The 71535-nt window shown below is 44.7% G+C and overlaps 3 protein-coding genes, 2 long non-coding RNA genes and 1 pseudogene across 6 annotated transcripts; 1 reads left to right on the top strand and 5 right to left on the bottom strand.

Moving 5' to 3' along the window:
- Positions 1–13545: 13545 nt before the first annotated feature.
- LOC127304301 (wall-associated receptor kinase 2-like) lies at positions 13546–30212 on the top strand (annotated as a pseudogene).
- A 1065-nt stretch (positions 30213–31277) lies between these two features.
- Positions 31278–34705, bottom strand: LOC127302631 (transcription initiation factor IIB). 2 transcript variants are annotated; one of them, XM_051333140.2, is made up of 7 exons: positions 34215–34703; positions 33214–33238; positions 32570–32699; positions 32363–32493; positions 32196–32284; positions 31685–31761; positions 31278–31600 (listed from the first exon to the last, which is right to left on the bottom strand). In XM_051333140.2, exons 1-7 carry the CDS (start codon positions 34565–34567, stop codon positions 31467–31469), a joined length of 939 nt encoding a protein of 312 aa, XP_051189100.1. In that variant the 5' UTR covers positions 34568–34703; the 3' UTR covers positions 31278–31466. The 2 variants fall into 2 exon arrangements, with proteins under 2 accessions (XP_051189100.1, XP_051189099.1); XM_051333139.2 differs by having other exon boundaries at positions 31278–31761; positions 34215–34705.
- A 2114-nt stretch (positions 34706–36819) lies between these two features.
- On the bottom strand, positions 36820–41206 carry LOC127302630 (uncharacterized). The gene is made up of 6 exons (XM_051333137.1): positions 40866–41206; positions 38840–39039; positions 38048–38188; positions 37896–37976; positions 37237–37361; positions 36820–37158 (listed from the first exon to the last, which is right to left on the bottom strand). The coding sequence occupies exons 1-6, from the start codon at positions 41086–41088 to the stop codon at positions 37110–37112; spliced, it is 819 nt and encodes a 272-aa protein (XP_051189097.1). The 5' UTR covers positions 41089–41206; the 3' UTR covers positions 36820–37109.
- A 12909-nt stretch (positions 41207–54115) lies between these two features.
- On the bottom strand, positions 54116–56558 carry LOC127302628 (uncharacterized). Its single transcript, XR_007852975.2, has 4 exons — positions 56208–56558; positions 55780–56118; positions 54821–54894; positions 54116–54652 (listed from the first exon to the last, which is right to left on the bottom strand). It is a non-coding gene; the product is annotated as an uncharacterized lncRNA (long non-coding RNA).
- Positions 56559–62123: 5565 nt separating this feature from the next.
- Positions 62124–63848, bottom strand: LOC127302629 (uncharacterized). The gene is made up of 3 exons (XR_007852976.2): positions 63778–63848; positions 62820–62893; positions 62124–62651 (listed from the first exon to the last, which is right to left on the bottom strand). It is a non-coding gene; the product is annotated as an uncharacterized lncRNA (long non-coding RNA).
- A 1071-nt stretch (positions 63849–64919) lies between these two features.
- LOC139831803 (uncharacterized) lies at positions 64920–65843 on the bottom strand. Its single transcript, XM_071821138.1, has one exon. It carries the CDS (start codon positions 65841–65843, stop codon positions 64920–64922), a length of 924 nt encoding a protein of 307 aa, XP_071677239.1.
- Between the last annotated feature and the right edge of the window lie 5692 nt (positions 65844–71535).

Below are 71535 nucleotides of genomic sequence, written 5' to 3'. Positions count from 1 at the left end.
GGAGGGCTTGGAATTCACGACTTTGAGGTCAAGAATAGAGCTCTCCTCGATAAGGACTTCGTAAGTTGTTGATGGAGGAGGTGGTTTGAAAGAATCTCCTAAAACGGAAATATATTGAATCTAGTGCTTTGTTTCAAGTTTATTGGAAACCTGGTGAATCATACTTTTGGGCTGCTTCTATGGGTACGAAGTAACACTTCTTCCTCTCGTATGGTTCCTTCACAATTAGAAATGGCTCGCAAATTAGATTCTGGGAGGATAAGTTGTTGGGTAATGCTACACTTCGAGAATAGTATTCAACTCTATACAACATTATCCGTCATAAGAGCGATACAATCGCTAAGGTGTTGGATTCTTCCCCACCGATTGTGACATTCAAAAGAGATCTAGTTGATCCTAGAATTTCTAAATGGAAAGCCTTGTTGCAACGCTTGGTTCTGATCCACTTAACGCAGGGGACATATGAGTTTCGATGGAATCTACAATAGAGTGATAAATTTTCAATAGACTCTAGTATAAAGGCTTAAAATACAGTCGGATGTGACCGTCGATAACAATAAGAAAAGTATGAAAATTGAATATATCATTGTAAACTAAGGTTTTTGCATGGTATCTTCGCAAACGTGTGATTTTCACCAAAGATAACCTTGTAAATCGCAATTCTCATCATGACGAAACTATTAAACACTTATTGTTCTAGTGCAAAGATTGTTGAGCCATGAGTCTAGTAGTAGCACTGCAGTAGCAAGTAGCAAAGTATCCAGTGTGAGGCCCATGGAGGCCCAGGTCCAGTAGTTTTGTAACCCTATATCAGATGATATAAATACAGAGTGTGGTGGTCTGAGTGACCTAACCCACCCATTCGCTGAAACTCTACATGGTATCAGAGCCTAGGTTTCCTTCCTGCTAGTGCTAGCCGCCACAAACAGTACCAAACAAGTTCTTCCTTTGACCATAAAAACCACCGTTGAGATGTAGAAATCCAGGCGGCGGGAGGCCGCATCAAGTGCTCTGCGTGAGTTGCGGCTATCTCACACAGCGATGTGAGTTGTGTGAGATCGGCGGCTGCTTGCGCGGGGAGAAAGAAGAAGGCGAAGAAGGAGAGAAGAAGAGGTGGATCCGTGGCAGATCCGTGTGAGGGGGAGATGTGGAGGCGTGCGGAGTAGGAGCGGCCAAGTGGGGCGCGAATCTGAGCGGAAATGAAGTGGTGCTGGTTGCTCGCACGAGCAGAAATTGGGGCGAGCTGTGGTTGCTGGCAGGGAGTGATGTCTACTTCCCCCTCCTTTTCCTGTAGATAGTGTTGGGCCTCCAAGAGCAGAGGTTTGTAGAACAGCAGCAAGTTTTCCCTTAAGTGGATCACCCAAGGTTTATCGAACTCAGGGAGGAAGAGGTCAAGGATATCCCTCTCATGCAACCCTGCAACCACAAAGCAAGAAGTCTCTTGTGTCCCCAACACACCTAATAGGTGCACTAGTTCGGCGAAGAGATAGTGAAATACAGGTGGTATGAATATATATGAGCAGTAGCAACGGTGCCAGAAAATATCTTGCTGGCGTGTAGTTGATGGTGGTAGTATTACAGCAGTAGTAACACAGTAAAACAGTAAACAAGTAGCGATAGCAGTATTTAGGAACAAGGCCTAGGGATTACACTTTTACTAGTGGACACTCTCAACATTGATCACATAACAGAATAGATAAATGCATACTCTACACTTTTGTTGGATGATGAACACATTGCGTGGGATTACACGAACCCTCAATGCCGGAGTTAACAAGCTCCACAATTAATGTTCATATTTTAGTAACCTTATAGTGTAAGATAGATCAAAAGACTAAACCAAGTACTAACATAGCATGCACACTGTCACCTTCATGCATATGTAGGAGGAATAGATCACATCAATACTATCATAGCAATAGTTAACTTCGCAATCTACAAGAGATCATGATCATAGCATAAACCAAGTACTAACACGGATGCACACACTGTCACCATTACATCGTGCAGGAGGAATAGACTACTTTAATAACATTGCTAGAGTAGCACATAGATAAATTGTGATACAAACACATTGCAATCATAAAGAGATATAAATAAGCACCTCACTATGCCATTCATCGGTGAATAAGTATTCTGTGAAATATAGCCTAAGAGACCCACACGGTGCACACACTGTCACCTTTACACACGTGGGACAAGGAGTCTCCGGAGATCACATAAGTAAAACTCACTTGACTAGCATAATGACATCTAGATTACAAGCATCATCATATGAATCTCAATCATGTAAAGCAGCTCATGAGATTATTGTATTGAAGTACATAGGAGAGAGATGAACCACATAGCTACCGGTACAGCCCCGAGCCTCGATGGAGAACTACTCCCTCCTCATGGGAGCAGCAGCGGTGATGAAGATGGCGGTGGTGATGATGGAGAAGCCTTCCGGGGGCACTTCCCCGTTCCGGCGGCGTGCCGGAACAGAGACTCCTGTCCCCCAGATCTTGGCTTCGCGATGGCGGCGGCTCTGGAAGGTTTCTGTGGGTTTCGTCGAACGCATCAGGGTTTTCGCGACGGAGGCTTTAAATAGGCGAAGAGGCGGCGCAGGAGGGCTTCTGGGGCCCACACCATAGGGCGGCGCGGCCCCCTACGGCCGCGCCAGGGTGTGGTGTGGGGCCCCCAGGGCTCCCCTCTGGCGGCTCTCGGGTGTTCTAGATGGTTCCGGGAAAAATAGGAACCTGGGCGTTGATTTCGTCCGATTCCGAGAATATTTCGTTACTAGGATTTCTGAAACCAAAAACAGCAGAAAACAGGAACTGGCACTTCGGCATCTTGTTAATAGGTTAGTTCCAGAAAATGCACGAATATGACATAAAGTGTGCATAAAACATGTAGATAACATCAATAATGTGGCATGGAACATAAGAAATTATCGATACGTTGGAGACGTATCAGCATCCCCAAGCTTAGTTCTGCTCGTCCCCAGCAGGTAAAACGATAACACAGATAATTTCTGGAGTGACATGCCATCATAACCTTGATCATACTATTTGTAAAGCATATGTAGTGAATGCAGCAATCAAAACAATGTATATGACATGAGTAAACAAGTGAATCATAAAGCAAAGACTTTTCATGAATAGCACTTCAAGACAAGCATCAATAAGTCTTGCATAAGAGTTAACTCATAAAGCAATAATTCAAAGTAAAGGTGTTGAAGCAACACAAAGGAAGATTAAGTTTCAGCGGTTGCTTTCAACTTATAACATGTATATCTCATGGATAATTGTCAACATAGAGTAATATAATAAGTGCAATATGCAAGTATGTAGGAATCAATGCACAGTTCACACAAGTGTTTGCTTCTTGAGGTGGAGAGAAATAGGTGAACTGACTCAACAATGAAAGTAAAAGAATGGTCCTCCATAGAGGAAAAGCATCGATTGCTATATTTGTGCTAGAGCTTTGATTTTGAAAACATGAAACAATTTTGTCAACGGTAGTAATAAAGCATATGTATCATGTAAATTATATCTTACAAGTTGCAAGCCTCATGCATAGTATACTAATAGTGTCCGCACCTTGTCCTAATTAGCTTGGACTACCGGATCATCACAATGCACATGTTTTAACCAAGTGTCACAAAGGGGTCCTCTATGCCGCCTGTACAAAGGTCTAAGGAGAAAGCTCGCATTGGATTTCTCGCTATTGATTATTCTCAACTTAGACATCCATACCGGGACAACATAGACAACAGATAATGGACTCCTCTTTTATGCATAAGCATGTAACAACAATTAATAATTTTCTCATATGAGATTGAGGATATATGTCCAAAACTGAAACTTCCACCATGGATCATGGCTTTAGTTAGCGGCCCAATGTTCTTCTCTAACAATATGCATGCTTAACCATAAGGTGGTAGATCTCTCTTACTTCAGACAAGACGAACATGCATAGCAACTCACATGATATTCAACAAAGAGTAGTTGATGGCGTCCCCAGTGAACATGGTTATCGCACAACAAGCAACTTAATAAGAGATAAAGTGCATAAGTACATATTCAATACCACAATAGTTTTTAAGCTATTTGTCCCATGAGCTATATATTGTAAGGTGAATGATGGAATTTAAAGGTAGCACTCAAGCAATTTACTTTGGAATGGCGGAGAAATACCATGTAGTAGGTAGGTATGGTGGACACAAATGGCATAGTGGTTGGCTCAAGTATTTTGGATGCATGAGAAGTATTCCCTCTCGATACAAGGTTTAGGCTAGCAAGGCTTATTTGAAACAAACACAAGGATGAACCGGTGCAGCAAAACTCACATAAAAGACATATTATAAACATTATAAGACTCTACACCGTCTTCCTTGTTGTTCAAACTCAATACTAGAAATTATCTAGACCTTAGAGAGACCAAATATGCAAACCAAATTTTAGCATGCTCTATGTATTTCTTCATTAGTAGGTGCAAAGTATATGATGCAAGAGCTTAAACATGAGCACAACAATTGCCAAGTATCACATTACCCAAGACATTATAGCAATTACTACATGTATCATTTTCCAATTCCAACCATATAACAATTTAACGAAGAAGAAACTTCGCCATGAATACTATGGGTAAAGCCTAAGGACATATTTGTCCATATGCTACAGCGGAGCGTGTCTCTCTCCCACACAAGCATGATGTAATCCAATTTATTCAAACACAAACAAAAATAAAAGCATACAGATGCTCCAAGTAAAGTACATAAGATGTGATGGAATAAAAATATAGTTTCAGGGGAGGAACCTGATAATGTTGTCGATGAAGAAGGGGATGCCTTGGGCATCCCCAAGCTTAGACGCTTGAGTCTTCTTAGAATATGCAGGGGTGAACCACCGGGGCATCCCCAATCTTAGAGCTTTCACTCTTCTTGATCATAGTATATCATCCTCCTCTCTTGACCCTTGAAAACTTCCTCCACACCAAACTCGAAACAAACTCATTAGAGGGTTAGTGCATAATCAAAAACTCACATGTTCAGAGGTGACACAATCATTCTTAACACTTATGGACATTGCTCAAAGCTACTGGAAGGTAATGGAACAAAGAAATTCATCCAACATAGCAAAAGAGGCAATGCGAAATAAAAGGCAGAATCTGTCAAAACAGAACAGTCCGTAAAGACGAATTTTAAAATGGCACCAGACTTGCTCAGATGAAAATGCCCAAATTGAATGAAAGTTGCGTACATATCTGAGGATCACTCACGTAAATTGGTATAATTTTCTGAGTTACCTACAGAGAATTAGGCCCAGATTCGTGACAGCAAGAAAACAGTTTCTGCGCAGTAATCCAAATCTAGTATTGACTTTACTATCAAAGACTTTACTTGGCACAACAAAACACAAAACTAAGATAAGGAGAGGTTGCTACAGTAGTAAACAACTTCCAAGACACAAATATAAAACAAAGTACTGTAGCAAAATAACACATGGGTTATCTCCCAAGAAGTTCTTTCTTTATAGCCATTAAGATGGGCTCAGCAGTTTTAATGATGCACTCGCAAGAAATAGTATTTGAAGCAAAAGAGAGCATCCAGAGGCAAATTCAAAACACATTTAAGTCTAACATGCTTCCTATGCATAGGAATCTTGTAAATAAACAAGTTCATGAAAAGCGAAGTAACAAGCATAGGAAGATAAAACAAGTATAGCTTCAAAATTTCAGCACATAGAGAGGTGTTTTAGTAACATGAAAATTTCTACAACCATATTTTCCTCTCTCATAATAACTTTCAGTAGTGTCATGAGCAAACTCAACAATATAACTATCACATAAAGCATTCTTATCATGAGTCTCATGCATAAAATTATTACTACTCCCAACATAAGCATAATCAATTTTATTAGATGTAGTGGGAGCAAATTCAACAAAGTAGCTATCATTATTATTCTCATCAAGTGTTGGAGGCATAGTATAATCACAACAAAATTTACTCTCCATAGTAGGTGGCAACAAAAGACCACTATCATTATAATCATCATATATGGGAGGCAAAGTATCATCAAAGAAAATTTTCTCCTCAATGCTTGGGGGACTAAAAAGATCATGAAAACCAGCTTCCCCAAGCTTAGAACTTTCTATATCATTATCAACAATGGTGTTCAAAGCGTTCATACTAATATTACTACCAGCATGCAAATAAGATTCCATAGATTTTTTAATTTTCGCATCAAACAATCCATGTTTTAAATCAGGAAATAGAATAAGAAGCTCATTCTTGTCCATTATGCCAAACTAGTGTAAACAAGAAACAAAAAGTTGCAATTGCAGGATCTAAAGGAGATAGCTTCGAGCACTCACACACCGGCAACAGTGCTAGGAAATAACTTAGTAGTCGGAGGATGTGAATACCTTTTACCTTACCTCCCCGGCAACAGCGCCAGAAAATAGCTTGATGTCTACTTCCCCCTCCTTTTCCTGTAGACAGTGTTGGGCCTCCAAGAGCAGAGGTTTGTAGAACAGCAGCAAGTTTTCTCTTAAGTGGATCACCCAAGGTTTATCGAACTCAGGGAGGAAGAGGTCAAGGATATCCCTCTCATGCAACCCTGCAACCACAAAGCAAGAAGTCTCTTGTGTCCCCAACACACCTAATAGGTGCACTAGTTCGGCGAAGAGATAGTGAAATACAGGTGGTATGAATATATATGAGCAGTAGCAACGGTGCCAGAAAATAGCTTGCTGGCGTGTAGTTGATGGTGGTAGTATTGCAGCAAAGTAGTAACACGATAAAACATAAACAAGTAGCGATAGCAGTATTTAGGAACAAGGCCTAGGGATTACACTTTCACTAGTGGACACTCTCAACATTGATCACATAACAGAATAGATAAATGCATACTCTACACTTTTGTTGGATGATGAACACATTGCGTAGGATTACACGAACCCTCAATGCCGGAGTTAACAAGCTCCACAATTAATGTTCATATTTTAGTAACCTTATAGTGTAAGATAGATCAAAAGACTAAACCAAGTACTAACATAGCATGCACACTGTCACCTTCATGCATATGTAGGAGGAATAGATCACATCAATACTATCATAGCAATAGTTAACTTCGCAATCTACAAGAGATCATGATCATAGCATAAACCAAGTACTAACACGGATGCACACACTGTCACCATTACATCGTGCAGGAGGAATAGACTACTTTAATAACATTGCTAGATTAGCACATAGATAAATTGTGATACAAACACATTGCAATCATAAAGAGATATAAATAAGCACCTCACTATGCCATTCATCGGTGAATAAGTATTCTGTGAAATATAGCCTAAGAGACCCACACGGTGCACACACTGTCACCTTTACACACGTGGGACAAGCAGTCTCAGGAGATCACCTCAGTAAAACGCACTTTAATAGCATAATGACATCTAGATTACAAGCATCATCATATGAATCTCAATCATGTAAAGCAGCTCATGAGATTATTGTATTGAAGTACATAGGAGAGAGATGAACCACATAGCTACCGGTACAGCCCCGAGCCTCGATGGAGAACTACTCCCTCCTCATGGGAGCAGCAGCGGTGATGAAGATGGCGGTGGTGATGATGGAGAAGCCTTCCGGGGGCACTTCCCCGTTCCGGCGGCGTGCCGGAACAGAGACTCCTGTCCCCCAGATCTTGGCTTCGCGATGGCGGCGGCTCTGGAAGGTTTCTGTGGGTTTCGTCGAACGCATCAGGGTTTTCGCGACGGAGGCTTTAAATAGGCGAAGAGGCGGCGCAGAGGGCTTACGGGGGCCCACACCATAGGGCGGCGCGGCCCCCTCCGGCCGCGCCAGGTGTGGTGTGGGGACCCCGGGGCTCCCCTACGGCGGCTCTCGGGTGTTACGGATGGTTCCGGGAAAAATAGGAACACAGGCGTTGATTTCGTCCGATTCCGAGAATATTTCGTTACTAGGATTTCGAAACCAAAAACAAGAAAAACAGAACGGCACTTCGGCATCTTGTTAAGAGGTTAGTTCCAGAAAATGCACGAATATGACATAAAGTGTGCATAAAACATGTAGATAACATCAATAATGTGGCATGGAACATAAGAAATTATCGATACGTTGGAGACGTATCAGGGAGCTAGGCTGATGCGGTCGGATGTGAGCGGTGGATTTGCTGCGTGTGCGTGCGGGATGGCTAACAGCCTCTGACGGTTGGTGCAAGGCGCGCAGGTGGAGCACGAGGCGGCGAGGCGTGGTTGCGCGGGCGGCCGGGTGGCGCGCGCAGCTGGTCGAGAAGGAGGTCGCGGGCAACGAAGGTGCCGGACCTGGGCGATACCGAAGCTGGACGGAGATGAGCAGCGCGGGGGCGGAGCCGGCCATGAGCAGCGCGTCGGAGCTGCCGGTCGAAGAAGAGGAGGTCTTTGGATGCTGGCGCAGCCGACGGAGGTGCGACGGGGCGCAACCGGACGGGGCGCTGCGTCGTGCGGCCGGCGGGAGCGGTGAGTCGGAGGTTCTTGGGCGCGGGAGTGGGAGCCGGCAGCGCGCAGCCCGTGAGCAGCGCAAGCGAGCGGGCGAGGTGCAGCCGGAGGTCGTAGCTGCGGAAGCCGAAGCCGGCGGCGGGCGCGGTCGGAATAAGCAACGGCGAGCCGGCAGGATGCAGACTTTGCGTCGCGCGTCGCAGCGAGGGGCCGGGGCGCGGCGTGGCGCAGCTGAAGCCGGACGGATGCGGGCGCGTGCGTGGGTTGCGGGCGTGGCGAGCGGCCAGGGGAATCGAGGCGCAGCGGCGTGGATGCTTGGGCGTGGTTTGCGTGTAGAATCTGAGCGGAAATTGATCGAGCCAGGACTTGAGCAAGCGTTGGGAAGGAGCTGGATGAGATCTTGCGCGTGGTGGCCGGATCAATTGCGAGCGGGGCGAGCTGGGCCCAGGCAGGCTTCGGCCGGTTTGGTGGAGCTGGGGTGAGATGCGCGGGCAGGTGCGGGCCACGCGGGGCCGGAGCTGGGCGGATGCAGGCGCTGGCCGGCTGCTTGTGGTGGCCTGGCCGTGGAGCTGTCCCGCGCGCAGGGATGGATCAAGAGGCGGTCTAGCTTGGGGCGTTGACCTGAGGAGATGCGGCCAGGCGTTGGCGTGGTAGCTGGCGGCACGGGTGCGAGCGGAAGCTGGCTGGTGGTGGCTGATGCGCGGCGGCGCTGTGGGGATTGGCGGCCGGGTGTATGATGAGGCCTATGGGAGAAGAAGGAAGTCGGTGTTGCTGCTCCCTGCTTGCTGCAAGGAGCAGAGGGGGAGAGAGAAGCTAGTTTGTCTTGGTTCGTTGCAAGACCAAGGAGAAGATATGGAAGGAAGTGACAAAAATCTGCTGCAGCTATGTGGGCATTGCTTCAGGGGGAGAAGAACTATTGTTGCTATCTATGTTGATTTTCTTTTAGGGGGAGAGAGAGAGAAGGGGGTGTGGAGCTATGGTGGAGGCAGGCAGCAGGAGGAGACCCTCAAACAGGGGGAGAAAATGGAGATGGGAGGCTGTGAGGATATGTGGTGATGGAGTTGATGAGGCTGTGGTTGAGTGGTGATGGTGATGGTTGTTGATATGTCCAGGGGAGAGGCATGCGTGCCTGAGGAGTAGATGGTTGAGGGGAGAGACATGCGTGCCTAAGGAGTAGATGGTTGAGGGGAGAGGCATGCGTGCCTAAGGAGTAGATGGTTAAGGCCGGAGTTGGCCGCGGATTTGTGGGAGAGACGGAAGAGGTCAGTGGCCGGGTAGAGCGGAGAAGAGAGGCTGAGGACATTGAGACGAGTGTGGATGGTTCTGCGGAACTTGTGTGGTGAAGCAGCCGGGGTAGTTGAGGACGTGTATGGTTAGGAGTTGTGCGTATCCCAGATGGTTGAAGCTGGATGTCTTCGCTGCTGATGAAGAGATGAGTCGAGATGACAAGATGATGGAAAGTGCAATACTGTCATGTATCCTAGGAATTATGCTTAATGTTCATTAGTGGTAGTTGTTTTTTGGGTCTCGTAGTTGTTGCAAGATGACCATGGTTGTTTACCCATGATCATCTTGAGGGGGAGTGTTGAGCCATGAGTCTAGTAGTAGCACTGTAGTAGCAAGTAGCAAAGTTCCAGTGTGAGGCCCATGGAGACCCAGGTCCAGTAGTTTTGTAACCCTAGATCAGATGATATAAATACAGAGTGTGGTGGTCTGAGTGACCTAACCCACCCATTCGCTGAAACTCTACAAAGATCTATATGGTCAATCATCTAAGTAGGTTCGACCTTATATCCACCATGCAATATTGTAAATATATTTAGCAACTACTTAAATGGTCTGGATCGTAAGTTTAAATTGCTTATAAGAGTGAGACTGCTTGCCGTTGGTTGCTACAGCTGCATAGAAATGACAAGATTTTCAATGATAAAACTGATCTCTTACGCAGGTTATCTGCCGGTGCATGGCTTTGCGCCGCTCACGGTCGTCTCTACATCGTATGAAAAATCACGACCACATTATGGAGGTGCTTACTCAGTTAAAGGATACAACGAGAGATATTTTTATCCAACATGAATGCAAGCGTAATCTCAGGATTCCACATCGCCTACTTGTTACCTTGGTGTTCTTTTGTGGTGTGCTACTTTTCTTTTTTTCGGTCTTGTTTCCTTCAGATTATTACACTTATTTACATCTTAGTTTTGTAGAGACTGTGTTAATTAATAAAGCGTTATTTATCGAAAAAAGAGGAAGAGAAGTATGACACAAATTCATGTGGCGTTCGCCTTCTCCCATGAGGCCAACACGGAGCATAATGATGCATCTGCATTTGACAGAGGACAGTGAGAGGTTTTTCGGCGCACTGGCGCAGCACTGCCGGTCCCCCGACGCGACGAACAACAAGAGGCTGCGTAAGGCGGGAGCATGGGATGAGCGAGAGCAGGTTTTTTGGCTAGCACGGTATCTAGCAGTCGGAAGAAGCCTGGTGATCAGGTGTATACGTGAGCACGCACAATCTGTCTGACACGTGTCTAACGATGTTAGGTAAGATGTTAAACTGAGTGACCTAACTGCGTTGGCCCATACTATATGTCAGTCCCGTATCGCTCAACACTAGTTGATGAAGGGAAGCTAAATTCCAAACTACAAAACTCACGTGAAGTACGAAAGCAGCAAACAGCAGACATTCAAGGATGCCGGCTACTGTATTTACTGCACCATTTAAAACTTGCCGCGTGGGCAGAGCATATGCCACTTGGTTCAAGTGTGAGTTTTCCCTGCTGCCGGTCATGCTTAGTTAGCTCGGGAGAGAGAGAATGGAGGGCGATGCTAGTCATGGATGTCAGAAGTATGTAGGCTCTACATGTGAGCACATGGGTGTTGACAGAGCTTTTGGCTTGGAGCAGTTTGTTTCATTGCTAGCACGCCCCGCGTTGATTCAGAAAAGTGGACAACAGCCATGAAAAAGTAGAGTTAACGTCGTTTCATTGCCGTGAGCATTGGCGAGAATCTAAAAGCAAATCGAATGATAGGGAGCGCGTGCTCACGTATACACCCGGTCACCAAATCCACTCTCATCTAGTAGTCATGAAATCACTCAGTCTAGTTTCATTTTGTCGGAAATGGACTTCTTGGTTACATCTATGTCGGAAACTCATGATGGTTACTTTGACTCATGAGGAGGATCGTTTTATTTGGAAATTGACTTCTAACGGTTTGTTTACTGTCAACTCGATGTATGAAGATCTTATGTGTGACCACACCCCTTTTTTGCGCAAGTATCTCTGGAAGGTTAAAATTCCACTTAAGATCAAGATTTTCATGTGGTTCATGAGTAATAAAGTTTTGTTAACCAAAGATAATCTAGCTAAATGTCATTGGAATGGGTGTACAAAATGCGTTTTCTGTGGGGAACAGGAGACCATTCAACATCTTTTTATTGAATGTCCTTTAGCTAAACTATTATGGCGTACGGTTTGTTTCACTTTTGATCTTCCACCTCCTACCAATATTACTAATATGTTTGGTAATTGGTTAAATGGAGTAGATAGACAATCTAAGGCGTTTATCCGAATTGGGGTTTCCGCTTTATGTTGGTCTATTTGGAGGGTCCGAAATGATATCATTTTTAACAAAAAAGTCTCTTTTCATTTCTTGCAGGTTATTCACATGGTATCCCATTGGGTCCAACTTTGGGCTCTACTTTCCCCGGAGGGATAGCGGGATGCTATGGTTACTGGATGCACACGGCTCCTGATGGTCGCTCAGGATATCTTGTGCCAGGCTGGTTGGCGGCATACTACAAGGCTATGTTGAGTTGTAGTCGCAGTATGTCTTGTTTTCGGTGGTTGATTCTTGTATCAATCCTCGGTCATGCGTGAGTTGTAAATATTACTTTTTCGAATCTTTTATTTAATAAAAGGCCGTGTGCATCGTCATGATGCAGAAGCCGGGGTACAACCCCTTTTCGAAAAAAAAAGTTTCATTTTGTATGCAGTATTCGAAACATGTCGAAACACAATGATTTTTAGTATAGCATCACGAGGCAAGAAATCCAACAACGTGCACTATAGATATCGTGCACGCCAAAATCTCATTTCTCAAGGATGAGCAAGTTGCCTCAAAGTTTATCCTCTTGTCACTCATGAATGTCAATTGGCAGTGTTGATAATAGCCACAACTCTCCCTCTGCTTTGCTCTTTGTTGACCTGGGTGTCTCTCTGGCACTTATGTTTTTTTACGAAAATTTCACTGATCTATTAATAATCATCAACAGCAGCAGTACAAAGATGCTCAAAAGTAATAAAAAATACAGATGAGTCATTGGACCACGTAACGACGACTGCAGACACTAGCGCGAGCCGAAGACGTGCCACCGTCCTCGTCCCTCCATCACCGGAGCTATGCAAAGCTTGTTGTAGTAGAGCGTGTTGTAGTAGACAGACGGAAAGTCGTTGTGCTAAGGCCTCAAAGGGCCAGCGCACTAGAGCAGCAACCATCGCCAATGATGACAATCGTAGATCGGAAGAGACTGAACTGAACCCACACAAACGAACACGAAAGACAACCGGACCACGGAAGATCCGTCGAACACACGACTCCATGCGTCCTCCGCCGACGCTAGATGCACCACCGGAGCGAGGATAGGATGTGGAGTACCTTATTCTGAGTTCAGGAAGTAGCCGTCACCTCACCATCCCGAAGAAGACAATGAAAACAAACTAAACGAAGAACTGAACCTTCCCGCTGGTGAGAGGCCGCGATCCGCCACACCTCCAAGGCCACCGAAGACGGAGCGGACTGACAGCGTCGCCGACAAGAAGGACCAAATCCTAGATAGGTTTCAGAGCCCCGTCCTGGCTGTTTTTCTCTTTCCCGTAAAGTCCGCACTAGATTGCTGGCTGTTTTTCTCTTTTCCGTAAAGTCCGCACTTATGTTGACAGGGACCTTTTGATGTCTCCCTCGCACAGTTGGCGCTTACAGTTAGTTGGACTTGTGCCCAAGTCTACCCACGTTTTTTTTTTTTTGAGAGAAAGACTACCCACGTTACCTTTCAAATTAGTAGTAGGAAAAATCTCTCAAGAGAGATTGCTGTTATAACATACATTTCCATTTTCCGTTCGTTGGCCTGCTTCAGTTGGAAGAGCTCGCACTCTTGGCACCTCGACCATCGATCCGTCGGACCGCGCGTGTTTCCCTCTGGTCGGCCATCATCCAAGCCCAGGTACGCGAACCGCAGGTTCCTGCACCCTCTAGTAAAACGCTGCTAGATTTGGGGGCATAGATGGATGATGATGCACTCATCTGGCCGCTGGCCAGTTCATACTCTTTTTCTTCAATGTATACTCACAACCACCGGTAGACTTGTCTGGTTTGGCTTGGGAGACTTGTATGATGTGTTTGTCTCATCATTGTGACAAAAAAAAACACTTACTCATCCAGTCCTGTGGTGCTCCAAGATTATCCTTAGTTAGAATAACGCCTCTGCTAAGGTATCAAAGGAAAATTCTAATTTTCTGAGAAACCTTCGTCTTTCAAACTTGTCTGCTATTGTTAACCAATACATTGGAATGTCCAAGCGCTAGGTACATGGAATCGACAGAAAATTTTACCATCCTCATGTAGATTCCATCAGAACTCGCCATTTCCTTACAATAGTTCAGCCATAGCCAACCACCCCTGTAGGGCATTGGCATTCCATGCCGTAGGACGAGGCGTAACCAAATCCCGCAGTTGAACAACACATTAGGAAGTACGAACCTTGCACCGGTGTGATTATGTCCTTTTTGTTACAAACAATATGGTACAAGACTAAAATTTGCTCTCGGAGAGTGGAATTTTCCACCACCTATCCTCCCAGAAGCAAATCTCAAAGCCACCCTAGTTAGAGAATTGTTAGTTTCCTAGTCATTGTCTTCATATGTTCTACGATTATGTAATATCACGTCCACTGGTAGCCTTCTTTTGTTAGTTTGCTAGCCTTTTTCTCCGTAGATTATACAATCATTTTGAATGGTTTGGGGTTTTGTGACTTTTCTTCTTTTTCTATAAATCGTCTTTATTTAAAATCAAAGCAACATGTAAATGACGATCAAATCATAGAGAATTCACGCATAGCCTATACATTTCAGGATGTACACACCCATCACAAAATGCAAATACTAAAGAAATGCAAAAAAATAAAATAGTCACACATGATTAATATAAGGCCTATGAATCTGATTCAAGTTCGTAAACACCTCTATAAACAAGTTTTAGTACTCTAATCAGTTAAAAAATAAATCACAAGTGGATCCATTGCATACACCGGCAGATAACTTGTAGTGAGATGAGTTCATATTACTATAATACATGTCATTTATATATAGCCATAACAACCAAATAAGAGCTGCCGCTCCCACCCAAATGAGGATCCAAATGAGGACCCTAAATGCGCAGTCGATATCCTACAACGAATTGCTAACAATATTAACAACACTGCAAGGAAGATACAACGAGGCAGATACAAGTTATAAGAACTGACCATATGAAATATGTTTGACTGTCTCACCATTATGAAGAAAAAAACTTCCTGCTCCTAATCAATCTGTAATTTGTGACATTATCCTTATTTAGGAGCACCCATTTGTGAATTATTGCAGAAAAACTCTTATTTTGGAGAACCTTAATTTTCCTAATTTTGTTTGACATTATTGACTGGCACATCGCAATGGGCAATAACCCAGTAGATGGGAAACCGAGATTTTTTTCATTCGCATTCAGATTCCATCCGAATTCATTGTATCTTTGTGATAGTTGGACCATATCCAGTTTACGTTGTCGAGCATTCCCTCACATTAGGCGGGGATGAACCCTGCACATATGTGATTGTGTTAGTTTTTCTACGGACAATATGGTACAAGGCTGAATATAGCTCTCGTCAGTGGCATTACCTTTCAACCTATCATCCCATAAGTGAATCTCAGAGACGTCTTTCACATGCAAGGATTCGAAGCAAAATAAATGTTCCTTCGCTGCCATCAGACTAACTTAAAATTGTGAATTCACTGGTTTCCCTTGGGAGATATCTTTTGAGCTAATACATTTGTTCCGTAGGAGGTTTTGCCAAACCACATCCTCAGTAAGAAGTCTGAAAAGTCATTTACAAACTAGATCTTTGTTTTTAAGATTTAGTTTGTAAGACGATGTGGATCGTTTGGACGACAAATAGCATCCAGCTCATCTAGTATATATTTCTTCTTTCCACTATCACTTTGTCAAAATAATCTGTACCAAGAATAATTCATCCATTGTATGACACATGTTCGGATTTCGAAAAAAAAAATGTTCGGATTTCGAAAAAAGTAGAACATGTAGATCACCATATTACTTACCACTAAGTTGACAAGAACCAGCCTTACACCAAGAAGATATGGGTTTTTGATGTTCTAACGGCACATACATTTCTCTAAACATTACTCCTCGACATGTTTTGAATGTGCATCTAAGAGCATCTCCAGCCGCGTCCCCCAAAGCGTCCCCCAAACCGCGCCGGATTGAGCGTTTGGGGGACGTGTTTTGTTCGTGCCGCCTTTGGGGGACGTCGCTCCCCAGCCGCGTCCCCCAAACGCCTCCCCCAAACATTTAAAATACTTTTTTTTGGCTTTTTTATTTCAATTTCCACAAACTAATACATAATTTGGAACGTGGTTTACACGAAAACATAATTGGGAACGTGGTTTTCCACAAACTAATACATAGTTTGAACCGTCGTGGACACAAATATAAAATTTTGCAAAGAAACTAAACCTAATTAGGCCGTGCATCGAAGGTTTACTGTGTTCGCTGCTAAGAAAGAACACTCGAGGGCACACCCAGTCACCTAAACTGGAAAATCCAGCGGGAGGATGGTGCCCTTGTTGGTTCTACCGATGAGGCGAACAGGCAGAAACCTCCGTGCACGTATTCGCTGCGAAGAAACAACACTCATTCAGTCGTCCTCCTCGTCGGTACTGTCTTCGTGGGAGTCCCTGTCGACGTGGTAGTCCCGGAGGCAGCGCCTCTCGTCGAAGACCTTGACGCTCATGTCCCTGTTGCCGAAGTAGGAGAACACGAGGATGAAGCCGGCTTCGAGGCTGTGGTGGCGCGCGAACTTCTCCCAGCCGATGTTGAGGTACATCTTGCCGCGCGCGTCGTAGATCGCCTTGACGATCCACCGGCAGTAGCCGCACGAATGCTCCCGCAGATGCATCGTGCGCGGGCGTACGCCGCCGACGTACTCGGCGAAGGAGTCCGGCAGCCTCTGGATACCGCGCGGGTCGCCCTTGAGGACGTGGACGAACTCGAACAGGACGTCCGGCTCCACGTCCATCTCCGACGATGAAGACGACGGCGTGGGAGGCGACGGCGAGCGTTCAGCTATGCCGCGGCCACGACCACGACCACGACCACGGCCGCGGCCGCGAGGTCGGCCTCCGCCTCTACCAGACATAGCGTCGAGTCTTGTTGAGAGATGGTGGCGGCTAGGGTTTGGGAGAGAGGCGCTAGGGTTTGTGTGTGAGAGGGACGATGAGAGGCGCCCCTTTTTATAGGCCGGAGGGAGGCGGAGGAGCGGTGGCGCTCATTAACGCCGGCACGCAGAGCTAGGCGCGACGGGACGCGTCGCTGCACCCTCTGCGGGAACTGCACCGTCGCTGCGCGCCAATAACTTCCGTCGCGAGGTAGGCGACGGTTAGGTTTAAATTAATTGTGCCGCTGACGGGTCGGCCCCGCCACTCCCCGCCTCGCTTTTCGTTGTGTCCGGCGTCCCCGGTGCGTCCCCTGTGGGACGGGGACGGGCTCGGGGCGCCGGACACCGAATGGGGGCGCGCCGGACAAAAAAGGGCTTTGGGGGACGCGGCTGGAACGCATTTTCTGTCCGGCGCGCCCCAAATCCCTTTGGGGGACGGTTTGGGGGACGCGACTGGAGATGCTCTAAGAGCGTCTTAATAATGTACTGAAATTCCCAATTTTCTAACAGATCTTGGTCACAACCAAATAATTCGGTGTATTATGTGGCAGCTTCCCTGGATTCTTATAAGCCATTTTTATGGAAATTAATAATAATACCTGACACTTCCTCAAAAGCTAAAAGCGGGTATTTCACTGATTCATGAAATATGACCGTTGGAGCGAGGTCCTGCGACGGGAAGGGCGACGCGGTGGGCGATTCTGCGGCCCCCTCCCTTGCCGAGCGCCGGCGAGGTCCCCGGGTGGGCTCTCCATCGCCGCCATCGGCGGTACAAGGTCGGTCGCGGTTCTGGGCCTTGGCTGGTGAAAGCTCCGACGAGGAAGAGGAAGATCTGGCGCAGGTGGAGGGGCCGGAGTCGCCCGCGCCCTCCAGATCTGGGCCAGCTCTGGCGTGCTTAGGTGATTTCCTCGACTCTGCATGGACCAGGGTGGGTTCTGCGAGGCAGCGGGGCGGTCGCCGCAGAGCTTGGGCACCGGGTGGCCGTGGCTCGCGGTTTCGGGCGGCGGCCGGACCGTCGTTGCCTCGACCTCCAGGGACGCGGCGCAGCGCCGAGGTGCCCTCGGATCCGCGGATCCAACCCCGTGCTGTGGAGAGCCCCAGTCCGCCACCAGTGACGGTCGGGCTGCGGCCGGCGGGCGTAGGTGAGGTGCGGGCGGCGCCGCTGGTTTCCCCAGTCAACGGCGAGGTGGGGACTGTGCCGTCGGTCGCCAGCGTGGCGGACCCGAGTTTGGTGGGTCCTGATGGCCCCAGGCCCAGTGTTTCTGTCGCGGAGGGTTTTGGTGGGCCGGTGGGCGCCTCCCCTCTGGTGGTGGGCCGTGGACGGACCAGGTGTGCGGCCTCCCAGAGGCCCAGCCCAGCGTCGCAGCCCAGTCCAAGTGAGGAGGCCGCACTATTTAAGTGGCGCTGGATCCCTGTGGGAACCCTAGATCTCACTCTCAGCCACGCCGCCACTCTCTCTGACGTCCGCTTCTAGCTCAGATCCACCAGATCCACCGGCCAAATCCCTCGCCGCCTCCCCCTCGCCTCCGCCGCAGGGCCGCCGCTGGTGGAGATGGAGCGTGGGCGTGGTGACTCTCGGCTGGGAAGCAACAAGAGGAGTTTTGACGAGTTCAACTCTGAGGAGGGGCGCGGCTACGAGCGCGAGGTACGTGAAAGGAGAAGCTTTGCAGAGGAAGAGCGCCGCCGCGACCGCGACCGTGAGTGGGTTCGTGACCGTGCCCGTGAGCCAGAGTGGCGAAGGGACGGTGGTAGGTGGCGTGAGGAGGAAGATCGGCCCGCAGCGGGGTCGTCGGGCGCGCGGGAGCAGTACAAGAAGAAGTGGGGCAACAATCGGCAGGTGGCTCCGCCGCCCAAGGCCAAGTCCGTGTCGCACTCGACGCCGCAGGCGCCTTCGGCTCCGACACCGCCGCCGGCCAATCTCTCTGATGCGGCTGAGGTGGTTCCGGCGGGCAAGAAGGCAAACATCAAGTGCTTCAACTGCAGTAGAGATGGCCACTACCAGTCAGGTTGCCACTTCCCAGCGCACTGTGGCGTCTGTGACCTGGATGGGCACACCACGGGCATGTGCCCCAAGAGCACCAAGAAGGCCTCCTTACAGTGGTATGGGTATGCGATTGATGGAGTTGGTTTTCACTGCTTGGAGGTGGATGACGCAGCGCTGCCGGTAGGAACTGGTGGGGGCACAGACCATGCGGCCTTGGTCATCGCGGTGGAGAACACCATGACTTGCGAGCTTCTGACACAAGATCTGAAGGCGCTGGTCGAAGACAACTGGGACTGGAGGGTCAGGCGCATCAGCGATACTGACTTCGCAGTGGTTTTCCCAACCAAGGCAAGCCTCAACCTCTGCAAGAACCTTTGCAAGAATGCTGGGGGCATCGCCCTCCCGGTCAGCAAGATCTCGGTGCTTTTTGCGGATGCTACTGCGACTCCTCAGGCCTCTCTGGCTCTCACCAAGATCTAGGTTCATCTTTCTGGAGTTCCCGAGGTGCTTAGATCTGTTGACCTGTTGCTGGAGGGTACCAAGATGCTGGGCCGGCCACGCGTGGTGGATGAGGACTCTCTCGCGGTTCTAGACGGCCCTGTCAGGATGCTCTTCCACTCCCACGCCCCGGACAAGATTCCTCCTTCGATCCTGGTGTTCGTCAACATGCAAGGCTTCAGGCTGGGGGTCTCGGTGGAATGTTCCAAGGCCAGCGCCAGCGACCCCAAGCCTCCGCCCCTAGGCCCAAGCAATGGAGAGGATGAGGAGGAAGATGAGGAGACGGAGGAGCAAAGCCGCTCGGCCCCCCACTGGAAGAGGAGCAACATGAAGAGCAAGGACAAGGGACCAATGCGTGAGGTTACAAGCTCCAAAGCTGCTAATGCGGATGCAGGCAAGGATGGATCTGCTCCCAAGAGTCCACCCATGAAGGAACAAAGAACGACCACAGGCCCTCTCTTTCGGGCCATTGTTTACCTCCAAGCCCCCTGGCTCCAAATCTTCTGTTGGCAGCAGCAGCGTTCCTCTCCCCTCGCTCAAGGACCACTTCGCCACGAAACCTGCTTCAGCCCCGCCCAAGTCCAACCTAAAGCCAATCCCGTTCAACCAATATGGTTCAAATTTGACTGAAGCAGGACTGTTCGCCACTGGCAAGACACACCTCTCCCCAGTTCTGCAAGACGAAGAGCCTCCATCAGCGAACCTTGCTCAGACCTCCAGTGAGTCGCAGTCTGAAGCGCCCACCTCTCCTAGTATCCTTAAGCGCCAGAGGCTGTCGGAGGAGGACAGACGGGAGGTGGGGTGGGAGAGTCCAGAGGATTGGGAGAACGATCAAGAGACCCTCGCGGAGAAGATTGCCAAGCTCAAGCGCAAGCAGGATGGCGAGGTGGACAACCCTCCGTCACGGATCAAGAAGAAGCCGGGCATCAAACCCAAGCGCGCTGTGGTGGCTTCTTCGCCAGTCACCGCGACCCGCCGCAGCACCAGGGGCAAGGGCGCCAATCCGGAGCATGTGCTGCTCTCGGCCTCTAAGCGTGCGGCCGAGAAAGATCAAGGTACGCCCTGTGCTCCTTTGCATCTTGAGCCCTTCTTGGTTCTTCCCTCGGTCTCAGATTCACATCTTTGGGGAGTTGCACGGGATGCGGGTTTGGGTTTGGATGCTTCGGGTGGTGCGCTTTCCCCTCTTTTATCTCTGATTCGTGCTAAGGAGCTTGCCCAAGCTCGTCTATCTGAGGCGGAGGCGAAGGCCAAGTCGAAGGAGGAAGTTGCTCAAAATCTAAGGCAAGCGGAAAACGAGACCAATCCAGCAAGTGTTGCTCAGGATTCGACCATGGACAGCGCCTCAAACCAGACAGAGATGGATCCAGAGCGGATCATCCTGGCTGATCTAGCCAACTCGTCGAGGACCTCGAGAAGGAAGAAAGGGGAGGCCTCCGCTGGCCCCCGTCTGAATCTAAGGAATACTCCGGCTCACCAAGTACGGGCCTCTGCGGCGGTATCCAAATGAAGGCCCTTGGCTGGAACTTTCGGGGTTTTGGCCGGAGTGGCCGAAAAACCCAGCTTAAAGATTACATTAAGAAAGAAAGGATCGACATCATCTTCTTGCAGGAAATGATGCGCCAGGACTTTACAGATCAGGAATTGAGGAATTTGGTCGAGGGGGAACAATTTGTATGGCATTGGACTCCTGCTTCTGGTCGTTCAGGGGGCATGCTGATGGGGATCAGAGACATCTTGTTTGAGGTTGGTGCGTTGGCTCAGGGTGAGTTCTTTCTTAGCGCCAAGTTGTATCACAGACCCACCAAGTTCTAGTGTGAATTCATTGGGGTTTATGGGCCGGCGGACCATGCTCGCTCGGCTTCTTTCCTCCAAGAGTTGGAAGGAAGAGTGGACAATAGTGAGTTCCCGATCATGTTGATGGGAGATTTCAACCTGATCCGCTGAGCACAAGACAAAAATAACAACAATATCAACTGGGCGTTGGTGAATCTTTTCAATGAGGCTATTGCCAGATGGGCGCTGCTGGAAGTTGTTAGAACTGGGGCGACGTACACCTGGACCAACAAACAAGCAAACCCGGTCAGGAGTGTCCTGGACCGGGCCTTTGTCTCTCCAGAATGGGAACTGCGTTTCCCCCTAGCTCGTTTGACTGCGGAGACAAGGATAGGTTCAGACCATACGCCGCTGATCCTGGATTCAGGAGAGAATGCTCCTCGCAGGATGGCCAGGTTCTCTTTTGAGAACAGCTGGCTTGCTGTTCCTGGCTTTGTGGAGCAGCTGAAGAAGTGGTGGGCGGAGTTGCTCATCTCTAATGTCAATCCTAGGGATCCTATCGATTTGTGTCACGGCCAGGCCAGTGGGCTACGGCAGTACCTGAAGGGCTGGAGTGCAAACCTGGGAAAGGAACGCAGGGTAATCAAGGCGCAGATTCTGGCCCAAATTCAGGATCTGGATAAGATCGCAGATGAACAGGGCTTGGATGCAGAGGGCTGGGGTATGAGATATCACTTGGAGGATCAGCTGATTCAGATTTTTAGTGAGGAAGAGATATACTGGAGGCAAAGGGGGAGAGTGAGATGGACTCTACAAGGAGATGCAAATACCAAGTACTTCCATGCTGTGGCCAATGGCAGAAGGCGCCGCTGCCACATATCGAGTCTGAAGACTGACGATGGTGAAATAACTGACCAACAGGCGATTACGAAACATGTTTACGATTTTTATCGAGCTCTGATGGGGACAGAGGAACCAAAGCTTCTCAGTTTACAACAAGATTTTTGGGCCACGGGCACCAGGGTTACGGACCAGGAGAACGAGTTGCTGCTGCGTGCCTTCTCCATGGAGGAACTCGAGGAGGTGCTCAAGGACACCAAGACAGATACTGCGCCGGGTCCCGATGGTTTTTCTGTGAGCTTCTTCAAACACTTCTGGCCCGGACTCAGAGGGTTGGTCCTCCAGATTGTGAATGGCTTTGCCCTGGGAACGGTCGATGTGGCCAGGCTGAACTTCGGAGTGCTGTCACTCATCCCAAAGGTTGTGGGAGCAGACTCCATTAAGCAATATCGCCCAATTGCGTTGATCAATGTGATCTTTAAGCTTGTGGCAAAGGCGTATGCCACCAGACTATCTCCTGTGGCACATAGGATTGTCTCACACACTCAGACGACTTTCATCAAGGGTAGGTTCATCCATGATGGAGCCCTTGCCTTACATGAGATTCTCCACGAGATTTCAAGCAAAAACTTGCAGGCTATAGTGCTGAAACTTGACTTTGAGAAGGCCTATGACAGAGTGAACTGGGATTTCCTGAAGGAAGTGCTCCTCAGGAAAGGTTTCAGCGGAGCCTATATGCATAGAATCCTGTAGTTGGTCAGCGGTGGCCAAACTGCCATCTCGATTAATGGTGAAATGGGTCCCTATTTTCGCAATAAGCGTGGGGTTAGACAAGGTGATCCGATTTCCCCGCTGCTCTTTGACCTGGTTGCTGATGCCCTCGATGAGATGCTCTCTAGGGCCAGGGCCGCGGGCCACATTGCAGGGGTGGTCCCTCACCTGATTGAGGGGGGAGTGTCCCACCTCCAATATGCGGACGATACTGTTATCCTCATTCAAAACACTCAGTTGGGCATCACAAATTTGAAATTCCTACTCATTTACTTTGAGTTGTTATCTGGCATGAAGCTTAACTTCCATAAGTGTGAGGTTCTGGTGCTGGGAGCTACTGGTGCCAGAGTGGCCAACTTGTTGAATTGTAGGGAGGGCACCCAGCCATTCAACTACCTGGGTTTTCCGATGTGTGGGCGCAGAATTACTATAGCTGAGATGGAGCCATTGGTGAATGCGGTGGCCCTTAGGATGGAGCCATGGCAGGGCAGATTCTTGTCGTCTGCGGCTCGCCTTGTTCTGATCAATGCTTGCCTGTCCAACCTTCCGATCCATTCTATGGGCCTCTTCCTCCTCTCGGATGGTACTCATGAAGGTTTTGACAGACACAGATCCAGGTTCTTCTGGGAGGGGCAAGGTAATAAGAGAAAATATCATATGGTGGCCTGGGAGGACATCTGTAAACCCAAGGCCCAGGGTGGGCTTGGCGTTATGAATACGAAGCTCATGAACCTTGCCCTTATGACTAAATGGATTTGGAGAATGTTAACAGAGGATGACAGCAAACTGCTCTGGCTTCAACTGCTCAAGGCAAAATATCCTGTGGACCGGTTCTTCTCAACCTCTCCGGTGGGAGGATCGCCCTTTTGGCATAGTCTACATAAGCTTAAGGCTGTCTTCAAACAGGGTGCGAGATTCTTCCCTGGTAACAATTCAGATATCCTTTTTTGGACGGACCACTGGACGGGAGATGAGGCCCTCAGTGTGAGGTATCCTAGGCTATTCCAGATCTGTGCTGACCCGGAGATCACAGTCGAGCGTGCTTATGAGGGTGATGGGTGGCGCATTTTCTTTAGACGCTCCTTCGGGCAAGAGGAATCCAACCTTTGGTTGCAATTGGTCCAGGAATTAGAAGAGGTGGTTCCGGTGGAAGGGAGAGACAAAGTGCTCTGGAAACTGGAAGCTTCTGGTCGTTTTTCGGTTAAATCCCTCTACAACACCTTGATTAAGGGTCCTGCCTCCCTTTTAGGCCCAGCTATTTGGAGGACTTCAATTCCCACGAAAATCAAAATCTTCTTGTGGCAGTTGTCTAGAGGCCGCCTACCCTCCAATGACCAAATTCTCAAACGAAGGGGTCCATCTGATGGGTTGTGTGCTCTTTGTGGACTTCCTGAAAGCGTGGATCATATCTTCTTTCGCTGTGATTTGGCTCTCTTTGTCTGTGCGGGGATTAGGGACATGCTCGGTGTGACATGGAATCCCTCTTGTTTTTCATCTTGGGAAAGGTGTATCCAAAGTTTGAATGACAAATTGCAACGAAGCCTTCGTGTTCTTTTTGCGGCTATTTGCTGGGCTCTTTGGAAAATTCGAAACAAATTTACCATTGCAGCAAAATTCCCTAGCCAACCCGCAAATTGTTTCTTCCTAATCAGGCTTAACTTGCAGCTCTGGCGACCCCTCCAAAGGAGCAAGGAAGAACCGCTGCTGACCCAGTTGGAGGCGATGCTTAAAACCCTCTTCGACAAGACCTGCGACCCTCCTCGACGGCCCTCTTAAGTCGCTAGCTTCTTCCATCTGCTTGCTTAGTCTCTGGGTTGTAATATGACTTTGTCCTGGTCAGTGTGACCTTTAACTTTCTTTGTATGCGTGTGGGGTACGCTTGAAACTATTGTATCCGTTTGCGCCTCAGGGCTTTATTAATTTAAAGTCGGGCACTATGTGCCTTCGGTCTAAAAAAAAAAAGCTAAAAGCGCCAGTTGGAGTTTCTTGGCCTTTCAAAATCTTTATCTATAAAGATATGTGTGCCATCAACGTATGTAGGATAGAGAGACCACAATCCACCAGGTGTGGCACCAGTCACGCAATTTGATTGTTGTTTTATGTGCTCAATCCCAATGGCAAACAATCATCACAATGTTAAGTAAGATGTGTTATAGTGGTTCTCCATGATTTCATCTTTTTTCTGGTTTGGAAGTAATGACCAACATCATCATTGATTTTATTTCTTCCCACGTTGTGTCCACACATGAAACTATGACCCATGTGCGCCATTTTTGGAGAAAACCTTATCAGAGTCTGCGAAAGGAAAGAATAATTGACTTTTTCATATGCCTTCTCAAAGTCAATTTTAGATATCACACCCTTCATTTAATTTGCATGTAGTCTATGTACAGTCTCATGCAGGATTATAACCCTGTCTAGGTTGTTCTTGCCTTGAAAAAAGGTCGTTTGAGTCGTGCAAACCCCTGGTTTGCCACCGAGTTAAACCTAATTGCAGCAAGGTTTGTGATTGAAGCATGTATTGTTTAATCCATTTAGTCTTGATATACTTAGGAAACAAAAAATCCACCAAAATTTTAACTTGAACAAGTCCAAGTGTCTAGAATGAAAAATTCTAAACAACCCAAGGTTGGTGCAATATCACATTAACGAATTTTTTCACACATAAATGTCCCCACGTAATGAGCACTTTTACTTCCATGCCAATTGCATTATGCAAGGTTATCTTTGGTAAGAATTTCCCCACGGCAAAAATACCACGCAAAAACCTTGGTTTTAAGCGAGATCTTCATTTTCGAAATTTTGTTATTGCTATCAACTGGCACCTGAGTTTAGATTAAAGCTTTCTAGATAGAATCTTCTGACAATTTATCACTCTTAGGAAGATTCTAACGAAATTCATCGCCCCCTGCATCTAATGGACAAAAGCTAGACGATGGAGCAAAACATGTCAAGATGCTTGCTTAGGGACAATGACATCTCTTTTGCATGACATATTTGGTGGAGAAGTTTCTAACACCTTAGCGAGCATGTCGCTTTTGTGTCGCACAATGTTATACAAGGATGAATATTGTTCTGGCAGCATGGCATTACCTAGCCATTTATCTTCCCAGAATCTAATTTTCGATCCATCTCTATTAGAGAAAGAACCATATGGGAAGAAGAATTTCTTCATCTCCATTAGTCCATCCCACAAGTGTGAGTCATCCGGTTTTCAATAAACATGAGACAAAGCACTAGAGCCAACGTACTTTCTACTAAGAAGGGTTTGCCATGCCCAATCTTCAGAAAGAAGCTTGAAAATCCATTTACAAAGGAGAGGGACATGTTCTTAACCTCAGGGTCATGAATCCCAAGCCCACCTTGATCTTTAGAGCGGCAAAACGCACTCCACTTAGCCAATCGATATTACCTTTTCTCGCTATCTTCTTGCCAAAAGAATCTTGATCGGAAGTAGTCCAACCGTTTTAAGTCACCTTTCGAAAGTTGGAAGAATGATATCATGTACGGTACTATGTTGCTTAGTACTGAGTTAATGAGAACCAATCTTCCTTCCAAGGATAATAATTTGCCTTTTCAGCTAGTTAATCTAATTTTTCATCACTCCTCCACCAATTTCCATTCAATATCTGTAATCGCCGATAATGAATCGAAATACCTAAATACCGAATAGGGAAATGGCCTTGTTCGTAGCTAAATAAATTAGCATATTGATTTGCGTTGTCTTGAGCCTCACCCAAACAAAACAACTCACTCTTATAAAAAATTGTCTTTAAACCCAATAGCTACTTGAACGCTGATAGAATTAGCTTCAGGTTCTTCCCTTTTCGCCTTATATATCAAAATCGAGCTAGCAAATATGGCTCCATGTGTTTCTGCTATATAAAAAAATCATGCAAGGGATCAAGATTTAGTGTAATCTATAATTTCTTTTGTTTCAGCAAATGCGGCCCATGTGCGGGGCCTCAAATCTTTGCATGAAATGGACATATATCGATCCAATAAATGGAAGTTATTCTTGAACAATTCTAATTTGTAATTAGAGTGGCCAGAGTTTTAGATAGCATTTCATCGTGCAAAACCCTTCACCTTTGTTCGTCATTTTCAGAACTTCTGTTTTTAAGATGATTTTCAGAACTTCTGGTATTACATATAAACGAAAAACACACAGGATTCTTACTTATACAACTTGTAGGCAGTTAACAAGTTGTAAAGAGAGTTGTAAAATGTTTGTTCTATGTGTTTTCTCTGTTCTTACAGTATATGTTTTCTCTTTCTCTTTAGCACAGAAGACACTTACTTTGACGACATCAGTTTCAGTGAATTGGCAGCAGTGCTACTGCTCGGTGTCATTGCAGTCATGATGCACCTAGCATCAATATCATCAGCGCAGCCTCACCCCGGATGCAGAACACATTGTGGTAAAATCGAGATCCCCTACCCATTTGGCATTGGTGTCGGTTGTGCTAGGGAACAAGGATTCGAGATCAGTTGCAGCAGGACAGCCGATGGACTCGAGAGGCCATTCATCGGTGAACAGGAGGTTATGAATATCTGGGTATCCCGTGGCCAGTCCCGAGCTTTAATGCACTTTCCATCATATTGCTACAATTCTAGCACAAGACAAATGGATTCATACATATGGGAATTTAACTCAGTTTGGCCGTACCGGTTTTCGGATGTGGACAACAAGTTCACAAGCATTGGTTGCAACACACTTGCATACATTTACAACACCAACGGCAGGTCAAGGGATGTGACAGGGTGTCCATCCGTGTGTGCAAGCCCAGAAGACCTGACAAATGGCTCGTGCCTTGGTGTAGGCTGCTGCCGAAGTGCCGTTCCCAAGGGCCTAACACGCTACTTCGTCTATTTCTATAATGTAGATTATGTCAGTGTTTCAAATACTTGGCCCTTTAACAAATGCAGCTACGCCGGCTTGGTGGAGACAGAGTCGTTTCTCTTCAGATCCGAGTATGTAACAACTACGAGGTTCAACGATACCTACAAGGGGCGGCAGCCTTTGGTGCTTGACTGGGTGATTGGGAATGTCACGTGTGAGGCAGCATACAGAAACATGTCTTCCTATGCGTGCCTGAGTGAAAACACCGTGTGCGTAGATTCATCCAACGGCCCAGGGTATCTGTGCAACTGTTCCAGCGGATACCAAGGGAATCCTTACATCTATGGTGGATGCACAGGCAAGTTCCTTCCCTTGCTCTGCATACATCTTTAGCAATTTTTGTACAATAATCTAAATGAAGGATTTCTGCTATGGACAAAAGTGTATAATAGTATACTGACAGCAGTTAATACCTGTATGCCTAACTTTTCCATTTTAACTCAAAACCATTCCAGTAGAATTGAAATTCAGTTCTTAGAAAAAGAAGAAATTCAGCTCCAGAATCAAATACTCCAATCTCCGTATCTGCTTATTATATTACCTACGAAAGACTCATTTACGATCAGGCGTTTTGTTCGGTTTTCACTGCAGATGTCAATGAATGTGAGCACAGTCCAAGTCCGTGCCCTGAGTCTGCAACTTGCCACAACAGAGTAGGAGAGTACCAGTGTTCATGCCCTTTTGGCAGCAAGTTTGCAAAGGAAACAAACTCTTGCACCAACCAGTTTAAAGGTAAACCACCAGAAGTTAGCACCTTGCTTTTTTATCTTGCAATTAGAGTGATCCAATGGAACCACTTCAGGTTATGAACAATTATATTTTCTATGTAATGTGGTCAGTATTTTGTGTTGTGGAGAGGGCAGCAGAGTTGAACATCGATTTTTTTTCCTTTAACGTAAACTAGACTATTTCGGCACCACACAAACAAGGGGAAAAAAGGTTACATAAAGAAGGAATAACCAATATGTGTCTAAATATTCTATATGCAAACTTTTGCAGGAGTCATTGTTGGACTAAGCTGTGGTATCGGAGTTCTATTTATTGTGTCAATTTCAATTTTGTTGGTTCGGAGTTGGAAGATAGGCGTTAAGAATAGAGTTCGAAAAGCGAACTTCCGGAGAAACAAAGGCCTTGTCTTAGAACAATTGATCTCATCTGATGAAAGTGCCACACATAGCACTAAAATATTTTCTTTGAAAGATTTAGAGAAGGCTACAGACAATTTTGACTCCACTCGCATTCTAGGCCTTGGAGGGCATGGTACCGTTTACAAGGGGATTTTATCAGATCAGCGCGTGGTGGCCATAAAGAAGTCCAAAATGACTGATCAAAGAGAGATTGATGAATTTGTCAACGAACTTGCAATCTTGTCACACATCAATCATCGAAATGTGGTAAAACTTTTTGGATGTTGCCTTGAGTCGGAGGTTCCTTTGCTTGTATATGAGTTCATCTCGAATGGCACGCTGTCTGAACTTCTTCATGGTGACCATGTGAGTGGTAGATGCTTGTTATCCTGGGAAGATCGTATCCGAATTGCTAGTGAGGCTGCAAGTGCTCTTGCTTATCTTCATTCTGCTGCTTCAATACCAGTCTTCCATTGAGATGTGAAAAGTACCAATATACTCTTGACAGATAACTTCACTGCAAAGGTTGCAAACTTTGGTGCTTCGAGATCCATCTCCATCGACGAAACTCGAGTGGTCACGACAGTCCAAGGCACTCTTGGATACCTGGATCCTGAGTATTACCACACAGGGCAGCTAACTGAGAAGAGTGATGTTTACAGTTTTGGTGTGATCATAGTCGAGCTCCTAACAAAGAAAAAAGCCAATCTTTCTAAACTCCTGGGATGAGAAGAAAAACACATGCGGCTGCTTCCTTCAGAGCCTACAAGATAACACTACAATGGAGATTGTCGATGTTCAGGTTCTGGAGGAACGTAACGAGAGACAGATCATGGAGATAGCTTCCCTTGCAAGTGCATGTTTGAGGCTCAGAGGAGAAGACAGGCCTACCATGAAAGAAGTGGAGGTAAGGCTGCAGCTCCTCAGAGGCAAGATGATACTGAAGAAGAACCACGAGTTAGAGGGGGACAATGAAGCCATGCCATTGTTATCTTCAAACTATCCCAATTATCTCCGCACTAGCCCCGGTACACAGCGCGATGAATTCTCGGCTGCTACTTCTTCAACTCAGGGTGTCACCCGCAGCTACACCATGGAGCAAGAGCTTGTTTCTTGGACCGACCTACCTCGTTAAAATGTGTATCTTTGTTGTCGTAGTAGCAATATTGAACTTTTGCATTGTTCTATGAGCCAAAATACATTGATCTTTTCTGTAACACGCATCGTCTTAGTATATTTATTTGCCCGAGCCAGGAGAAATAAAAAGTAAGAAATTATATATTTGTCCAAGTGCTCTCCACTCACGAATACTAAGGAAACTTCTCCGGTATCGTGGTTCTCACTTTCGATTATATTTTGTTGGAATTCCTTAAATTTCAGCCATTTTGGTAGGTACCGTAAGTATTTGCCTTTTGATCAACATATTTCAGATTTTGAAGTGGTACACACATATTCAACTTTTTTGTCAAAATTCATAACTACTCCCTCCGGTCTTTTTTAATTGACCCGTCCATAAATAGATGCTAAAAATTTGTCTAAATTCGAATGTATCTATACACTAAATCGTGGCTAGATACATTTAAATTTAGATAAGCTTTTGGCATCTATTTATGGACAGAGGTAGTACAACTTTGTACTAAGTTTGAGTCAATTAAAAAGGACCGGAGAAAGTACTAGGGATGTTTCGGTCTTTGGTTGAAAAGAAAACTGAAATAACTGTTGTCACTGAAATCCAATGATACCAAAATATTTATGAAACCGAAACTGAAAATCCCTCGGCAGGAACGGCTTCATTGTTGTCTACTTGTCTCTCGATCTTCTCTTCTGTGCGTAGCTCGGACGATCTACAACTTGCACAAAGGCGATCCAGACAATAGGCTCAGTTGTCACCAAGAACCGGTGCCCTCTCTGGGCCGTCTGCATCAGCTCCCTGCTGCGCCCTCTCAGGTCACGATAGATGTTCTGGACTTCCTGTCCAAGGATATGATGATACGTCCACATGCAAACCATCCTCTGGAGATACACCATGGTGACCACAGTTTTGATGGAGATGGATCATTGGTGGAATGTCTTTTGAAGATGATGATCTGATCGACAACAGGAGACGATTCACTTTGTTCTTTGATTCCAACCCAAATGCTTCCTACTAGAGAATTTGAGATTTGGTGGCTAATCATGTTGTAAAAATTGGGTCTCCACGTTGTTTTCAGTTTAAACTTTCTTGTCGGGTACTTGTTTGCTATCAGCCAGTGCTCATGTCAAAGGGGATGATACATGTCTAAAGAGCTCTATAGCTGCTATGGACAGTTTTGGGAGTCATCCTGGAACGATATAGGAGATGATTTCTCTGCCCATGTGCAGTACAGCTAGAAATCGATCTCTGCATCAGCTTAGCAGAAAGGAAAACAGATCTAATACAGAAACTTAGCCCCCAGACAGCTTTGTTATGATCCGACGGGTCCATGCACATAAAATTGGCAGGGAAATATACATGGCCGGTGAAATGCTCACAACATAACTCCTCTCCGACAAATCTAATTCAAAGTTATGTGAGAAAAAAAAAGTAAGATGGGTAGAGAGAAAGAAATGGCGAATCGATTCCTACGGTGTGCAGAGGTTCTTTAGGTCTTCCTCCTTGGCGTAGGAATTCGGGATGAGCCTCGCAGCGTACGGATACAGGTCCTTGTACGAATTCCTGATGGTGCCTTCTGCCACACCGGTAGCCAGGGAGATATCTGCAGAGTGCGTGGATACCAGCGTTAATATTATTTCACCAAAAGTGTAGGCGAAAAGGACAGAATGGGTCAATCGTTTCAAACCTTTAAGTGGCTTCTTGTCCTCTGAGAGCTGGGTTATCATATAAATGACAGCAGCCGCAATTGAAATAGGACTCCTCCTGCACGGCAGATTGGAATGAAGTGTAAACAAATCTTTCTAGGTCAAAGATGGTACACAAGAAAATTGACGAGTAAAGCAGGTCCATATCCAAAGAGTCAAATACTAGCACTTCGGTATCTCCATATTAAACTGAAAGTTGTGTAAGTTGCCTCTGCCAAATCAGTTACTTGTGGTACATAGGGTAGAATTTAGCTGCATTTGCAATTAATTCAAGACTAGTTATTCTAATAGTATATGATTCGTGATGTCACCCTACAAGAATCAAGCCTATGCATGACGCTAGTGACTGAGAGGCCAAAAGTAGACATGACAAATGTTGAGGCTAATTGGACAAACTTCATGTCATAGAATGTCGTTTGTTATTAGAGTTGGAACAGAACAGGATCATAGGACCAGCCCATCTTGCGTGTAGAAAGTAGAAAAAGGCCTAACCTGATATCAAGCTCCTCTGAGCGCTGAACTGCCTCCTGAGCTGCTTTCACAGCAGTGTTGTTCATCCCAAGAGTTGAACAGAAACGCCTCTGCAGATTTTGCAAGCTTATAAGTCATCGACTTCCAACTTCGCAAGTTTATATGCTAACTTCTAAGTAGCAACAAACCAGGAAATCTCCAGCATGGATGGTTCCCATCTCCATAGATTGGCCCATCTCAACTTCCAGTTGCTTCACAATGAATTCTTTTGCACGCCCAATCTCTTTCTTTGTAGCTCCATTGGCAACGGAACATATTTCTGCAAAAATCAATATGTCAAAGAATGACATCGGACGATGTCCACAGAATCAGAAATTTGTTACAACATCACTTACCTTTTACAGTCCTAGGACGATCTTCTTGTCTGCAAGCAATATACAGACAAGCAGCTAATATTGCATCTTGATTTCTTCCCCTGATAGACTTGAGATCTTCCACCTTCTTATAGATTTCGTTGGCTCGGTCCTTCAGAAAAGTAGCACAAAAATAATATGATAAGTGTACAGTCACTACAAACCAGTGGCATATTACTGTATGGAACTCCTGAAATAACTCTAGGGAAGCAGCAATGAACTTTGACACTGAGAAGATGGACAAGTGTTATGCAAGTGTAACACCCCAGGTATTCAACATAATGATTTGCGATGATTTTTCTCAAAATAAAATGGACACATACACTACATAACATGGATCCCTGCTCTTTTAGCGCATAAGCTAGGACAGAAGTTTGTACATCGCCCTATAAACAGCCTGGTGGATTTTAAACAGCATTCAAAGTGAACATACAAAACTGAGATTATATGAACATTCATCATCTTCAGGACAACCCTGGGTGATCTGATCGGACACCAAACTACATGCACATACTAATTAATTGATCTGCCCAATCTTAACATTGTTTAACTGCACAGAGGGAGTATGAGTGTACTAGATATTTTGGACGTGAGCTGAGAATGTAAATAACAATCAAATCTCTTACCTTAATAGTAGCCACAAGACCCAACCTGCAGGAGAGATGTCAATACATCGTCAAAATCCAAATATTGCAAAAGAAAACAAAAAAAAGGCCAAAACCACTTCAGTAGCAAATCAGCATACTCATCAAAGAATCTTTCAGTGTTGCACATCTATTATTCTACTCGGTTCGGCCAAATATCTATAATGAAAGTCTTCAGTTTTAGATACAGTACTACAGGAGGAGGATCACGACTACACATGCCACACAACAGGAATTTTTTAACTGCACCATCTTAAAACCACCAGCTTGGTGGGGAAAAAAAGCTTTGATGTTGTTGTATTTTAAAACCAGCAGCATGTTGTTGTGCTAGGCACCTAATTGCCTACCACGCTCGAAGAAACTAGACATTAAATGCCATCACTAACAGTAGTTCGCCATTGCTAGTAGTACAGAAGTGCATAACTCAATCTTCCGGAAGCGCGGCAAGCCTACAAATAACATCATTTGTACCAAACCCATGGACATGTGCAACGAAAAAATCTACCAGTAGGATTTTATAGCACCTGATGGGATCCACTGTATCAACCAAAATTCTAGATATACATGCAGGTGGTCTTAAATGGAACCTTCCCCCCGCAGAGGGCAGATCCATGTGGAAAGCACGCACCACCTAACCAACCATACGATCCCTACCGATGTAGTAGTACTAGATAGAGCAGGAGCCCTAACCCCTTTGCAGGGAGGGAGTAGGGGTCACGCATTCCGAATCTACAGAACTGGCTAATAAGACCACCATGAATAATAGAGTAAATCTACCCCATCACAATCCTGGACTCGGCTCCAATTTTGAAACCTTAAATCGGGACACCGGCGGCGGCTGGCGGTGCGGAGACGAAGCGATTGATCTCAATACAGTACATCTAAATCTCAAAAATAATAAATCGAGGCATGATAATTATTTGGGATGGATCGGATCGAAAATAAGACGCGGAAATGGGGAGGGAAACGGGGGGAGGGGGAACCTGTCGGCCATGTTGGCGATGGTGCGGAAGGCGAGGATGAGGGAGCGGTCGGGGTTGGAGCCGCGGTTCTGCCAGCGGCCGAGCGAGGAGGAGAGGAAGTCGCCGTGGGCGCCGTTGGGCTTGGCGATGACGGTGGAGAGGCCGCCGTCGGTGAGCAGCGGGTTGGAGGGCCCGCCGACGCGGACGGGGTCGTTGTCGTTGGACTCGTTGGCGAAGGTGCGCCACTCGGAGGTCTCGTCGACGGAGTGCGCCTCCAGGACCAGCCCGCACTCCGTGCACACCGTGTCCCCCGCCGAGTGGTCGAACGCCACCTCCGTGTGCTTCTTGCAGTCCGGGCAGAAGATGTCGCTCATCGCGCCCGCCGACGCGCGTCAGACGCCGGTGGTGTCCGGGTCCGGCCGGCCTCGACGCCGGCGGGTGGTGGTGGTGGCGATTTGGGGGGAGCACGCGAGGGGAAGGGGAAGGGGAATGGAATGGGAGCCGGGTTCGATCGGCGTTGTGCTGTGTTGTCGGGTCGGCAGGCGGGTTCTTATTGGGCCGGGATGGGTCCTGCGATGCGGTGCCGTGGGAATGGATCTTGCAGCAGAGGATTTTCTCTTCTGCGCTTTGGATTTTGCAGCAGAGGGGAAGAAATATCGGAGCCACGTCACCGTAAAGTTGTCACCTCGTCAAGGATAATTGAAGTTGCCATTTTAGAAAATTCTGCAGTGAGGCCCCACCGGTCGGCCAGATATTATGCGCTCCCTCCGTCCTGGTGTGTAGGTCCTGCGTGTATCTCTAGATCGTTAATTTAACCAACGTAACACATGATATACAATAAGTGACAAAAAATTTAAGGGATACATTCGTATCTACACAAAGGGTAGAAGATATAATCCAAAGGGCAAAAGAGAAGATCGAGGCGTCCAACCCAAGCCAAACCTACGTACACATTAAAATGTGTCTCGGTTTATTTGTATCTAGGTAAAATCGAGTCATTTATGTTGAACGGGGATAGTACAGAACATATATCATTGAAAAATTCAGGTGTTATTTTTCTAATGGTAAATTTTTTTGTGATGTACACCGGAACGGAGATAGTGGTGTTTCTTCGAGATTTGCAGCCTTATGGTGTTTGCATAGGCTCATTTTGGAAAATGTGGCCCCACATGGCGTTCTTTGAAGCCATGCCACCATAAAGTTGTCATCTCTTCGTCCCACGTTTCGACCAGATATTATGTGGTGTTTTGCAAGATTTGCAGCTTTGTTGTGTCATACGGATCCATTTTAGAAAATGTGGACCGAGACCCCAAGTGTCATTGACGTGTTCCTAGATGGAGTTCTTCGGAACTAGCTTCTGCGGTGCCACACGATCAACACCGAGGGTATTAATTACTCAATTAGTGTTTTCTAAAACCAAAAATAGCTAGTGGAACATACATCTAGGTGGACATGTCTTTTTTTTAAATGATACTTCAGAAAATGTTAAATGAAATAATATTTGCATATATATAATATAATTGATCTACTTACTCGTGCAAATTTTCAAGAAATAACACTGTTGTATATGGCCTACATGCAAATGTTAAAATATCCAAGTAACACTATAATGACTGGTTCGCACAAATACAAATTTTCGTTTTCTCTTTTTTATCTAGACCATATGAGGTTGTATTTTATTTTGAAAATTTGAACGAGTAAGTATCAAGATAACATATATATGCATGGATTTTTTTTCTAAAAATTAGAAATAGTAGTTTTATATTTTAAAAAGGGTAAATCTACACCTGTGTCCACCAAATCCAGGTCAAAACTAGCAACTTTGCGCTAATTTTCTAGATAGAGAAGGGTACAAGGTCTCAGGGCATGTATAATGGTAGGAAAGGTACGTCTTTTCTTAGTAGTCAACGTCATTTAGAGAAGAATATGATAAATATAAGGAGTACAATGCATTGTCTCTTATTGGCATCCTTTTATAAATGAGAATTAATTATTTTTTAGTAGAAAATTGCTAAGGGAAGACAAATAGCCTTCTCTTCTCTCAGAAGAGATCATCACTTAGCTAAAGGTAGACAACATTATCTTTCTTCTTTCTCTCACCTCCAATTAAGCAAAAAATCAGACATGGCAACTTCAAGGAAAGACTAATGTCACCACATTGTTCATGCCCCTGTTCCGCTGTGTTAGGCAACATATTTTAGATACTTTTTGGGATTCTGTTTTCCCTTTTCAGATTCTGAGTGGAGATCTTTCCTTAGCCGTCCGTGTCCAGCTTCCTGCAGCAGGTCCAGCACCGGAACAGGCAATTGATGTCGGTGCAAAGATGGCAAACTTTCCAGGTAAAGTGAACCGGATGAATCCTATTCATACATTTCCATCAGACACCAACATCTCAAACCAAATACGGAGTAAGCAAACAAGACCGTGCACCGACATCCACCACCGCCCGTCAGGATAACAGGTAAACAGTCGCCCCGAGAATTTGAGCACGGAACCGGTGTGCGGAGCGAGCAACAAAGCATGATGCAACTGCCCTCGTTCCCAGTAAACCAAGGCGCACATTGTTTAACCGATCCTCCGCATCAGCTCGGCAACACCAACCCGATAGGACAGCGACTAGCTAAGATGGTCTTCCAAGCATAACTTTCATAGATCCATTTTCGCACAGATACTGTCATCATAACTAATGGCTTCCCATTACTAAAATAACGGCGACAAACATACTGAAGCTAGAACACTCAAGTTAGGAATATCATGGCATACGCTGTTAACAGTTACATCGACAAAACCTATGTCTGCTGCGATTTCCTCACTGACTAATAGTTGTAACTGAAAATATCAACTGAAGAGGGCTGCTCCGGTCTCGTGCATGGCGAGAGACGCAGAAGATCCGGCGCTAGAACATGGCTGCAGTTCTCACACCACCCCGGATGGGAGCCGTAGCACCAGTTGCCCACCGACCAGACTGTGTAACCACAAATGCCACCATTAGGTAATGTTCAGGGTCACATTCTAATATCTGTGGAACTGATAGTGGATTTACCTCTTCACATAGTAGTAGCAGAAATCTGCCAGGATGAACGTCTGCACGATTTCTGACAGGAGCACCATAGATGGCCACAAACCATAGCCCAGAGCAGTCAATAGGCGGCCACGAGTATCCAAAACCTGCACAGATCAATTTGGTGATTTGGTGAGAAGCGGTGTATAAAATAAGACTCGAGTCAGTCACATCACATGCATATGCATGGGGTTTTCATTTTAAAAGAACTCATGAACAAACAACTTCCACATGCACAGTACATAGTTTCTTGAGATTTCAACAATCCTAGAACTTGGACATTACGCAAGTTGTACCCAACTACGCTAGAACAGACAAAGGCAAAACAAGAATCACCACCTCATAGGACTGCCCAATACTGATACTGCAAGTAAACATACCAAGGAGCAAGGGAACTAACAGACCATCACTTGTCATTTCGAGTATGAACAGTGTATAAACAGTTAAACACAGATGGCAGCAATAACAAATGCCTCAGCTCAAACAAACATTTGCTTGCAAGATAATGTTATTACTTGCAAGATAATGTTTGTATTACTGGGCATTAACACCAAATACTATGCTAAGTGAACTTAGCAGACAAACGGTAGACATGAGTTGAACTTAAAGAATTAGCTCCAGCATTTGTACAAAACACGAACCTGAAGAACCCAGTGGGCACAGCTAAGAAACCTCGCAACCCCCAGAGCAAACACATAGTGAGCTGTGAACGGTTCCACAATCTGCACAACATGTAAAGCTTTGGTCAGAAAAGCTCACCCTAAAGTCAACGGGATTGCCTTCTATTGTTTACCTTGGTATTTTGCATCAAACGCAGTTGTGGCAGCACTGAAACAGCTTCCAAGTAAACACAGAAAGCCCAGCTGAACCGGTTTGCAATGTTGTGAGACGTTGATGGATGAATAAGTAGCGCCAGCGCAGCACATGGCACCACCTTAAAATAACGCAACAAATAACCAAATACAGTAAGTGTCTGACAAATTGCACATTAATTAATTGGATTGTGAGCAACACGACAGAAGCAAAAAAAAATCTAGTGGCCCTATTAATTTCACCGCTATTGGATAGTGATACATGGTTTGATAGCATTTAAACCCACTGATGAATTAAAAACAACTTAACAAGGCTTCAAGCCTTCAACTATTTACCACCACAAGTCATCCTATGTGAGTATTCATTGAACATCTTGACGTTCATAGTTGTTATATCACTGCAATCTTTGCTCAGCTGAGCACAAATTTACAAATAAGGAAGGCAGCAGTGGCAATAACACCTACTAATATCCAGAAAAGCAGAATGAAAGAGTGATCTAGAACACAGGTTCAGAAATAGTTGCAATTTTCATGCAAGAAATACACCAGAGAATATATAAAAAACATTGTTTTCGGATCGAAGATAGCCAAACAAGAAACAAGTAGAGCTACGAATCTGCAGAAAAGAAAATAATTATCTAAGCATTCATAAGCTCAGCTTTGGTTCCACGTAATCAAACTGAACAAAAATGTAAACATCACTGACATAGCCAGTTTATGCTTGCTAACTAAACTATATATATTGTTGGGGATAAGAGTTCATGTGTTCTTACCACATAGTACAATGCAAAATTGTCCTTGTCCACCATATAAGTTGACCTCAATTTGAACCGAATCATGTAAATCACAAAAAGTGTAGCCACAAGTGTAGCACTATCCAACACAGTATGGATGTCATACTCCATGACAAAGCTGCAGTACAGTCTAACAGCTAGAAACAATGCAGTTAAATCCTGAGACTTGAGGGATAGTCCTGCAAGATTTAAGAGAAAATGATTCACGCTCTTAGTAAAAATGAACAGTAATACACCCACAAAAATACACATCAGTCATACAATAAAAGCTAGCAGGTCATACTATAATTTATGTCACAAATGCTAGTTAAGACTCGAGAATGGCCTTTCTGACTAAAAACAAATACTCCCTCAAATCCATAAAACTTGTGGTGGGATGGAGGGAGTACCATATTCATGACAAAAAAAAGGTTGCAGACCATGTAAACAAAGCAGACAAAACATAAACATTGGGTGATGGGTATCAGGGCAACTTTGACGCTTTGACTAGAGCAGCTATTTGTAAGTTGAGATCGCAGATAAATGTAATAGGCAGTTTCTAAAGTTTTGATGATTCCAGACAGACTTATTGCAATTATACCAACCATCAAAAATAAAATGCTGTCATTTTCCCGAAAATTTGCACAGGTGTTGAGGATATCCATTCTTGCAAAACAACTTAATATTACATATTTGGGACCATATGGACCCAAATGCACGAAGCATATTACCTATCATTGACAAATGTAGAAGTAAAAGAAAATAGGTGCCTGCTAATTATTTGTAGACCGGTTCATTAATAATGCCTTCTCCAAAAAATGATTCAGTTTGCATACGAAAAACAAATCAACTTCAAAGCATAAGGACCTCCAAACTGAAGGATAAAACTTGCCAAAAGAAAATTCCTTTATATGGATAAATTGCTGAGAAGGGCGGGCCTGGTGCAGCGGTAGAGCCTCACCGCCTGTGACCGAGAGGTCCCAGGTTCGAGTCGCGGTCTCCTCACATTGCACTTCGTGAGGGTAAGGCTTGCCACTAACACCTTCCCCAGACCCCGCACAGTGCGGGAGCTCTCAGCACTGGGTACGTCCTTTTTATGGATAAATTGCTGCCAAGTAATAATGGAAGGCTGGACGCAAACAAAGTTACCACCTCCAAACAAACTAGTTCTGAAACAAAACTATATGGCTCATAATACACAGGGACAGTTTCAAACCAGGCCAGCGAATAAATTACCACCAGTTAATACCAAACTCTCTGAATGGAAGCAACTTGAAAGAAAAAAAAACTGGAAAAAAATCATCTAACGAAGCAGAAAACTTGCCCAAAGAATTCTCTTACTACAAGGACAATTTTCTCAATTCATATTAATGGAAGGCTGGAAGCATAACACGTTAACCTCTCAACATAAACTCACTCCAAAACAATTATATATGGCTGATAATACCCAGACAGAGCTGTGAAACCATGTCAGTGTAGACATACCACCAGTGTATATAACTAGACAGAGCAAGCCCTGAAAAACACGCAATATGATTGAAAGAGACAAGTTTTACTAACTTGCCTCTTTAGCATATTCGGCCCCAACCCTGGAAGCTGGAGCGCAGCCAGACCAAGTCACAGTGGCATGCATCTGATCAAATATCCTCACAACGATGATACTATCACAACTTTCTAACATAGTACGCCTTGCAGTTCAAAGAGAATACCAGATCAATAATTACCTTCATCTTACATATCAAAAGACTATAGAAACAGGCTGCCTACTCCATACACAAATCAGCTCGTGGGAATTACCGTAAACATGAGTAGATCGGAAAATAAAATCCAATCTGATGTCCTAGACTAGATATTGGCCGTAACAAACAAAACACAAATTTTTCTGTGGCAAAAAATGCATACATGCTGCGGCCGGAGAAACGCTGCTGAATCGCGCAAAATCTCAATAAAAATCGAAGTCCGGCGGGGCCGCCTCGCACGGATCCGAACGCGAACAGGAGCGGCGAGAGGGGGCGGAGGCACGAACCTGCGCAGGTCTTCTCCTTGGTGAGCTTGTAGATGAGGACGGCGATGCCGAGCGCGTGCGCGGCCTCGGCGGCGACGAAGAGGTTGTCGTGGTCGTGGACGATGAAGCGGATGAAGACGAGCGCGGCCATGCCCGTGACCACGGCGAGGAAAGCCTTCACCTTGGGCGGCTGCCGCCGCACCCATGCCGTCACCACGCCGAGCGGCCGCTTGGTCCCCCTCATCGTCGTCGCCGGAGCCTCGGTCGCGTCGCCTCCGATCGGAAAACTCGGGATTTATTTCCGTTTATTTTTTTTCTCTTTATTATTCCCCCACCTTTGGTGCGATATCGTTCGTATCGTACCCCGTGAGTTATTTTTGGAGGCCAAGGTGGGGAGGTGACGGATAGATAGATCTGGCGAAGTTATGGCTCCGTTGGTAATTTTTGCGTTTTTTTAGTTTGGAGGTTTGGAGGTGAAAATTAATGACCATTGGGAATTCCATGTCAACAAAAAGGACCATTGGGAATTTTGGAGATCACATTTCTCTTTTCCGGTGATTGTATTTTTGGAGGTCATATTTCAATATTAAATTGATAATTTCTTCATTCATTGAGAATATGACTACTCTAACATATGGAAAGCTAAACTCTCACCAACACGGCTATGGATTGGTATCACAAGTCGATGTAGCCTAAGAAGGTTTGCCCGTGAATTTGAGGCTAAGGACGAGCCTGAGTGGAATCGGGAGGAAGTTGAGATAGGAGGAGGACGCTAGGTGAAATTAGAGATAGAGCCGAGAAGTCGCGGTGGAGGAATTAGACGTCGAGTGGTAGGTGACAGAAGGGGTGCACAAAGAGGTCACAAGGGAGAGGTAGTGAAGAGGGATAAGAGATTAAGAGGCATGAGGAAGGATTTAGCCTCAAAGACAGCTGGCTTGCCAAAAAAACGCTAGTCTAAGAAGCCTAGTTGCCAACTCTATCACGCCCAAAAATTTGTTGACCTACGGATACCTCAAAGGTGGGTGTCATGATGTTGTAACACTAGGACCTCCGCCACATATATGTTGTGTAGTGGCACAATTTTTGGCAATAAAGGTAAAGCAGATGAAAAATTAAAAATCCATATAAATACATGTATTTGATTACATAAGTTTAAGTTGACTACATAAGTTTGAAGTTTTAGCTTTGCCACTGAACTAAAACTCACTATTGGCGAAGGAACTAAAGAAGGCTAGTAAGATTTTTAATTTTATTGATGCACTAAGTCAACTCTAGTTCTATTGTATTGTGCTTTAGAAGAGATCCTATTAGATTAATTAACCCTTTGACCAGCCATTAGCATCTCAAGAATGTCATCTTCTCAAAGCAAAGCCAAATAGGTTAATATTGTGGAGTAACTAGTATGTTTAGATTATAAATGTTTGGATTAAGCTTCTCGAAAATGATGATCTCAAAGTAAACACAACGATATTATACAATTATAGTTTGCATTTGTACAACCATACGTGCAAGATAATTCAGAAGCGATGTAAGATCTAGCAATGCTAGCTAACTTTCTCCCTACACACATGATGGGTGTGTTTAGCAGCTGGGGAGCCAAAATTCCGTTGTTTGATAGGATGTTGAAAGGACATGGATGTCATCTAGGGGTGAAATAGGCAGTTTAAAACTTTTACGATACAGGCTTCAACAAATGTGGAGTAAAACCAGCGTTTAATTTTTCAAGCATAAAACTTATATATTACTACACTTCACCTATGTGCACCAACAACTTATGCTAAGCAAGACAATCAACTATGTGATAGCAAGATATATAACTTCAAGCACGAATGCTATCACAAAGTAAAGTGCATAAGTAAATATCTCGGGTATAGAAATAAGTGAGGCACACGGAGATGATGATGTATCCCAAGTTCACACTCTTGTGAATGCTACTCTCCATTGGAATAGTGTGAAGGACAAAACATCTAAAACACCATGAAGGCCTGTTGTGGGTATACTTTATGGGTATATCAACGGCAGTGCCTAGATCCGGCAAGCCCGGGTGGCCCATAGTTGGTAATGTGGCATGTGGCCCATCGGGCGGCCCAGTTGTTGTAGATCCTGAAGGATGAAGTCCAGCCCAGGAACAGGAAGCCGGATCCCAACCGACCTACGAGGTAGGCCGGATCCGTGAAGGCCCATGAAGTATCCGGATCCTGCAAGATCCGGATGGAAGGCGGATCCTTGACGTACACGGCAAGATATTGTATCGTAGTTAGGCAACTTGTATTCCGGATAGGACTCTCCATGTAAACCCTAGATTCGTGCGCCTTTATAAGCCGGATCCCGGGAGCCCTAGAGGCATAACCACAACTCATTGTAACAACGCGAAAGCGCCCAAATAATTCCAGACAAGCAGTAGTAGGCCTTGCCATCGTGCAGGTGGTCCGAAGCTGGGTAAATCGCGTACCACCGTCCCGAGGACTCTCCGCCCTATGGCCCCTACTTCTTCTCCCCTCCATGAGGATCCCTCCTTGTCGTTGCCTATTCGACGGTACCTCGGAGGAGGGATCCTCACGAGGGGGAGAAGAAGTAGGGGCCATAGGGCGGAGTGCATGATACGTCCAAAACGTATCTACTTTCCCGAACACTTTTGCTATTGTTTTGCCTCTAATTTGTGTATTTTGGATGCAACTAACACAGACTAATGCTGTTTTCAGCAGAATCGTTACAGTGTCTCGTTTTTGTGCAGAAATCCAACTTTCAGAAAATCCTCGGAATTTATGCGAGAATGTCCTATTTTCCCGAGAATATTGGTGGAGCCAGAAGGGCAAGCGGTGGGGGCACGAGGGCCCCACACACTAGGCCGGCGCGGCCCGGGAGGGGCCCGCGCGGCCCTAGTGTGTGGCGGCCTCGGCTGGCCCCCGACGCCTCTCTTCGGACTACTTATTGCCTTCGACCTAAAAACGCACGGGAGAAGTCGAAGTCGCCGAAACCCTCCGAACGCCGCCACATCGCGAAACTCCGTCTCGGGAGCCAGAAGTCTCCGTTCTGGCACTCCGCCGGGACGGGGAATTGGAGGAGATCATCGCCACCATCACCACCGACGCCTCTCCATCGACCAGCCATGTTTCCCCCATCCATGTGTGAGTAATTCCCCCGCTGTAGGCTGAAGGGGATGGTAGGGATTGGATGAGATTGGTCATGTAATAGTATAAGATTGTTAGGGCATAGTGCCTAGTGTCCGTAATTGGTAATTTGATGATATTGTTGCAACTTATTATGCTTAATGCTTGTCACTAGGGCCCGAGTGCCATGATCTCAGATCTGAACATGTTATTACTTCATCATGATATTCATTGTTTATGGTCTTACCTGCAAGTTGTATACACATGTCGCTGTCCGGAACCAATGGCCCCGAAGTGGCAATCGGGACAACCGGAGGGGATGGTAGTGATGTGAGGATCACATGTGTTCACGGAGTGTTAATGCTTTGCTCCGGTACTCTATTAAAAGGAGTACCTTAATATCCAGTAGATTCCCTTGAGGCCCGGCTGCCACCGGCTGGTAGGACAAAAGATGTTGTGCAAGTTTCTCATTGCGAGCACGTACGACTATAATTGGAACACATGCCTATTGATTGCTTTGTACTTAGACACCGTATTATTATTATCTGCAAATATCCTGCTTGATTGTTACATGAGTTTCTCTCATCCATGCAACGCCCGTTATCCGTCCCCGTGCCTACAGTATTTTAATCCTGCTGTTTACTATAATCGCTACTGCTGTCTCTGTTACTCTGCTGCTGTTATTTCACTACTTGCTATCGCTATAAAGCTGTTACTCTTGATAAACTCTTGCGAGCAAGTCTGTTTCCAGGTGCAGCTGAATTGACAACTCCGTTGTTAAGGCTTTCAAGTATTCTTTGTCTCCCCTTGTGTCGAATCAATAAATTGGGTTTTACTACCCGCGAAGACTGCTGCGATCCTCTATACTTGTGGGTTATCAAGACTGTTTTCTGGCGCCGTTGCCGGGGAGCATAGCTTTATTTGGAAGTTCACTTGGATTGATATTGTTCGCTGCAAATTCTCCATCATGGGTAAACCTCGCGATCCTAAAGTCGCCATATTACCATCCACTACAAGAAAAGGTACAACTCTGAGTACCTCTGGTGCTCTTGATTCACCATCTGTGATTGATAAACTTGTTTCACCGCCACATGCTTCACATGCTGGTACTTCTGCTGAATCTGAAAATTCTTATAATATTGATGATGCTTCTGCTGTGCTTGATGATAGTGGTTCATTGGGATCCTTCCTAGATGCTACGATTGCTAGGTCTAGACAAATTGAAAATACTGAAACTCCTAATGCTACTACACCTGTTAATTCACCTGAACTTGATTATTCTAGTGATGATCCTGATGAAGATTATGTGGAACTTGATGATGATTTTATTGAAAAATGCAATGCTACTACTGATGCAAGAAAAATTAAAAAGTTGCTTGCAGAACATGCTTTGTTAGATATAAAGCTGTCTCCACGATCCTAAATTTGCCACATCTCCTATAAACATTAAGGATAAAGATTATGATTTTTCTCTTGATCTATCTCATATAGCTATTGTTGAGAAAACACCCTTTTGTGGTACTGAAAAAGAAAGTGCTGTTGAACACATGATTGAGTTATCTACTCTAAGTAGCTTGTTTTCTGATGATGTTAAGAAGCGTACTTACTTTGTTGCTAAAATCTTTCCATTCTCATTAAAGGATGACGCTAAAACTTGGTATAATAGTTTGCCACCTGATTCTATTAAAAGTCCAAAAGAATTGCTTGATGTTTTCTTCCGTAAATACTTTCTGCTAGTGCTCAACATATTGCTTTGCGTAGAATTTATAATTTTGACCAGGAAGATGGAGAGAAATTGCCTGAGGCTTGGGCGAGATTTTGCTCTCTTATTAGAGCTCGGCCTGATCATGATTTGGAAAAGCATGATTTACTTGATATATTTTATAGTGGACTAACCATTGAGTCTAGGGCATACCTGGATAGTTGTGCTGGTTGTGTTTTCAGGAAAAGAACTCCAGGCAATTTGAAGAATTATTGGCTAAAATAGGCCGGAATCATGATGATTGGTCTACACCTGAACCAATCCCGACACCGATATTGAAGAAGAGGGGTATGATTAAATTAAATGATGAAGATATGAGGGAAGCCAAGAAGTCTCTTAAGGAGAAGGGTATTAAACCTGAAGATGTGAAGAATTTACCTCCTATAGAAGATTTATGTGAGATAATTCCCCCTTCATCCATGATTAAGGTAAACTCCCTTCAACGCTTTACTAGGGAAGATATTTCGTATTCGAAACCTCCTGCACAATGCTTAGATGAGTTTGATAATTATATTGTTAAGCAAGAAAATTTTAATAGGAGAGTAGAGAATCATTTAATGGAAAATTCTCGAGCTATTAGTGAATTGCATGATATTGTAGAGAGAACCTCCAATGATGTTAAGATGCTTGTTAAACATTTTCATATGGTTCAAACTCAAATTGATCAACTCACTAAAGTGCAAAATGACTTGTTGGGAAATAATTCTAAAGAAAAACATGCTTATGAAGTAACAACTAGAGGTGGTGTTTCTACCCAGGATCCTCTATATCCTGAGGGGCATCCCAAAAGAGTTGAACAAGATTCTCAACGAACTAAAACTAGTGCTCCATCTAAGAAAAAGAAAAAGAAACATAAGAATGTTGTAGAATCCTCTGAACCTGTTAATGATCCTAATAGTATTTCTATTTCTGATGCTTTAAACCGAAAGTGGTAATGAACATGATAAAGATAATGATAAGAATGATGCTTCTGATAAAGAAGATGTTGAAGAAGAACCTGAAAAGCATGCTAAAAATAAAAAGTACACTAAAGAAGATTTTATTGCTGAGAAACATGGTAATGAAAGAGAACCTTGGGTTCAAAAGCAAATGCCTTTTCCTGCTAAGAAACTAAAATCAAAGGAAGAAGAACACTATAATAAATTTTGTGATTGGATGAAACCCTTATTCTTGCAAATCTCTTTGACTGATGCTATTAAATTGCCTCCTTATTCAAAGTATATGAAAGATATTGTCACTAATAAAAGGAAAATTCCTAATGAGGAGATTTCCACTATGCTTGCTAATTACTCTTTTAACGGTAAGGTTCCAAAGAAGCTTGGCGACCCAGGTATTCCAACTATTCCTTGTTCTATTAAGAATAATTATGTTAAAACTGCTCTATGTGATTTGGGAGCGGGAGTTAGTGTGATGCCTTTCTCTCTTTATAAGAGACTTTACTTAGATAAGTTGATACCGACTGATATATCTTTGCAAATGGCTGATAAATCTACTGCTATTCCTGTTGGTATATGTGAGGATGTTCCTGTTCAAGTTACTAATAACTGCTTGATATTAACTGATTTTGTTGTGTTGGAAATGCCTGAAGATGATAATATGTCTATTATTCTTGGGAGACCTTTTCTTAACACCGCAGGGGCTGTTATTGATTGCAATAAGGGGAAGGTTACTTTCAATATTGATGACAAGGAGCATACTGTTTATTTTCCCAAGAGGATTGAGAAAGCATGTGGAGTTAATACTATTTCTAATGTGAGAACTATCAAAGTTGGAACCATTGATTGTCCTATATATGAGCCTAAAGAAGAATATCAAACTCTTGTGATTGGATCCATATCAATACAATTCAAGGTAACATGATTGATTTGAGGTTTATTTCTTCTTATGCTATGTAAAATTTATTTGGTGGCAAGACTTGATCAACCTTGTTAACAAATACTTTTTATATGCATAGAGGAGGTAAACAACATTTCTTTCTTCCTCCATTTGCTCTAGTTGCTGTAGCACTTTTATTTTGCAAAGTTCCTTAGTTAATTAGAGATTTCAAAAAAAATTCTGCCCAGTAATAATAAATTTAACACCCAGAAATGTGCATTTTTCAAAGTTTTCAAAAATTCAAAAAAATTATACCGTTGGTCCTATTTTTCGACGAGGCACCTGGGAGCACCTGGGGATGACCAGTGGGGCACCCTGTGGTGTCACCCCACTGTGCCGGCGCGGCCAAAGAAGGGGCGCGCCACCCTGGTGTGTGGGTCCCCCTTTGCCCCACTTCAGCATCTCTTCCTCCCACTTTCTTCTCTCTCCCGAAAAAACTCGCACCAGGTTCTTCTCACTCGTGTTTTTGCTCAAGAGCTCCAGATTTCTCGATCTCTTTGCTCAGCCCAGATTTCTGTCTGAAATTTGGCACATTTGCTCTTGGGTATGTGACTCCTCTGACTATCCAAGTAGAATTTTGTTTGGTGGAGTATATCTTGAATATTTTGCTGCTGTAGGAAACATGTTAGTGAGCTTGCATGTTTGTTCTAAGTGGTAGAAACTAGTTTTGATGCATGATTAGTACTCTAGCAAGTTCCTATGGTAGTTTCCCTCAATTATATGTCACCAAATCAAATTTTATATTGTTTGTTGAAAAATTTCAGAAAATGGAAGGGAGTACACACCAACTCAACCAACAAGAATTGGAGGTACAACAGGTTATGAGAGTTCACCGCGAAGAAGGAGTATACCCCGCTTACTACCCGTGCGTGGATTTTATGAGAAGTGCAGGGATCTTGCAAGATGTTCAAAGTCTAATCTCTCGTGCAGGGTTGGATGATTTCGTTGATGGTGAACCATGCCAATATGCAAAACTGACTATGTCTGTAGTGCAGGATTTTAAATTCAATTGGTCGCGATCTAACCCCATGGTTCAGTACAAAATTTATAATAAAACTATCAACTTGCCATTCAATGATTTTTGTGCAGCAATTAGAGTGCCGCAATGGGGATCATGCGAGAAGATAAGGGGATCGCCGCAAGAGTTCTTGGACCTCTTCAAGATGATTTGTCATGGAAGAAGCTTCTCAGAGGATGGTGGTAAAATTAGTAGCATTCAACTCCCAGCTATTCGCTACTTTGCTTATTTCATCACCAAGTGCGTTCTAGCAAGAAAGAATGGAAGTAAAATATCTATCCAGGATTTAGCCTTTCTAGCTGCTGCATTACAAGGTGATAAGACTTATAACTTGGGTGCTTTGATAGCCAACAGACTTGCTACTAACCGTGAGAAGGGAGGAATTTGTGGAGGTCTCATCGCCTCTCGTTTATTAGCTATGCATGGTGCAGAACCTCACCATCTTGATATTCAACTTCCCATAGAAAAACTTGACATCGTATCCATGATTAAACATGAATTTGTTTCTGATTCGTCTAACCTGAGCAACCTGTTTTACAGAATAATATTTTACAAGAAATCTTGGAGAATAACTAAGAAAACTGAAAAATTAGTAGGATTGCCTGCACTTGCTCTATTTAACCTTGATTCCAGGGAGGATTGGTCAGTCATGGAAAGTGTAGTTAATGCATACATAGAGAGAGATGGCCATCATGCAAGGGACAACACGGAGGAGGACGAGGAACACCTCGACTCTTCATCCGATGCAGCAAGTTCTTCGCATCAACAAGTTGGGCATGAGGAGCCTCCACGCTTTTCTTCTGCATCGGGACCTTATTATGACTACTCCATGTACGATCCACCGGCATGGAACCCAGATCCTCGTTGGGGTTGATCTCCACTTAGGCCAAAAGCCTAAGCTTGGGGGGAGGTATACCGGCATCACTCATTCTTTGCATATTATGGTTGCTGGATACTTGTACATACTTGTTTAGTTTCTTTGAGTGGTTTTCTAATGAGAGGGAGATGATATTTGGGGAAGTGCTGCCTGAAAACAGATTCTGGACTGTTAGTAAAAAAAATTCGTGCGCACAGCCAGAACGTTATTTTGAGCTGCCAATTTTTGTGCATGTTCCCCAGGTTGTTATCTAACTTTCATTAGTTGAACACTATTCGATCTGAGCAACGGAAGATTCTTGTAAAAATCGATTTCTGTACTGCTGTCAGGTTTTGGCAGATTTCTGTCATCCTGCTTTTATGTGTTTCTTCTAGTCTTCATTCTCTTGTTTTTGTTTTGTTTATTTCCTAAAACACAAAAAGACCAAAAATATTTCTGTTGTTTCTCTTTACCATTTGTTATTTTGGTTTCTTGCTTTCATTTTGCTTTAATTGCTATTGCTAGTTTGCTATAAGAAAACCCAAAAAGATTTTGCTTTGTTTGCTTGTTTCCTTTTGTTCTTGTGTCCAAATTCGAAAACATCAAAAATATTTGCTGTTCTTCTTTGGTTTTGTAAAGTTCTTTATGAGTTCTATGGTCTTCGGTGGCTGGAGCGTGGTTTTCATTTCATATTATCCAAGCTACACAAGTGAAAGGCAATAATGACGATATTCGACAATCTGATTGTGGTGAGAGGCTGGTATAAACTCTATTTGTTTTCATTTTTGTACATATACTCATCCATGTGAGCATGCTTAGTTGGTTCATGTGAGGTATATGTCATTTAAGGAAGTCTAGTAGTTCATGATCTCTCATGTTTAGCTCCAATTTATTAATATGAGTAACATGTCATAGATGTTTGCTTGCATTGTTTTGTTCATAGATAGGTATGATATTGTGGTATCCTCCTCTGAATAATTCGGTTGAATTAACTTGGCACATGCTCACGCATGCATATGACTGAACAAGAGTCAATTAAGCCTCAATGATTTATATTGCCTCAGAGTTCTTGTATCACTTTTATGCCTCAGTTAATCTATTTTGCCGCAAGCATGATTATGACAGTTACTGCTCTCTTGATTTGTCGCTCCCTAGTCTTTTGCTAGCCTTCACTTGTACTGAGCGGGAACACTGCTCGTGCTTCCAAACCCCTGAAAACCAAGTTGTTCCAAAGTATCCACCATAAATACATATGCATGGCATTTCAAACCATTCCAAGTAAATTCTCATGTGCTACCTTTAAAACCTTCAAAATGCTCCTCAATTTGTGTTTATGTTTTATAGCTCATGAGGAAGTATGTGGTGTTTAACCTTCAACCTTGTCATTTACACTTGACGGGCTTTCATTATGGACTAGTGGCACATCCGCTTATCCAATAATTTTGCAAAAAGAGCTGGCAATGGGGTTCCCAGCCCCGATTAATCAAACTTCATTAATAATTCTCTTCACATGTTTTGCTCTGATCCATCAGTAAACTTAATTTTGCAAATAGACACTCCTCCATGGTATGTGATTGATGGAAGGCACCCGAGGATTCGGTTAGCCATGGCTTGTGTAAGCAAAGGTTGGGGGAGTGTCACCCATAATAACACTAAAATACGTGTGTAAACAAAAGAGAAGAGGGATGATCTACCTTGATGGTAGAGATAACGTCCTTCATGAGAGCCGCTCTTGGAAGTCCGGTTGGCGAGGTAGTTGGTGTACCCATTACCATTCGTTGACAACAACAAACACCTCTCAAAACAATTTTACTCCTGTTTTAAAAAAATGAAAAGCTCTAGCGCATGTTAATCCCTGCTTCCCTCTGTGAAGGGTCAATCTTTTACTTTTATGTTGTGTCTCCATCCTTTCTTTGAGCACTTTCTTGAGAGCACAACTGTCATTCTTAGTGTAATATGCTTGTCTCAAAATATGATTGATTGTGGTATAACTTTGATGCTTTTATCTTTTGACAATCACTATTTCTAGTCTTTCTATGAACTTCAGAGGTGCCTGAGCATTTATGTTTTGCTGATCAAATACGGGCAAGCGAGATACCACTCTATCATACTCTTTTATGAACATTGCAATCCTGCTTATATACATGATTCATGATGCTTATTATTAATTGTTGGTACCTTTCCATGATTGACATAGCTATTAGATGATCTTATTTGCATGTATCTTATTATGAACTGCCTAAGTGTTAGCCATAGCATGAGAATATTTACATCATATGAACAAATGTGTTCGTGAAAGTTCTTTTATCGCTCAGTTGTTAACTGAATTGCTTGAGGAAAGCAATAAGCTAAGCTTGGGGGGAGTTGATACGTCCAAAACGTATCTACTTTCCCGAACACTTTTGCTATTGTTTTGCCTCTAATTTGTGTATTTTGGATGCAACTAACACGGACTAACGCTGTTTTCAGTGAACCGTTACAGTGTCTCGTTTTTGTGCGTAAATCCAACTTTCGGGAAAATCCTCGGAATTTATGCGAGAAGGTCCTATTTTCTCAGAATATTGGCGGAGCCGAAGGGCAAGCAGGTGGGGGCACGAGGGCCCCACACACTAGGCCGGCACGGCCCGGGAGGGCCCGCGCGGCCCTAGTGTGTGGCGGCCTCGGCTGGCCCCCGACGCCCTCTTCGGACTACTTATTGCCTTCGACCTAAAAACGCACGGGAGAAGTCGAAGTCGCCCGAAACCCTCCGTAACGCCGCCACATCGCGAAACTCCGTCTCGGGAGCCGAAGTCTCCGTTTCCGGCACTCCGCCGGGACGGGGAATTGGAGGAGATCATCGCCACCATCACCACCGACGCCTCTCCATCGACCAGCCATGTTTCCCCCATCCATGTGTGAGTAATTCCCCCGCTGTAGGCTGAAGGGGATGGTAGGGATTGGATGAGATTGGTCATGTAATAGTATAAGATTGTTAGGGCATAGTGCCTAGTGTCCGTAATTGGTACTTTAATGATATTGTTGCAACTTGTTATGCTTAATGCTTGTCACTAGGGCCCGAGTGCCATGATCTCAGATCTGAACATGTTATTACTTCATCATGATATTCATTGTTTATGGTCTTACCTGCAAGTTGTATACACATGTCGCTGTCCAGAACCAATGGCCCCGAAGTGACAGAAATCGGGACAACCGGAGGGGATGGTAGTTGTGGGGACCCCGGACTAGCTGTCCGAAATTCCCTGTTATGTATACAGTTCACGATCCCATGATCAGTGCGCCGTGAACACATAACCGAACTGATATCAAATTACACCATCCATTACAAAGCGGAATAAGAAAATTACAATAAGGTCACATGACCAATCTTTACATAATGGCCACGAAGGGCCTAACTAAACATCAGAGTAGCATCATCACTTCAGCAGCGCAGTACCCAAGTCATCTGCCATAACCCTACAGGCAACTGACTGGGAAGACGTTCCTAGCTCGCATAGACGTCGCCAACTCCTTCTTCGTTTGTCGAGTTCCTTCAAGTCTGGCCAAGTAAATAGCCAGGGACAAAGCCGTGAGTACATTTGGAATTGTACTCGCAAACCATCAAGAAAGATGCTAACAGAGCTAACTAAAAGAGACAAGAGAGGAAGAATAGTTTCTCTTGTGGATATAGCATGTGAAAGAGAATCGTTTTCTCTTGTGGATAAAGCATGCCGGCATCTCAAGTGATGCGGACACTTTGGTGGTCCTATGACATCTCTATATCTTTATTGAAGAAGAGTTCCTCTACATGAAAACACTAGGAAGGGTCACCCTCTTTTGTTTCATTTTCCTCGACCATCTCCACATGGTCGGCACACCATCTTTCCCGTACCCTTCCGGTACTTCCAACACACATTTCCTTTGGAAATCATTTTCAAAACCAAAACTCGACACAGCTCGGTAACGGCCATCCCAACCGTCCATGACCGCGGACGCGGCTATTCGAATAGTTTTGACTCTGCAGAGTTTGCACACTTTCACCACAACTATCCGGATACCTATCGTGTGGGCATCATCCCCGCATAACGACATATGCCACGACGGATACCCGGACATAACCTTTCGCCCATTCGACATAACACGAGGTCCTACCCTATGGAGTATGTACCTCCCCGGCACCGTGGCAGCTCACCTCCTCTAGAGCGTGGCTCCACCGCCAAGCCAGGAGACCCATAGTGTCTTCCGGACGGGTCAGCCCCGAAGGCCTCCCGTTATACTATTGTCCCAACCATGACAACCCGGACTCGGGGGTAACTGTACCCTTGTATAGTTGTGCGGTGCCTCATGCTAAGAAGAACAAACGTCAAGTTAAGCCCCGTGCCCACGTTGGAGTAGCTATGGTTGCGTTGTTTAGTTGTTCCGGGCGAATACAAAGAACCATGTGTCAAGATCCTTTCCTTTCATAAACCATACACTTGGGTAAGATTGCCTCACCCAAGGTTTTCATAAACATTTACAACAAGGTAAACCTTGAGGGGTTCCCAATCTAAAGTTTCATGAGTTGAACTAATACAACACTATGGCCGAGATGAGGGTCATCACGCCATTGAGGGTATGAAAAAGAGGTATTGGAGTGGATCATACTTGCTTGAGCTAAGCATGCATTATGACAACACAAGAGGAAATATACTTTCAGATTTGTGGTGCTATCTAACCCAATCAATAGATAGATAGGGATGAGAATTGACCAACACCAACACCATTAAGGGAAAACAGGCATACTCATCACAATTTGAGAATACACCAAAAACATGGTATTGATACATCTACACTAGAAGGGGGTGTAGTATGAATCTTGTCCCGAGGTGGAACATATTCAAGCTAAATATAGAAAGCAAGTTGGATAGCAATGGCCATGATACCATACACCCAACCAATTACCAAGACCTTGACAAGATAAAACTACTAGAGGTACCATGCTTGCATCCAAGCATAGATGACAACAATATGGAGATCATCACACATAGAACCAAGATGCTATTGATAGCACAAGATGACATCCAAAGAGACATCATATCAGAGATCAAAAGATGGCTTGCCTTGGCTTATTTGTCCCTGGACTTCTTCAACTTCATCAATATAAGAATCCCGTCAATATAAATAAGATCCTTGTCCGAACCACTTCTTCTTCTTCTCCGGAATCGTTCGCATCTATCGTCGGAAAATATAAAAGGAACACAATCAATCACATTGCACCAATCATAACAAGCATGCAACATTCAACAATCAACAAGCAATAGCTAACCACCTTACTACGGGCTACATACAAAGAACTTATAGATACTACAAAGCAACTAAAAGAGAACCCATTTTATTTACCTAGTAAAGGTATGAGAGTATCATAACTTAGCAATTGCCTCTCTCGGTATCACCATGGCACAACTAAGTATCCCCTGGTAGATAACATCAAAAAGAGGACAAGGGCATTAGTTTGACATCAAATACATTCAGAAAACATTTTCAAGCATTTTTGGAAAAGTAGAAAACAGTTTTTCCTAACTTAGTTTGCTCACATAACACCACACAAGAATAGGAAGTAAATGATATGCCACACCATTTGAAGACTTAAGCCAATCAATAGAACTAAGGTTAAGTTGCAGAGGTTTTGTTTTGCAAGAATAAAACATTGGTTGACCAATTTTTAAATAAAAGAGTGGGCAAAGGTTTAAAAATAAACCAAAGAGTTTTGGTTCAACAATCCATGTCACACATACACATTAGTAACAGTAAGAAATATGCATGAACAGAGACTAACACTATTTTTCCTAGATGGCCAGTACTAATACAAGACTAACCCAATTGGATTCACCCAAAAATATTAAACCTACAAATTTAGGAATTTGTTTGGATCTGGCTGTACAGAAAACAAGATCTGTAAGCCATAAATCGTAGAAAAATCCTAAAAATATGAGACCACTGGCATTTGAAAGATATTCAAACAGAGATGCATACACAATTGGATTTGGGTTCAAATAGTTTCTGAAACTCTCACAAATAGATTAACAAGGTTACTGTATGTCTTTACCAATTTCTTTACAACTGGATTTTCATAACAGATAAATGTTTGAAACTTGTTGGAGATGATTAAGAAAACATACAGCAATCCTACAAAGTTGGAATCACTCAATTAGGTTCAAAGATGGATTTTTGGTGATTTAAAAACTAACAGCCATGTCTGCAGAACACACAGAACAAGTTTAATTCACCACAAATCGTACACGATTCATAAAAATCTGAGGTCAGTTGCGTCTGAAAGGTATTGAAAAAGTGGTTCTTACCCAGTTTGTTTCATTCAAAAATTCGTTCCCAAGCTCCTGATTTAATTCGACCAAGTCAGATCTGACCAGATCTTGATCTGTGAACCATTTCAGTTTCAGGGGGTCAATCGAAGTGAAACAACCGCCAAAATGAAGGTATTGAAGAGGGCTTTCACCCACAGTTGAGTTTGCTCAAAAAGGTTTTGTAAAACGGAACAAATCTAACAAACAGTGAATCTGCATGTTTACAGAACTTTATTTACCAGGGAGTATCTGTAACGAATTTGAGGATGAGACCAACGCCAAGTTGTAGATCTTTTGAATACCTATCCGCGGAACTTTGAATCACTCGATTTGGATCTGCACACGAGATTTGGTAGATTTTACAAGTTCGTACCAGAATCTGAAATAGCAAGATAGTAGAAATTACTGCAGGGATTTGGACGAACTTTGCTCAAGAACTTCAGATCTGAGGATTGCTCAAGCTTCTCCATGCTTGGATCAACATGAACCTGCATCAAGATCCAATCTTAGCAATGGAGGAAGAAGAAGATGAGATTAAACCATCTAGGGTTGGGGAGAAGATGGAGAGGGAGGCTCTCATGGTGAGGGGAAGCTTGAGGGAGGAGGGGAGCTTCATCTTGGTGGCTTTCCATGGCCATGGCCGGCCATGGAAGCTAGGGGAGCAGTATTTTCGTGGGGAGAGGTAGGAGAAGGGTGTGAGGGAGTGAGGGAATGAGTGGGGAGTGGAAAATGAGAGCCAAAGGTGGAGGTGGCCGGCCAAGGGGGGGTTTTATAGAGGGAGAGGGGTGGCTGCCTCCTTTTCTGATTGGCTAAGGTGGGTGGCTGTCCATTTAATGATTGGGTTAGGTGGGAGGCAAGTCTTGTGGAGGAAGAAAGTGAGGAGGAAAATGGCTGGCCGAAATTGTCATGCCAACATAATTGGCCGGCTCCATTTTTGCCAAACACAAGGGAACAATGAGAGAGATGCCCAACACTCATGTGTATAGTCCAAGACATGATGTTGAGGAGATAATGTCTATGAGTGACTTTGATGATGATAAGAATATGAGTAGATACATATAGATAAAAAGGGGTATGAAGGTGACATGTGCCATGAGAATAATCTCCACCACTCTGGTTGAGACCAACTTATGAAGAAGATAATTCCCGAGGTAGAGTTGATGAATAGAAGTTTTCATTTGAATTCAAAATTGAAAGGATTGGGATTGACCACATGCAACAATGCATGAGCATGTCAAGATAGATGGGGTGGTGATGGTGGTTTAGTCAATGATAGGGCAAGGTTAAGAGAGATGGAGAGTGAAATAACCATATACTCACAAGGATGAATATGGTGACATGAATCTCCAATTCATGAGGTCAAGGTGATGATGGAAAGAAATAGAGGAGTGAGATAGACATGAAGAAATATAAGTTGTTCTTCAAATAAGAGGTCAATTGGGAGTGATTTGGAAGTATCAAATGATCATCCATTTGATCAAAAATTGGAGGATGGAGGGGATACAATGTGGTGGATCAGAGATGTGCATAAGATGTGCAAGAGTTGCCATTTGAAAAAGAGTTTAATTGAAAGGTATGGGACACACCTCAATTGTCTAGAGACAATTGGGAATGAACTCAAGTGAAATGGAATTTTGAAGATGTTGAGAGAAAACTAGTTGGAACATAGGAGTTCAAAATATTCTACTTACTTTCTCAAGTAAGGTAGAGTTTTCTCAAACCTAAAATAAACAAGAAATGGTATAAATACCATAGCAAGCCTTTTTGTAAAAAGGAAAGCAAAATAGGAAGAAAAGTTTTAGAGACCAGTACTTGGTAGAAATGGGATGGAAAACAAAATCCATTTCAGTTCCTTGTTTTCTTTGAAGAAATATTTTGGGAAGATTTAATAAAACTAGAAGTAGTTTTGTGATCAAAACTAAAGAAGGAAAAACAATAGGGTGTTTGAGAAAGAAAGCTAATTTTAGGGAGGAGTGTTCTCAAGGGTAGATGATACCAAGTTTTGAATTAAGGATGATTTGAGCTAGATTTTCACAAAGAGGAATATTAAGATGACACACTCATGTTGCCATTAGGACAAGGGTTTGATGTAGTAAAAAGGAAAACAAGTTTTCCTAAGTCACATATGTGTTTTATTTTGGTTAGTTGTTTGTTTGACCACTAGAGGTGTTGATCTATGAGGCAGCTCAAGACAAAACTCAACAAGCAAATCAAGACAATTCATCTACCAACGTATCAAGGCAATTCATCATAACAAACAGATCAAGACAATTCATCTTAATTAGTCTAAAGAAAAAGTTTTTTGTTCCCCCTAATTTTTGCACTAAGGACAATAAATCAAGGTTTCAAAATTGGGGTGTGACAGACTCTTCCACCCTTAAAATAATCTCGTCCCGAGATTACTAAGCGTAGAACTAGAGGGGTTGCAAAGTTCAACTAAAGTTAGACTCCATTCTTCTGTAGATGCACCATTGTTGAGATGGTCGTGGCTTCATCTTCTGGGAGGCATGATGGATTCCTGCCGATGGCGAGATTCATGAAGAGGTTGACTACTCCATGTAGGTGTTAGACCTGAAAATTCTAAGCGATCCTAGCGGGGGTTCAAGATTAGTGCACTCCAGCGGTGCTCTAGCAGGGTTGAAAACCTTTTAGAGTTAGCTTGATTTTAGTGGAAGACAAAGTCTTCCACCCTTAAAATTGTTTATCAGGGAGGGGCGTTAAAAACTGTAAGCTTCGGCCACGGGTCTTGTCGGGCGATTCTTGGAGAAGCCAGTGATCCCTCGTCTTGAGTCGAACATCTTCAGAGAGCGTTGTGTAGTCCACGACTTCGAGGGGAGTTAGTGCAATCCCATGTTTCCAACGGTGTTTTTAGAAAGATTTAAAATTTGAGGGTTAGCTCCAACTTTTAGTGGAAGACAGAGTCTTCCACCCTTAAGATTTTTCATCGGGTTCTCGGAAAAACTCAGAGCTTCTGCCTTGTGGTTCTGCCTGGGGCTTCTGAAGAAGTCATCGATCTTCCGTATTCATTTGAAGAACCTTCAGGGGCGACGTACAGACCACAACTTCAAGAGGCACTCACGGTGTTAACTAAACCATAGAGGACGCGCGGTGAGTTAGTAAGTTGAAGAAAAGCCTGGTTGGTATCCATATGAAGCCGCAACAGAGGGCGTCGAAGACAATCTTCAGCTTGCGGGTTGGTGCTGACTTACAATAGTTGGTGAGCGGGTAAGTTGCACCTAGTCTTGAGTTCTTGAGGTATCTTCAGGAGTCTTCACTTGATGAGGATCAGATGAACCATGTGATGTAGCTCGGCTTTGACGTTATTGTTCTCTCAGCTTGTTAGATGGTGTGTTAGAGGGTGGTTTCAAGAAGATATCCTCGAGGTTAGCGCGATTATACTCCAAGGTTAGACCAAGTTAGTATGTCTTTTCGCAGAGGTGTAGTCACTTATGAAGGTGCGGGCTTCTGCTTTCTTGGCATAGTAGAGATGCTCCAGCTGATCTTGAAAGTAGTCGGCGTGGATAGGGGTCTGGGTTAGTTTCTCTGACGGTTGAGAATCGATGGTTAACAGAGTTAACTTATCCAGTAACTAGCAGTTAGCAATACATCGGCGAGGCAAATCTTAATCCTAACATTACATGTGACACCCATACAACCATAACCAGAGACAAAATACCACTAACAGAGGCTACTGGTATTTTTCCTAGATGCACAGTAACAAAACAAGATCAACACAATTAGAATCATTCAAAAATATTTATTTTTCAATTTTTGAGACTCAAAATACTAACCAGAAACAGTGATCAAGTTTTATTTATTAAAAATCGCACAAAAATCCTAAAAATACAAGGTCAGTGGTGTCTGAATGATAATTTCATACTGGTTCTAGTGCAATTGGAATCACATCAATCGGAGATACCAAACTATTTTTATTAGCAAAACAGTACACTGGCAGCTTTCCATTTTTAATTTCCGTTTCACAAATTTCAAACAATTAAAAAGGGCGGGAACGTCTAAATAGCAAGACATACATGCACACAGCAAACAGATACAAACACTCAAGGCAGCACACTAGGGAACTACAAGCAATCATCACACCAGACATGGTACTCTAAGTACCCAAGGATGCCTAATACGTAGGGGTAGCTCAATCAAAGCGATTGAGTTTTGTCCTATCCATCCTATAGGTTTGGAGCTGGTCGCATATGTTGACGTCTTCATATCACCAACATCAGCTTCAACTTGGGTCCTTGTAGCAGTTGGTAGTGAAGGGGTCGGGTGTTGAGTCATTGATGATGAGGCGAAGGAGGAAACTGTGTAGAACTTCTAGTCTCGACATCCCGGAAATATGAGGTCTTCGAAGAGGTAGCTGTTGAGGTGCTCCCGAAGGCGGCAACTTCTGGTGGCTGGCCTAAAAAGTACTAGTCAAGAACTGAGGACTTGATCCCAGACGACTGCAAAAAGTGCAAGTCCATGGAGGAACAAGGTCAGCTCCTTGACATACTTTGGTGACAACCAAAGACATGATCTTATTATTCTTTTATGTGCACACTAAGTCGGCGTCCGATCTTCAATAGTTGTCGTTGGAGATACGTGAGACTTCAAAAAAAAAAAAGTTGATCCATCTTCGACTTCGAGTCTCCGGTCTGAGTTGGGGACATCGTCCAACATGTAGGTTTGAAGTGGTTGAGACAGTAGAGCAAGAATTTTCGAACCTTTTTATAAAGCGGAGAGGTAAGAATTTAGAAGTTTTGAATAAATAAGAGGAGTATACTTCCGACTGAAGAAACAATTTGTTTCATAAATATTTTTTCCCAAGTAATGGTTTCCTAACTAACGTCCATGCTAACTAAGGTCTCCTACAGTCAGGATAGCTCTGATACCAGCTCTGTGGGGACCCCGGACTAGCTGTCCGAAATTCCCTGTTATGTATACAGTTCACGATCCCATGATCAGTGCGCCGTGAACACATAACCGAACTGATATCAAATTACACCATCCATTACAAAGCGGAATAAGAAAATTACAATAAGGTCACATGACCAATCTTTACATAATGGCCACGAAGGGCCTAACTAAACATCAGAGTAGCATCATCACTTCAGCAGCGCAGTACCCAAGTCATCTGCCATAACCCTACGAGGCAGCGGCGGGAAGACGTTCCTAGCTCGCATAGACGTCGCCAACTCCTTCTTCGTTTGTCGAGTTCCTTCAAGTCTGGCCAAGTAAATAGCCAGGGACAAAGCCGTGAGTACATTTGGAATTGTACTCGCAAACCATCAAGAAAGATGCTAACAGAGCTAACTAAAAGAGACAAGAGAGGAAGAATAGTTTCTCTTGTGGATATAGCATGTGAAAGAGAATCGTTTTCTCTTGTGGATAAAGCATGCCGGCATCTCAAGTGATGCGGACACTTTGGTGGTCCTATGACATCTCTATATCTTTATTGAAGAAGAGTTCCTCTACATGAAAACACTAGGAAGGGTCACCCTCTTTTGTTTCATTTTCCTCGACCATCTCCACATGGTCGGCACACCATCTTTCCCGTACCCTTCCGGTACTTCCAACACACATTTCCTTTGGAAATCATTTTCAAAACCAAAACTCGACACAGCTCGGTAACGGCCATCCCAACCGTCCATGACCGCGGACGCGGCTATTCGAATAGTTTTGACTCTGCAGAGTTTGCACACTTTCACCACAACTATCCGGATACCTATCGTGTGGGCATCATCCCCGCATAACGACATATGCCACGACGGATACCCGGACATAACCTTTCGCCCATTCGACATAACACGAGGTCCTACCCTATGGAGTATGTACCTCCCCGGCACCGTGGCAGCTCACCTCCTCTAGAGCGTGGCTCCACCGCCAAGCCAGGAGACCCATAGTGTCTTCCGGACGGGTCAGCCCCGAAGGCCTCCCGTTATACTATTGTCCCAACCATGACAACCCGGACTCGGGGGTAACTGTACCCTTGTATAGTTGTGCGGTGCCTCATGCTAAGAAGAACAAACGTCAAGTTAAGCCCCGTGCCCACGTTGGAGTAGCTATGGTTGCGTTGTTTAGTTGTTCCGGGCGAATACAAAGAACCATGTGTCAAGATCCTTTCCTTTCATAAACCATACACTTGGGTAAGATTGCCTCACCCAAGGTTTTCATAAACATTTACAACAAGGTAAACCTTGAGGGGTTCCCAATCTAAAGTTTCATGAGTTGAACTAATACAACACTATGGCCGAGATGAGGGTCATCACGCCATTGAGGGTATGAAAAAGAGGTATTGGAGTGGATCATACTTGCTTGAGCTAAGCATGCATTATGATAACACAAGAGGAAATATACTTTCAGATTTGTGGTGCTATCTAACCCAATCAATAGATAGATAGGGATGAGAATTGACCAACACCAACACCATTAAGGGAAAACAGGCATACTCATCACAATTTGAGAATACACCAAAAACATGGTATTGATACATCTACACTAGAAGGGGGTGTAGTATGAATCTTGTCCCGAGGTGGAACATATTCAAGCTAAATATAGAAAGCAAGTTGGATAGCAATGGCCATGATACCATACACCCAACCAATTACCAAGACCTTGACAAGATAAAACTACTAGAGGTACCATGCTTGCATCCAAGCATAGATGACAACAATATGGAGATCATCACACATAGAACCAAGATGCTATTGATAGCACAAGATGACATCCAAAGAGACATCATATCAGAGATCAAAAGATGGCTTGCCTTGGCTTATTTGTCCCTGGACTTCTTCAACTTCATCAATATAAGAATCCCGTCAATATAAATAAGATCCTTGTCCGAACCACTTCTTCTTCTTCTCCGGAATCGTTCGCATCTATCGTCGGAAAATATAAAAGGAACACAATCAATCACATTGCACCAATCATAACAAGCATGCAACATTCAACAATCAACAAGAAATAGCTAACCACCTTACTACGGGCTACATACAAAGAACTTATAGATACTACAAAGCAACTAAAAGAGAACCCATTTTATTTACCTAGTAAAGGTATGAGAGTATCATAACTTAGCAATTGCCTCTCTCGGTATCACCATGGCACAACTAAGTATCCCCTGGTAGATAACATCAAAAAGAGGACAAGGGCATTAGTTTGACATCAAATACATTCAGAAAACATTTTCAAGCATTTTTGGAAAAGTAGAAAACAGTTTTTCCTAACTTAGTTTGCTCACATAACACCACACAAGAATAGGAAGTAAATGATATGCCACACCATTTGAAGACTTAAGCCAAACAATAGAACTAAGGTTAAGTTGCAGAGGTTTTGTTTTGCAAGAATAAAACATTGGTTGACCAATTTTTAAATAAAAGAGTGGGCAAAGGTTTAAAAATAAACCAAAGAGTTTTGGTTCAACAATCCATGTCACACATACACATTAGTAACAGTAAGAAATATGCATGAACAGAGACTAACACTATTTTTCCTAGATGGCCAGTACTAATACAAGACTAACCCAATTGGATTCACTCAAAAATATTAAACCTACAAATTTAGGAATTTGTTTGGATACGCTGTACAGAAAACAAGATCTGTAAGCCATAAATCGTAGAAAAATCCTAAAAATATGAGACCACTGGCATTTGAAAGATATTCAAATAGAGATGCATACACAATTGGATTTGGGTTCAAATAGTTTCTGAAACTCTCACAAATAGATTAACAAGGTTACTGTATGTCTTTACCAATTTCTTTACAACTGGATTTTCATAACAGATAAATGTTTGAAACTTGTTGGAGATGATTAAGAAAACATACAGCAATCCTACAAAGTTGGAATCACTCAATTAGGTTCAAAGATGGATTTTTGGTGATTTAAAAACTAACAGCCATGTCTGCAGAACACACAGAACAAGTTTAATTCACCACAAATCGTACATGATTCATAAAAATCTGAGGTCAGTTGCGTCTGAAAGGTATTGAAAAAGTGGTTCTTACCCAGTTTGTTTCATTCAAAAATTCGTTCCCAAGCTCCTGATTTAATTCGACCAAGTCAGATCTGACCAGATATTGATCTGTGAACCATTTCAGTTTCAGGGGGTCAATCGAAGTGAAACCACCGCCAAAATGAAGGTATTGAAGAGGGCTTTCACCCACAGTTGAGTTTGCTCAAAAAGGTTTTGTAAAACGGAACAAATCTAACAAACAGTGAATCTGCATGTTTACAGAACTTTATTTACCAGGGAGTATCTGTAACGAATTTGAGGATGAGACCAACGCCAAGTTGTAGATCTTTTGAATACCTATCCGCGGAACTTTGAATCACTCGATTTGGATCTGCACACGAGATTTGGTAGATTTTACAAGTTCGTACCAGAATCTGAAATAGCAAGATAGCAGAAATTACTGCAGGGATTTGGACGAACTTTGCTCAAGAACTTCAGATCTGAGGATTGCTCAAGCTTCTCCATGCTTGGATCAACATGAACCTGCATCAAGATCCAATCTTAGCAATGGAGGAAGAAGAAGATGAGATTAAACCATCTAGGGTTGGGGAGAAGATGACAGTTTTGGCTAGAGGTTGAAGATGACTCGCAATACACACGTATGTAGTGGAAGAAGAACACACAGAGAACTTTTGTGGCACCGCACACACTTGTGCCTTTTCTCTCTATTCTCTTAACTGAACTCAGCTGGATACAAAATGTTTATAAAGGGAAACATGCAGACTCGGCTAAGCCAACGCCTGATCCGATTTCTACTCACCACTAGCTACATGCGCACGTTCAGCACACGGCTGAAGCTAACGTAACGGCCACGAGCTTGGCCATCCTGATCCAAACATGTAGACTCCACTAACTAATACTTGACTGATTCTAACAACGCGTGCATGCAACTACTCTGCTTATGGCTTGCAATCTGCCGCGCAACACAATCTCTATCGCTATGTGCTGCTCTCTCTTGCCAATCTGCCTCTATGCCACGATCACGTGTATGCAACTAGTTAGAACATAGCCAGCTACTAAAACAACATCATGCAATCTGAAATAAACATGGGACTAAGCCTATACAACAAGGTTAACTCCAACAATCATTCCCTTAACCTTGTTGTCTTTTATTTTGAAACTCCATGAGGACCTTCAGAGGAGCGCCGGATGCTCATCGACGTCCGCGACGGCAAGATGAGCCGCCTCTTTCCTTGGCTTGGTGCAGTCCCTCGCGTAGTGCCCATAGTCTTGGCAGTTGTAGCAGCGCACCTTGCGGATGTCGAAGTTGCCCCTCTTCTTGCCACCGCCGTTGCGGTCGCGAGCACGCCACTCCTCCTCCGTGAGGAGAAGGCGAGTCCCACCGTGCTGGCCACCCTCCTCTTCCTCCATGTCGAGCTCCTCCTCGACAGCCAAGAACTGGCCAGCCAGCTCCTCAACCGTCATGGTCTTGAGGTCGAGCAGCTGCTGAATGGAGTAGGCGAGCTGCTTGAACCGCTTCGGCACGACGCGCAGGAATTTCTGCACGGCCTTGAGCTCGGTGACGCCATCTCCGAGGACCTCCAGGTCATGCATGATGCCGGTGAGGCGCATGGCGAACTGCTCCACCTTCTCGCCGTCCTTGAAGCGGATGTTCTCGAACTCGGTGCGGCGAGTCTGCGCCCTTGCTTCACGGACGCGCTCGCACCCCAACCTCATGGTTTTGAGGGTGTCCCAAGCCTCCTTCGCGGTGCTCTTCACCGCCAGCGTGCGCAGCATCTCCGGCGGCACACCTCGGAGGATGACGCCGAGAGCCTCGCGGTCGGTGTAGTAGTCGCAGACGCCCGGCTCGATCGCAGTCCACCATCCGTTGGACTGCAGCTGCACCTGCGTCACAAGAACCCAGTCGGAGTAGTTCGTGCGGGTCAGCACGAGAGGCGGCGCCACCACGGAGCTGTGGGACGACGCGCTCGACGACGCGGACCTCGCCGCCGCTGCGCCACCGCCGTCAGTGAGCTGCGCCCTTGGTGGAGTGCGCAGGTCCTCCGCCATCTTCTTCTCCAGCTCTGTTGCCTTGGCCTTCTCAGCTTCGTCCGCCATCAACACAGGAACCACGAGCGGAAATGGCTCTGATACCAAATGACAGTTTTGGCTAGAGGTTGAAGATGACTCGCAATACACACGTATGTAGTGGAAGAAGAACACACAGAGAACTTTTGTGGCACCGCACACACTTGTGCCTTTTCTCTCTATTCTCTTAACTGAACTCAGCTGGATACAAAATGTTTATAAAGGGAAACATGCAGACTCGGCTAAGCCAACGCCTGATCCGATTTCTACTCACCACTAGCTACATGCGCACGTTCAGCACACGGCTGAAGCTAACGTAACGGCCACGAGCTTGGCCATCCTGATCCAAACATGTAGACTCCACTAACTAATACTTGACTGATTCTAACAACGCGTGCATGCAACTACTCTGCTTATGGCTTGCAATGCGGCATTTGCGCAACACAATCTCTATCGCTATGTGCTGCTCTCTCTTGCCAATCTGCCTCTATGCCACGATCACGTGTATGCAACTAGTTAGAACATAGCCAGCTACTAAAACAACATCATGCAATCTGAAATAAACATGGGACTAAGCCTATACAACAAGGTTAACTCCAACAGAAGATGGAGAGGGAAGCTCTCATGGTGAGGGGAAGCTTGAGGGAGGAGGGGAGCTTCATCTTGGTGGCTTTCCATGGCCATGGCCGGCCATGGAAGCTAGGGGAGCAGTATTTTCGTGGGGAGAGGTAGGAGAAGGGTGTGAGGGAGTGAGGGAATGAGTGGGGAGTGGAAAATGAGAGCCAAAGGTGGAGGTGGCCGGCCAAGGGGGGGTTTTATAGAGGGAGAGGGGTGGCTGCCTCCTTTTCTGATTGGCTAAGGTGGGTGGCTGTCCATTTAATGATTGGGTTAGGTGGGAGGCAAGTCTTGTGGAGGAAGAAAGTGAGGAGGAAAATGGCTGGCCGAAATTGTCATGCCAACATAATTGGCCGGCTCCATTTTTGCCAAACACAAGGGAACAATGAGAGAGATGCCCAACACTCATGTGTATAGTCCAAGACATGATGTTGAGGAGATAATGTCTATGAGTGACTTTGATGATGATAAGAATATGAGTAGATACATATAGATAAAAAGGGGTATGAAGGTGACATGTGCCATGAGAATAATCTCCACCACTCTGGTTGAGACCAACTTATGAAGAAGATAATTCCCGAGGTAGAGTTGATGAATAGAAGTTTTCATTTGAATTCAAAATTGAAAGGATTGGGATTGACCACATGCAACAATGCATGAGCATGTCAAGATAGATGGGATGGTGATGGTGGTTTAGTCAATGATAGGGCAAGGTTAAGAGAGATGGTGAGTGAAATAACCATATACTCACAAGGATGAATATGGTGACATGAATCTCCAATTCATGAGGTCAAGGTGATGATGGAAAGAAATAGAGGAGTGAGATAGACATGAAGAAATATAAGTTGTTCTTCAAATAAGAGGTCAATTGGGAGTGATTTGGAAGTATCAAATGATCATCCATTTGATCAAAAATTGGAGGATGGAGGGGATACAATGTGGTGGATCAGAGATGTGCATAAGATGTGCAAGAGTTGCCATTTGAAAAAGAGTTTAATTGAAAGGTATGGGACACACCTCAATTGTCTAGAGACAATTGGGAATGAACTCAAGTGAAATGGAATTTTGAAGATGTTGAGAGAAAACTAGTTGGAACATAGGAGTTCAAAATATTCTACTTACTTTCTCAAGTAAGGTAGAGTTTTCTCAAACCTAAAATAAACAAGAAATGGTATAAATACCATAGCAAGCCTTTTTGTAAAAAGGAAAGCAAAATAGGAAGAAAAGTTTTAGAGACCAGTACTTGGTAGAAATGGGATGGAAAACAAAATCCATTTCAGTTCCTTGTTTTCTTTGAAGAAATATTTTGGGAAGATTTAATAAAACTAGAAGTAGTTTTGTGATCAAAACTAAAGAAGGAAAAACAATAGGGTGTTTGAGAAAGAAAGCTAATTTTAGGGAGGAGTGTTCTCAAGGGTAGATGATACCAAGTTTTGAATTAAGGATGATTTGAGCTAGATTTTCACAAAGAGGAATATTAAGATGACACACTCATGTTGCCATTAGGACAAGGGTTTGATGTAGTAAAAAGGAAAACAAGTTTTCCTAAGTCACATATGTGTTTTATTTTGGTTAGTTGTTTGTTTGACCACTAGAGGTGTTGATCTATGAGGCAGCTCAAGACAAAACTCAACAAGCAAATCAAGACAATTCATCTACCAACATATCAAGGCAATTCATCATAACAAACAGATCAAGACAATTCATCTTAATTAGTCTAAAGAAAAAGTTTTTTGTTCCCCCTAATTTTTGCACTAAGGACAATAAATCAAGGTTTCAAAATTGGGGTGTGACAGTAGTGATGTGAGGATCACATGTGTTCACGGAGTGTTAATGCTTTGCTCTGGTACTCTATTAAAAGGAGTACCTTAATATCCAGTAGATTCCCTTGAGGCCCGGCCGCCACCGGCTAGTAGGACAAAAGATGTTGTGCAAGTTTCTCATTGCGAGCACGTACGACTATAATTGGAACACATGCCTATTGATTGCTTTGTACTTAGACACCGTATTATTATTATCTGCAAATGCCCTGCTTGATTGTTACATGAGTTTCTCTCATCCATGCAACGCCCGTTAGCCGTCCCCGTACCTACAGTATTTTAATCCTGCTGTTTACTATAATCGCTACTGCTGTCTCTGTTACTCTGCTGCTGTTATTTCACTACGCCTCTTGCTATAAAGCTGCCTCTTGATAAACTCTTGTGAGCAAGTCTGTTTCTAGGTGCAGCTGAATTGACAACTCCGTTGTTAAGGCTTTCAAGTATTCTTTGTCTCCCCTTATGTCAAATCAATAAATTGGGTTTTACTACCCGCGAAGACTGCTGCGATCCCCTATACTTGTGGGTTATCAGTGCACACGGGACGGTGGTACTCGATCTACCCAGCTTCGGAACACCTGCACGATGACAGGGCCTACTGCTGCTTGTCTGGAATTATCTGGGCGCTTGCGCGTTGTTACAATGAGTTGTGGTTGTGCCTCTAGGGCTCCCGGGATCCGGCTTATAAAGGCGCACGGATCTAGGGTTTACATGGAGAGTCCTAGCCAGATTACAGATTGCCTAACTACGGTACAATGTCTTGCCGTGTACGTCAAGGATCCGCCTCCCATATACATCGTACCGGATCCGGGTTCCTCATGGGCCTCCACGGATCCGGGTTCCTCTGAAGGACGGTGCGGATCCGGCTAACTGATCCTGGGCCGGACTTCATCCTTCATGATCAACAGCAACTGGGCCGCCCGATGGGCCACATGCCACATCACCGCCTATGGGCCACCCGGGCTCGCCGGATCTAGGCACTGTCGATGGTACACCCATGAAGTATACCCACAACAGTAGCCCCCAGAGTTCTCCGAGTTTCGCCTGCAGTTTCCGCCATGCTAGCACCTTATGGTCTCCGGCATTGTTGGTAACGCGGAGAAATTTGAAGAACTCCAACTTTACCTTTTCTTTTCTCCCAACCTTTAGGCGGAAAAATCTCCCCATCCCGCGGGACTTCATCCATCGACAATTTAAAACATGTCTCCGGGTTACTCCCCTGCTTGTGAATGAGAATTACTTATCTTTACGCTTTTACCCGGAATCTTAATAGACTCAAACGGTTCCGCCAATTCTGGCGCCATTTTCGCGCGATTTGAACGGTAACTTATCCTTAGCCATTTTTACCGTTTAGGGTTTGGACACGTGTCACGCATCCAACGGCGCGACGCTTGCGTTCCGACCACAGGATGCGGAGCACGAATCTCCTCCTCTCGGCCTATAAATATCCACCGTCAACCCTAAACTTCCCATTCACCCCTCTTTCACCTCTCTGCGAAGCGCCGCCCGCGAGCTCCTCCTCCGCCGTGCCGGAGTCTGCCGGAAAACTCGCCGAAGTTTCGCCGGAGCGGTTTCACCACCGCGCAGTGCATCGAGTTCTTAACTTCGACGAGCCACCGCGCACAAACCTCGCCGCCGGCGACTCCGATCACCGCGGAAGCCATTACGGTAAGTTCTCGAGCTTCGTCCTTTCGCCGCAGTTGGTAGGGATGAACCTAGGATTCAGCATAGGATCCGACTAAGTCAGTTTTCATCTTCATCATCCTATCAGATGTCTTCTCCGACTCCACCTCCCGCTTCCGAACCAATTATGGCGACGCCCATCTCCTCCGCCTCTCCTCCATTTGTCCCAGTTCGGCTGGAGTCCTCAAAGGATTCCGACAAGAATATCGAGGGCACCTCTGCTAACCCGGAAAACATCACGGGCGCAGAGCAAATGGAGAAGAAAGCGGAAGAGGCAGCCGCCATGAAATCTAAGGCTCGTCAACGAGACAATGAGTCTAAGGGAAAATGGTGGCCCTGCACCACCACCGACGCGGAGCTCTCCAACCTCGAGGCGGAGGGCTTCATTAAACCCGGATCCTGGCGGACACTTCCGGGTGCCCCCACTCCTGCTCCCGAAGACGGAGAGATGGTGGTGACAAAGGCGCTAGTGGAGCGCGGATTCTCCTTTCCGCCATCTGATTTCTTTTCAGAAATCTTGAAGACCTATGGGCTCCAGCCCCACAATATTTCCCTGAATTCCGTCTTGGCGATCAGCAACCACGTGACGCTCTGCGAGGGCCATCTCCGGGTAGCTCCTGACCTTGCTCTGTTTCAGTACTACTTCTCCGTGAAAAAGGAGAAGATTCCCAAAGCTTCCGAGCTGGCTACCTGCGGATCAATCACTTTCATGCTCCGCCCCGGCCGCGTTTACCCTCTAACTGATCGCCACGAATCCGCACGATACTGGTCAGGGGGTTTCTTCTATCTGAAGGACGTCTCCGACCCGGCGAGCGAGAGGGTGCTGCCACCTTTTAAGAACATCCCCGCCAGCGAGGATCCGGCCTGGACGCAATGTCCTCATCTCTCCGAGTCACCTCAGCTGACTCGGATGGTTAGGCGGATCTGCAAGCTGACAGAGGAGGGTCTGACGGGGAAGGACCTTACCATGTCCTGGTTCACCAAGCGGATCCAACCTCTTCAACACAGGGACCGCCTGCTGTTCCAGTACACGGGGCGCGACGATCCTATGCGTGCGTCCAAGGACAACCTCTCCGCCGACGCCATCGACAAGCGGATCCGACTGTTGATCAAGATTCCGCGTGATCTTCACGTTCACGTGTGTAACAAGGACATCCACACCAACGGTTCCGGGACCGCGGTATGTTATCGCGTCTTAACTTGTTATTTTATTTGTAATCTGTAATTTAATTAAGTACTGGCTCTGCAACAAAGCTCGAAGCCCTCGAGGAAGGCGACCTCGGAACTCTCCTCCGAGTTCCTCACGCGGGCAATACTGACCCGGAGGCTGCATCGGAGGTGGAAGCTCCTGAAGTACCGCGTCCATCCAAGAGGAAGAGAGCTGCCCCCTCCAGTCCTTCGGCCAAACGTGCCCGCGAAGTGCTCAGCATCGCGGCAACTCGCAAGGAGGAGGCGGAGAAAAAGAGCCTCAAGCTTATCGATACCAGCAACCGAGCCCAACCAGAAATCCACCAGTTCTTCAGACCTTCCGGGTAAGTGCGAAGTTTCCGAAGGAAAATTCTTCCGCCATCGTGAATCAGCATATACTTAATCATAACGCTCTTTTC

This window comes from Lolium perenne, chromosome 5 (genome assembly GCF_019359855.2).
Source record: "Lolium perenne isolate Kyuss_39 chromosome 5, Kyuss_2.0, whole genome shotgun sequence".
Classification (NCBI taxonomy): Eukaryota; Viridiplantae; Streptophyta; class Magnoliopsida; order Poales; family Poaceae; genus Lolium; species Lolium perenne.
Note: the sequence above shows the minus strand (reverse complement) of the source record. Positions and strands in the feature narration are given on the sequence as shown.

Excerpts from the sequence above, each read along its gene's own strand:
- LOC127302631 (XM_051333139.2), bottom strand. The coding sequence starts at position 34,567 with ATGAGCGACATCTTCTGCCCGGACTGCAAGAAGCACACGGAGGTGGCG. Across the intron at positions 33,239-34,214 it reads ATCGCCAACATGGCCGACAG|GTTGGGTCTTGTGGCTACTA; the intron begins GTTCCCCCTCCC and ends TCTCTCCTGCAG. Across the intron at positions 32,285-32,362 it reads TCCATGCTGGAGATTTCCTG|AGGCGTTTCTGTTCAACTCT; the intron begins GTTTGTTGCTAC and ends CAAAATCTGCAG.
- LOC127302630 (XM_051333137.1), bottom strand. The coding sequence starts at position 41,088 with ATGAGGGGGACCAAGCGGCCGCTCGGCGTGGTGACGGCATGGGTGCGG. Across the intron at positions 38,189-38,839 it reads ATTTTGCATTGTACTATGTG|GTGGTGCCATGTGCTGCGCT; the intron begins GTAAGAACACAT and ends CGTTATTTTAAG. Across the intron at positions 37,362-37,895 it reads GTGCCCACTGGGTTCTTCAG|GTTTTGGATACTCGTGGCCG; the intron begins GTTCGTGTTTTG and ends TGATCTGTGCAG.
- LOC139831803 (XM_071821138.1), bottom strand. The coding sequence starts at position 65,843 with ATGGCGGACGAAGCTGAGAAGGCCAAGGCAACAGAGCTGGAGAAGAAG.